General features: G+C 42.1%; 1 pseudogene; it reads left to right on the top strand.

The window, feature by feature from the left end:
* The first annotated feature begins 31,371 nt into the window (after window positions 1-31,371).
* On the top strand, window positions 31,372-32,232 carry LOC121827483 (cell division cycle-associated protein 3 pseudogene; annotated as a pseudogene).
* Window positions 32,233-72,089: the final 39,857 nt, after the last annotated feature.

The following is a 72,089-nucleotide window of genomic DNA, read 5'->3' as shown; positions in this document are numbered from 1 at the left end:
TCAATTCTGTCTCTCTGTTTCTGCCCCCCCTCCTCACTGATGTGTACTAATGTGCTTAGAATTTATGCTTGGTGGATCCTTGCTGCCCAGCCTCTCCCCAGCATCATCATTCTCTGCCATCACCATTCTGAGGAAAGGAACACCCAGCCGATTTCATCACAAGCCAGACAGCTCTGGCACTTCCGGGGCAGTCTCTTCTGAGTCTTGACTGTCTACTCTGACTTTTCACTCAGCCTGTGCTTCTCTTTCACTCAGCGTGAGTAGATCCCTCTCCTTGGTCTAGGGAAAGCTTTCCAATTGCCCTGAGGACTTCATCCCCAACATCTTCACGTAGAAGCACTCTTTTCTGGCTACTCTAGCTTCTTCAGGACCCAGTACCTCTCCATAAGGCTACCACTCTTAGTCTTCCTACCTAGAAAAGATTGAGCCTTTCCAAAGGAAACTAGAAATTTTCTAAACCATGAAGCGAGAAGGGTTTTGAGGAGAATATTAACCAGGTTGGTATGTATCCCCCCAAGAAAAATGTAAGGGTTGTCTTCCTTTAGGAAAATTGGTGAATGCAAAAGTTTAATTAATATAAGTTCACCCGCAGCCAAGATGACCATCAGCCTCCTATGAGGATAATTCCCACTGACATCTCCAAGGATGATAAGAAATCCTTGAAACCATCTCCTTAGATGAGATGTGTTACTTCCACCATCGGCAGACAAGGAAACCACGGCACATAAAGGACAAACACAAGAGTAGAGCTGCATTCGAATCCATGCCTGAAAGGACCAAGCAGGTGCAATAACAGGCCGCTCAGTCTTCTCTCAGAGATCGGGCCTCAATTTCAGTTTTTTGAGACTGAGCAAGCAGTTTCTGAGAGGGCCATGACCAAAAGACAATTAATCACTGATGTCCCTGCCGGCAGGGAGAGAGAGATAGGACGAACCAAGCCTGGACCACTGAGTCAGGCCCCACAGTCAGTATTGCTGGGCTAGCCAGCCTCCATGGCAGCTCAAGGACAGAGCCTGGGTCTTGTGCAGGCGTGCCCAAAAATGGATAACTGTAACCCCCAACTAACCCTAGCCAATTAAAAGTTACTAACATGATTGCCACTTGAATAAACCAATCCTGAGTCTGTTCCTATGTAGTCTGTAGACCCCAAGGCCCCCCCCTCGCTTTACTCCTTAAAAATACCCTACCCCCTTGCTACTTGGGGTCTCTCCTGCCCTGCTGCTTTGTCAGACAGATGGAGAGGCCCAGGTTAACTCGCAAGAGTAAAAAGATTCTTTGCTTTTGCGTTGGATTTGGTCTCTTGGTGGTCATTGGGGCACTCTGTGTACAACAATGCCCTGTGTTCCTCTCCTGTCGCTGAGCTTAGGGCTGGTTTCATATTACAGAGTATGTGAACTATGGGATAATTACAGAAATTCTAGAATGTAAATTATATAGAACATAAACATAATGAGCAAGGTTCATGCACTTGCTCAATAAAGGTTAGCTATCATCATTAGCATAATATATTATTTAATAAATAAATTCTTACTGCTAATTAATTTCATTTCTCTCGTAATACTAGCTACCATTCCATAAGTTCTTTTGATTATCTGTCTCATTTAATTTCCACATTTTGCTGGGTAAAATTGGACATTGGTTTTACAAGTGAAGAAACTGGGGTTCAGAAAGGGTAAAAAAACTTGCACAAAATTCTCAAAGAATTATATAAATATATATTTATATTATATATAGATACATTTCTTAGTTAGGGTTTCTATTGCTATGAGGAGACACCATGACCACAACAACTCTTATAAATGAAAACATTTAATTGGGATGGTAGCTTATAGTTCAGAGTTTTAGTCCATTATCATCATGGCGGGACATGGCAGCATGTAGGCAAACATAGTATTGGAAAAGTAGCTGAGAGTCCTATATCTTGCAGGCAACAGAAAGTAGTCTGAGACACTGGGAATAGCTTGAGCATAGGCGAACTCAAAGCCCACCCCCACAGTGACACACTTCCTCCCACAAGGCCACACATTCTAATAATGCCACTCCCTTTGGGGGCCATTTTCTTTCAAACCACCACCACTGTGTGTGTGTGTGTGTGTGTGTGTGTGTGTGTGTGTGTGTGTGTGTGTGTTCTTATACATGTATATGTATTTTTAAAACTTAAGGAAGCAAAAGGCAGAAACTTGGCCAAAAGTAAATAATTAACATGAAAGAATAATTCAAATTTGTTTGATCCCAGTATTCAGACTCTCCATCCCTCCGTTGTCCTGCCCCCACCAATAGAACTTTCGTATACAGAAAATGTGATCTAGTTTATAAGAGGGAAGGAAGGGTGGAATTAACTTTGCTTAAAGAAGTTCTACCCCTGAAGCTGCAGCGGGAAGGACCTCGGAGATGGGGAGAGACTAAAGACAGACCTTTGGGGAAGTGGACTGGCTTTCACAGCTGAGGGTTCGGGCATCTCTGTCAAGCCTGAGCATGTCCAGGCTGCTCTGCTGCACTTCAGTGACAACATGAGCTTGGGAAGTTCTCTGCTGAGAGACGGACATCATTTTACAAATCTGAAGGCAGGAAGAAAGACGGTTTTAGAAGCACGATGCTCCCAGGAGATCTTCAGAGTTGTGTAAGGAGGAGAGCTCTTACACTCAATGACACACAAGTCTCACAGATAAGACTGTCCTAGGAGAGATAGCATTCAAGCAAAGATCAAGTTCCCAGCAAGGCTGCCTTCAAGTGAGAAATCCTGCTACAGAAGACAGTAAGAGGAAAGGGCTGGAGGAGAGCTGCACCTCTGGCCCACTGTGTACATTTTGAATGTAAATGTCTACATCCCCTTATGGAAGCCTGAACCAAGAGTGTTTTACAAAGGACAAGATGTAAATGGTATGGTACGGTGTACCACTGCAAGGCTTGCTGGAACCACCAAGGTACTGTGTCCCACTGAGCCAGGGAAAGTGGGTGAAGAAATGTGATAACAATGTTACTATCTGTGGTGGCTTGAAAGAAAATGGCCAGCAGGTAGAGGCAGGCAGATCTCTTGAGTTCCAGGCCATCCTACTCTACAGAGTGAGTTCCAGGACAGCCAGGACTGTTACATAGAGAAACTCTGTCTCAAAAAAACAAAAAAAAAGAAAGGAAGGAAGGAAGGGAGGGAGGGAGGGAGGGAGGGAGGGAGGGAGGGAGGAAGGAAGGAAGGAAGGAAGGAAGGAAGGAAGGAAGGAAGGAAGGAAGGAAGGAAGGAAGGAAGGAAGAAGGAAGTGGTCCCCAGAGGGAGTGGCACTTTTAGGAGGTATGGCCTTGTTGGAACAGGTGTGGGCTTGTTAGAGGAAATGTGTCACTGTGGAGGCAGGCTTTGAGATCTCATATATGCTCAAGCCAAGCCCAGTACCTCAGATCAGATCCTGTTGCCTGCATATCAAGATGTAAAGCTCTCAGTTACTTCTCCAGCACACCATGTCTGCCTGAATGCTGCCATGTCCCACCATGATGATAGTGGACTGAACCCCTGAAACTGTAAGCCACTCCATTAAATGTTTTCCTTCATAAGGGTTGCTGTGGTCATGGCGTCTCTTCACAGCAATAGAAACCCTAAGACACTATCACATAGCAAGAATATGGTGTAGGAAAAGCTGTGTCCTTGGGGAAGAACAACAGACCTGAGTACACAGGGTTAAGGCTTTGTGCTGCTTGCTCCAAAGCCCTAAAGCCATGCTGTCATAGCAAAGAAGAAAATCGACACATGGAGTTTGATATAGTTGTTCTTCAACTTCAAAAGTGAGCACAGGCATTTGACTAAAATGTATAGAGATATATTCTAAACAATGTAGCATGTCATGACATTTAAATGTATTAGCTGACAAACATTGTGTAGGACCATCTGCCACCCTGTCCTAAACTTCCTGTAACTAAAGATGCATGAACCCTAGAGAATAAGCATTAGGTAAAATAGATTCATTTTATATAATTGAACATAATTGTGCATGTAATGCTTTAACGTAATATTACCCAACAGCTGTGCAAATAATGGAAGGGTGACTCACACAGACCATATGCTGGCAATGAGATAGAGCGGCAGTACTGCTAACCGACCAGTGAACTCCTAACTTCACTGGGATGATGTGTGGCTTGCTTTCAAAAGAGGTTCAAGTGGAAAGCAGATGCTGCTGCTGAGCTGCACAGAACTCAAAAGCAAAGGGGCAACAGCATGCCGACTTTTGCAATAGGTGCCAGCAGTGTGCCTGTGTTCCCCACACACCATGCCTCCTAGAGTCAGCGCTGCTGACTTCCTCGGCTCTCTTCCTCCTCCAGAGTTTCCAAGACACTTGCAGGAGTCACCTTGTGGTGTCACATATTGAGCAGCACACGAGAGACACTTTCTCTTGATTCAAGCCTGCTCTGAAACAATGAGCAAGTGAGCTCTGCTCTAGAACCCAAATTCTAAATCCATACAAACTTCTGTTTCCCTCATTAAACTATTTCAAATATCTTCGAGTAAAGCATGCATTTCCCGTATTCTGTGGGTATGCTTTTTTATTCCAACAACAGAGATGAGCAAACTGCAGCTCCATATTTCAACCACTAAGAGATGTGTTGAATTGCTGAAGGGAACAAGTTCAGACAAGCATTTGTCCACTGTGCTACAATAGAAGATGCAACACCTACTTAATTCCTTCCCTTAGTTCCTTTAGTGGCTCACAGTGAAACGACTTTGGACACTTTGCCTCGGATGCTTATTAGTCCTGATCAACAATTATGAAAAAGGAACAAAAACCAATTAGAATGTATTTATACATACTCCTTTAGTATGAATATTCCTTTTTCACATCCGACAAAAATGAAATCAATGTATTCTATCTCGATCCAAGATGCTACTAATTCTATTCCATATCCCCTTTATCACCTACAATCATTATTTCCAAACCTGCATATAGTAGCAATTTCAAGTCTTTGGAATAAGATGAGATACACATTTCTTCAATGTATTATGCTAAGAAATGTCTTACCTTAGGCAACCTAATGTAAAATGCCTCAAAATCCACGTATTATTCATTTCACATTGTTCTGCTTCTACTACTAAAGTGTGGTCTCAGGAAATATTAGAAGAGAATTTAACTATGCATAAATACTAGTATGTGCAGTGAAATAAGAACACCACAAAAGTATTGCCATGCTAAAAGGTAAATGTGCTATCACCTAAGAAAACTCTTTTATTCTTTTTGTAAATGACTTTAAATTCACATAAGATAATGAAAGAATAAAGATGAAAACAACAAAATAAATATTATAATATACTAAGGAGAGAAATCAATGGTCTAGAAACCCCCAACATGACAAAGAAAAGTGTAAGAACTGGAACAAGTCACTGTTATTACCATTGCTCAAATCCTGCTCTCTATCACCATGTAATGACATTTTCACTGACACTCACACAAACATAATAATCTCAGAGTGTTTTAAGGTTGGGAGAAGGTTATGAGAAAGAGTAACAAAAGCCAATAAATATCAAACTGGAGGCTGGCATTTGGTCTCAAATCTCCAGTGTTTGCAAGAATTTCGGCACAGGTGTTAAGTAGAGTTACCGTATGTTCAAATCAGAGGCATCACAGACTCAGAACGAAGAGACTGCCAGCTTAAATCCATGCTCTTTGGAGTGAGGAAATTAGTTATTTTAAGATATGGGAAAAATAATTTAGCTTAATCTCAATTCACCTAAAAACCTGGAGACTGACTCAATCTGTCAAATAAAGTTCTGATCTCTCAGTTTCTTTTCTAAACCCTTTCCAAGGGGATCTATACAATTTGTATGAGGGATTATGGTTAAAATATAACTAAACAAAAAGGAGAGATTTAGTAATCCCTTAATCTCTATGATCTTCAGTTTCCTTACTAATAAACTGAACAACTAGAAATTGGATTATGTTTTTGCAACAATTGGACAATTATCTGAAAACAATGAAAAGCCAGATAAAATATAACCCTTTTGTGGTTGTTTCACGTCCAGCTGGAAATGAATGCATTGCTTTAAAAAAAAAAAGAGTGCCACACTCTGCCCAATTAGTTTCAGAAAGACCTGCTTCAAAAGAACACAGTAAAGCTTTATAACTAACTTCCAGAAATAGCTAACGTCTAGTCACCCCTCCCCATTTTCTGCAAGAACATATCCAGAAGATGTGACAGTGACCCCCAGGCACTCCCTCTTCCTAGCATCATTTTCTGCAGTCCACTCTTTCTATGGTGTCACAACGTCCTGGCCACAATGTGGACTTAGTGGTGTCTACTCAGTCACTACCCTCTCTGTCTTCCTGCTACTCCTCTCTAGTCACAATTTATTGGACACTTAATCCAAGCGGAGTCAGTGAGATCCTGGACTCCTGGAATCTGACATTCAAATCCACAGCCCCAAGTCACTCACTGGCAAGAGCCATACATTTAATATCTACCTAAGTGTCCACCTCCCACCATACACAAAAAGCAAAAGAATCCAATCCCAAGAAAGACCATGCAATCCATGCAGATAGAAAGAAGAGAAGAAGACAGAGAAACAATACAGAGACAGGAAGAAAAAGAGGAAGTAAGAGCAAACACATGTCTTACTTGCTGATTCCAGGCACTTGCTGAAGCTCAACCTTCTATAACACACCTCTATGTTCTTAAAAAATGTTCCCTCTGCTAAGCAACATCAGCTTCAATCCTCCTCTAGGAATGCAGAGGCAATGGGCTTCTTTGGATTTTATTAGTTCCTACCAGTGGGGAAAAAATCTAATTCCTATAATTAATGTTATACTCCAAATCACATATAGTCACTCCACTTCCCTGATACAGCACCAGCTGACACATAGAGAGTCTGCAATCAGAGCATGTGTCCCTGCACTTATTAGCTGTATGGTCCCAAAAAAGTCGCTTCTCAGAGATTCAGGTTTTTGTCAGCTGTAAAAACTGGGACAGTAACTCCAACTTTATAGGCCTCTTAGAAGGGGAAATGTATTGAAGGATGCACTAAGAGATCATATATATGTATATACATGTATGTATATACATTATATATATAATGTGTAGCTTATGACATTGGAGTAATTATAACATCATTATCTTCTTAATTACTCAAATAAGCCTGTAAACCTACTGTATGTTATAAGTCCAACTTATTAACAAGCTTAAACTGCTGGCATGTCCTCCCAGAGAATACATTATTAAAATTTAGGCATGATAATTTGACCTGAATCTTAATTCAGCATTATGACACCCTAGCAAGAAATTACTCTAGCCTGGTATCATTTTTTTTAATATTTGAAAAGTCCTTGTCTTCAATAGAGAGTTGATATCCAAACGGTTATCATACTGTGCTATGATTCCCATACTGGGTTTTTCTCCTTTTGATTTTTCTCCCTTAAATTCCCATTTATCAGAACTGTACTGTGGCATCCAAGCAGAAGGAAGCCAATGCAACAATGTCTGAAAGTGCTGACATGACAGTCACAGTCTGAAGTGGTAGCAGCCAGGGCAGTGTTCACAAGAGTTCAGCCAAAGGGCAACGCTCCTCACAGGAAACATTCCACACCAATGGCAGATGGACCAGTGGTCACAGACAGCATCTCAGAAGGAGTCACCATCCATGCTGTATGACCCCAACAAGCAAGGTACTTCCTCTGCTGGAGCTTTCAGAAGAAAGCATAAGTCTGACATGGCTACAAGTCTCCAGAGGATGTCCCCTGTCTTTAAGCTCATGAATTTCACTTTCCTAACCTGACAAAAGGTTCTGTGTTGGATGACACACGGATGCAGGATGATTACACAGGAACCATCAGAGAGACAAGGCTGTCTGCTCACATTAGATTTGATGGCTAGGCGAGACAGATGCTGCTGATCTGTAAAAACTATGAGGACAAGAAAGCCTTAAATTGGGCTAAGGTGATTTGAGATGCCCTTAGCTTTAGAAATAAAATCGAGTCAATGTCACCTCTGGGGAAAGGACAGGCACTTGAATCCCACCTGAAGGCCACTCAGTGAGCAGAAATTTAATATGAAGAGAAAGATCCAGAAGAGAGAATAAAAAGAGTAAGCAAATAGTATTGCCTGCATTCCCTGAGGTGGAGGGGAACATATGACACCCTCTCACCCACCCACCTACTTACCCCACCCATGTCAAAGCCTGCCAGACACTTCAGACACAAGGTGGGTGAAGAAACATAAGCTGTTGCAGCTGCTGTGGAGACCAGTAGGAAACCATGAGTGACTGGCTTATTTCTTGTACAAATATTTATTAGGGTCCTAGTATGTGCTGAACTCTACATTCAGCCTCATTTGGAACTACATGAACAAGACTCTAAGTGTAGCTTGGTCTGTTTGAGGGGCCCCTGGCCGTGGGATCAGGATCTATCCCTGGCATATGAGCTGGCTTTCTGGAGACCATTACCTATAGTGGGACTCCTTGCTCTGCTTTGATGCAGGGAGAGGACCTTGGATCTGCCTCAACTGAATGTATCAGGCTTTGTTGTGCCTCCATGGGAGCGCTTACCTTTTTGGAGGAGGGCATGGGGTATGGGTCCAAGGGGGTGGGAGCCTGGCAGGGGAGCAAGAGGAGGGATGAGAGGAGGATCTGTGGTTGGTATGTAAAATAAATAAAAAAATTTCTTTTAAAAAAAGACTAATATTAAAACATGTCTCAGAGAAATCCAAATTAAAGGCCTTGGGAGTTTCACTCAAGGACAGAGATTTGAGTCCATTCTGTCAAGTAAGAAGTTGAAATCTTAGAGTGTTGTGTCATGTAGAATTAAAGGGCCAAGTCTGATCTGAAAGTATAAAGAGAAAGCTTTATACATACATCATTTTTATAGGAACTCACTCAGCCTGTCCTTTCCAGAAATGATGACTTCTAAGACTTTTGTCCTGAAGCTATGTAGTGCTGACTGATGACCCAGCTACTTCATCTAAAAGCCCCGTCAGCCAGTTTACATAAACCACGAGCTTTCTCTGTCCCCCAGCAACGTGGGGCTTCTGGGAACTCTGTCTGCCCTCCCCTTAAGTTCCCTCCTCTATGACAAGGCCTTGGGGCCAAACTGTGAATAGGAACCAGATGCAAGCAGACCCACCCCTGAACACATTCAAATTCCACTTCTAGGACTTGAGAGAGGGCTTGGTGTTAAGAGCACTTGTTGCTCTTTGGAGAACCCAAGTTCGATGCCCATCACTCACATGGAAGCTCACAACTGTCCATAACTCCAGTTTCCAGGGATCTGATGCCCTCTTCTTGCCTCTGTGGGTGTCAAGAAAGCATGTCACACTTATACATGTAGGCAAAACACTCATACACAGAAAATGAAAATAAATTTAAAACAACACTTCCAAACTGCAATGAAGATCAGATGGGAATAGATATGTACACTTGTGTAGGGCTAGGGCAGTCTTTAAAATCTAGGACAATATGCATGATGCTAAAAGACACATCGTCTTTTGCCTTCCTGCTGCAGTTTTGAAGGAGATCTATTTGTCTGAAAGCTGTCTTTGCTAAGTGCCAACTCAATTTTTTTAATTATTTAAAGTTGGTGTTTTCATAGTTAAAATATGATCATGATTGAAGATTGCCTTTAAGAAGTCAATGTATTGGGGCTGGAGAGATAGCTTCGTGGTTTAAAGCACATGTTGCTCTTGCAGAAGACCCTGGTTCAATTTCCAGCACCACATTGTGGCTCACAACCATCTATAACGTCACTCCCAGAGCACCCTCTTCTGGCCTCTAAGGGCACTGCATGCATGTGTGTGGTACCCAGACCTGCACACAGGCAAAATACCCACATACATTTAAAAAAAAAAAAAAAATCAATGTCTCTCCAGGTATATTAGTTACTTTTCTATTGCTGTATAAAACACCATGACCAAGGCAACATATAAAGAGCATTAATTGGCTCCCAGTTCCATGGGACTAGAGTGTGTGATGGCAAACTGAAGACATGGGAGCAAGAACAACTGAGAGCTTACACCAAATTCTGCAAGTGGGAGGCAAAGAGAGCACTCTGAGAATGGCGTGGGGCTTTTGAAACCTCAGAGCCCACCCCCAGTGACACACCTCCTTCCATAAGGCCTTACCTCCTACTCCTTCCCAAACATTTCCACCACCGTGGGACCAAGTATCCAAACATACGGCTAACCAGGGCCCTTCTCATTCAAACCACCACCTTCTACTGCCTGCTCCCCACCGGCTCATGGTTATATTATAATTCAAATGCCACTTAGTACAACTTCAAAAGTCCCCATGGTCTTCCGGTCTCAACACCTTTTAAAAGTCTAAAGTTCCAAATCTCTTCGAACACCCAAGACAATCTCTTAACTATAGCCCCCTATTAAAATAAAAAACCAAATTACATCCATCATACGGTGACACCAAATACAAACTACCATTCCAAAAGGGAGGAATCAGAGCATACTGCAGGGACCAAAGCGCAGCAGGCACACTCCACATCCTTCAGCTCCATGTCTGGTTGTTAAACCAGATGGCTCTCCCTTCCAACTTCACTTCTTCTGTCTCTTGAGCTGGTCCCACTCCCTACGTGCGGATCTCCGTGCAGACACCGCACAGCTCTGGTGTGTCCAACATCTTAGGATCCAGAACCTACACCAGGCTTCACTTCCACAGCTTTACACAACGGCATCTCGGGGCCTCCAAGCAGGGACTCCCCTGCCTTCCGCTAACCTCTATGGCTCTCCGTAACTACAAAGGAAGATTCTGTAACCTTTTTATTTGTGTAAAGCCAGTACCACATGGACAACACTGTCTAGCTTAGCTACCAACTTGGGGTAAGCCCTGGCACCCTTGAATCACATTTGTAACAGTTTTGATTTGTTCTTGAACTTTTAGGAGCCGAAAGTTCCTTTGACCTGTTCCTTTCACAGATTGGAAGCTTTGCTGGCTGGAGTGCTGGTTTTAATGCCGCGGAACTGTGCATATGGACTTACAGAGCTGCACCACACATGCGCATAGATTGCATGATCATGATGCATGCAAATTACGCGGATCATGCAGTGCATGCATTACGTAGGACATAAGGTCCCTTGCTTGGCTACTGAACTACAGTCATGTAGCTGGAGGAGTGACCAGGAATTCCAACATGGAGTCTTGCCCTAAGGGTACCCTTCCTTTATTCTAATGCAGATCAAAATGCCCCCCTTTATTCTAATGCAGATCAAAATGCCCCCCTTTATTCTAATGCAGATCAAAATGCCCCCCTTTATTCTAATGCAGATCAGAATGCCCCTCCTTTTAGTCTAATGCAGATCAGAATGACCCTCCCTTTATTCTAATACAGATCAGTCCCCTCCTTAATCTCCCAACTCTTTCAGCACAACCCTTTGCTCAGACATTGAATTATCTAGTGTTCTTTTTCTCTTCAAACTGTATATTTTGTTTCTTTTTCCCTCACTTGCCCTTTTTTATTGTAAAACTGCCTAAGAGTGATTACTAATGACCATGGGATAGAGTCAATATTAGGCTGTTATGAAAATGTCTTCTCCAAAAAAATTAGTCCGAAAATTCTTTAATTTAGCCTCAGGAAAGTCCTTAGGATGGGGGAAAGAAAGGAGCCACATTTTGTGACAACATATCATAAGAACTGTCTCTAGCCCAGTTGTTAATACTGTTCCCCTTTGAAACCTCTTGAGCTTGGCCTCCATAGTCTCAGCACTACTGTCTTCTAAACTCCTACTAGAGTGGCCCATTAAGCTCTGTTTACAGCATTTAGCTAATCCCAAAAATGATTATATCTGCCACAGCAAGAGCTCACTTCCTGGTACCAACTTCTGTCTTAGTTACTTTTCTATTGCTGTGATATAAGACACCATGACCAAGGCAACTTATAAAAAAAAATACATTTAATTGGGATTCCAGTTCCACAAGCTTGGAGTGCATGATAGTGGTGTAAAGGTGTGGCAGCAGGAACAGCAGAGAGCTCACATCATCTCAAACTACAAGCTGGAAGCAGAGAAAGCATACTGGCATGGCATACCCCAGGTGACACACCTCCTCCCACAAGGCCACATCTCCCGATCCTTCTCAAACAGTTCCATCAACTGGAGACCAAGTGTTCGAACATATGAGCTGACGGGAGCCTTTCTCATTCAAACCACCATCACACCCTAAGCCAGTGTTATCAATGAATATATGTGCTGTGTCTATTCTACTGTTTACCAAGTTATGTGTGCTCACATACTTACTGATATTCCTCATTTGCATTTTTAGAGTCATCTTCACTTCATTTGACATCAAATGACTCTGTTTTAGTTTGTATTAATCACTACAAATCCTGTATAGCTAACATTCCGTCACTACGTTCCTTTTAGAGAATTCCAAAAGTCACTATTAAGACTCCCCAGGTGTTGGGAAGATTACTCAATAGGAAAAGGGATTTCTCTGCAACAATGAGGACCCGGCTTTGCATTCCCAGCACCATGTAAAAGCTGGTCACACGTTATGCATCTATAACTCCACACTGAGGAAGCAGAGATATCTAGATCCCTGAAGTGGACTGGCCAGTCCAGCTCAAATTGGTGAGCCCCAGACTCAGAAAGAGACCCTGTCTCCAAAAACATGGAAGTGGAGAACGACTCAGAAAAACACCTGATCTTAACTCTGGCTGAAAGACAAACACATATTTGGGTGTGTTCACATCCACATTTGTACAAATGTATCAACAAATACGTACATACAAATATCACCATGACCTTATATACATTAAATATATTTACATATTTGTATTATTTATATATATTATTTATATTTGTATATTTTCTGAATTGATTTGTTTTCTGTCATGTGTGATTTCTCTCCTACTGTTAAATGTTACTATTCTTTGACATTTCTCCCTTGCCTTTCTCTACACATCCCTCTTTCTTTTAACAATTCTAATTAGTATATGGTGGAAAGGGCCACTATTGTGAGCATCCAGGACAGAGCTACCCAATCTCGTGCTCAAGATTACAAGGCTTTATTACAGAAACTACAAAATCTTTTTAGCTCTTCATGATGCTTGGTAAAGTAAGATTAATAATCACTAGTAACAAGACTTTCTGTGAACCCTGATATCTCAATGAAATGAAATATAAAATTTGTAGCCTTATACAACACTTTTTAAATGCATTGAGATCTTTCTAAAAACACAAATTCTTTCTGTGAAATTTATCATTTTTCTTTTGAGAAAATTAATCTTTTCCTTCTGAATATTTTGACTAAACTTTGGTTTCAGCAATCAAATACCCACTTTATTCTATTTGGTTCTGACTTTGTAAACATTCATTTCACAGGGAGTTCAGGTTTGATTATTAGTTCACCCATGGAAACATGGAGCACTGATTACACACAGGACATGAAGCCTGGTGTAAAGTAAGCAAACAATAACTTTGTAAGGAACTGTTACTAAACAAATGCTTACTGTCTTCACAGATGTGTCAGGCTCTTGCTTGGGTACTAGAAATAAATTACATTTTTTTTCCTCCCTAGAATGTAGAGTTGAATCTTGTCAACTGCAAAGTGACAGACCTAAGAGTTGAAAGCCAGCAGATTGAGTCTGACATAACTTCTTGGTTCCATGAGGAAAACATCCACTTCCATCCATTCTCTGCCTTTGTATCTTTGCCTAATAGAAGCAATAAATTCATCCCTGTTTGTAATCTAAAATATACTGAGAAAACTTAGATTGGGAAGGCACTATTAAAGAGCAAGCCATAAAAATACTGTAAACCTGTTTGCGCACTCACTACCTTGAAAGTAATTTCCGAACGGTGGAGAAGGAACTGATTACCAGGAACAACAGCTGCCAGGATCCTTTACACCACTTTCTTATAAATTGGAGTCACCTTAGCAATCACCACTAGCCTCCAACAGGGAAGAAAAGTAACTTGTATTTAAAGGTCTATAATGTCTACTTCAAGGTGACCTTGGATGAAATCTCTCCTTTTAACACCTCGTTCCTCTGGACTTGCAATCACTGTGACATAGTGAATTCTGCCAGTCTTTCTTAAATTGTGTTGCATACTGCATCAAGCAAATGGTCTTTCAGTTCTCAGGGTCTGCTCTAGTCAAACACCATTTACCCTGACCTTGACTAATAAAAGATTTTAAAAGGTGTCTGTGGTAGCCCTTAGCTCTCGGGTCCTAAGATGTGAGCCAAGCAGATGGATGCGCCAATGCTATGGGTCTGAGCTCCTAAAAACCCCAACCATCATATTCCTCAGGACGGCAGCAGGACTCGCCGTAACTCTACCATGCAGGTGACTTCTCCACAGGGCTTGGAGTGCTGGCCAAAATGAGTATCCATGGCTCCTTCAATGCCTCTAACTACAGGAAAATATCCAATATCCTAGCATCATTTCCAAGACCTCTCCAGACGAAAAAATCTCCTCCAAGTGTCGATGTGTTACAACTTTCAGTCTTTTACAGCTGTCGCTGTCTTTTCTATTTGCTCAGGATTCAGCAGGACATACTATCCAACTAGAAAGACTTTTAGTCTTAACTTGTTGATAAACATAGAAGAAATTTAAAATATATACTTTGACATTTGTCTAAGAGAAACACACCACTACATAGATTAAAGCATAAGGACTCCACCTAGTCACTGTTCTGTGTGAAAGTGGACACAAGACAGTCTTTTAAGAAGAACCCAGTCCTTACTGCCGGCACTCTGAGGACCATCAGTAAGCCTGCATGATGGGAACACCCAATCAGGCATATGTATTATGTTCCTATTCTGCCCCCAGCCCCAGAGCATTCATTCTTTTGACTGCCAAAGTGTATGGCTCTGTCTTACACAGTCGTTCCTCGTCTAGGTACCTGATGGCAGTAATGGCAACTCAGCTTCTCATGATTTCTTCCCCAAAGCTCTACTGCTCAGAATCAGGTTTGCAAAAGGTCTCATTCAGAAGCACACTCACATCGACCCAATATTCAAAAATGTCTCTTGATGCCCACAGTGCTCTGCCTTGTTAGAAAATCTACCTGAATTGTGTTGTTGGAAAATAAATAGGTCAGGAAAGGAACACGGAATGGAAATTGTCACTATTAAATTATGGGCATCAGCTACTTTATCCTCAGGGATCACTGCTACACAATTAGCAATATAAATGGCAGGAAATGCCCTAGACAGACAGACAGTGATGACACCAATCTTAAGCTCTATTTTTTAACGTTGTATATGTCTGTAGTGTATCCTGTGTGCTCGTGTGTTCGAGTGTTGGTGCTCACATATGCATATGTGGAGGCCAGAGGTCAATGTTGGCTGTCTTCCTCAATCACTTTTCCACCTCACTTTTTGGGAGAAGACCTCTCACTAAACCTGAAGCTCACTGATTGGCTAGATTGGCTGGCCAGTGGTTCCCTTGTCTCTATCTTCCAGCCCTTTATTACAAGTGTGCACTGCCATACCCAGTCCTTCACGTGGATGCTGGGGACACAAACTCGGGTCCCCATAATTGCACACCAAGCACTGAGCCATCTCCCCAGCCCTAGTTAAAAACTTGTACGTGCTCTCCCATATCAGAAGTAGACTTTATGGTAACATAAAATTTGCATGGTATAAAAAGTATGTTTACCTGCCTTCTCTGAATCTCATTATAGGAGATAATAAAAATGTCTTCACTGGCTTCCCACAAGAATTAGAATATTGAGCAACAAATTCAACACTTCTCATTTCTGTATTGCACCCTAGCATACTCTGCCCACTAATCTCTACTTCTCATTATTATTTCAAATCAAAGCAGACTAATACTTTCTGATCACAGTTTACAATTAGGCAAGTAATCTGTCACTGAGTTATACCCTCTACCCTTCACAATTTAAATATCAATTTCTTTATACATTTTTATCTACTACTCCTATTACTTTGAGGACTCAGTATGGGCACATGCCTTGACTGTTTGGTTAAATCTGCAGACTTATTGGCTACAGTGTCCGCAATGACATTTAAATGACTGATCTGAATGAAAATAATGAATGCGTTAGGAATTTAATATTTAACCCCAAATTAAGTAATGATAGTTTCTCTCATTGTTTTGTTTTACAGAATCATATTTACTTGGCATCTAGCCTGTGAGTATTTCACTGTTTTCACTACTTGCTAATATGCTAATATTAAGCATATTGTTTAAAACATGAGGATCAAATTTATCAGTATAATAAAAGTCTACTTCAGAATTTCTCAGACTGTCCTGAATTATCATATCTTTTGCATTAATAATATTTATATATGTGTTAGGTAAGTTGTGTTTTAAGAGCATAGTAAGTGATAAAATCAAATAAAAATTGTATGATAACTCACAGGTATGGCAAATATATGTGCTAGTTATTTATATAAAGTGCTTCACATCCACAACAAAATATTTAGAGTGGTTCCCTCCATATATAGGCTATATATTCATCTTTGGATTTTTCCACTGTATTTATCCTCATTGAGTCTCTTTATATAGCTATCAAGAATTACTTATGTGCTTTAAAACCTTAAATTCAAAATAAAAAGGCACTTGTTACTTTGGTTTTAAGATTGTTCAAGTGAATGGTTTAGCACGCATAACGTTAGATTCAAAGTGCCCGCAATGCCAGTGCCAGTGACAATGTTCTAAGCAGGAGGACCCTGACTGGCAAACAGAGGGTGGTTACTGGGCAAACGGAAGCCTAAACTCAGTACCCCTCAGCAATCTCTTAAGATGGGTTTCTGTTTACTTAGACCTCACTTAATCCACCCCCAAAAGTCAACTGCCTCCAGCCAGGGCATCTAGTTCCTAGTTAATACAAATAGCCTATATCAGCTAAAAGACCCCACCCTGCTGGCTGTCATATAAAATCTGCTTGCCTTCCCGCCATATTGCCTCCCTCTGCCCTCTGCTACACCCTGAGAGATAATCTCAGCAGTTTAATCCCCAATCAACTTTTCTTTCTACCCATAGAGTGGTCTTGTTTGGTAGTTTGGCTATATCCTCAGTTACACATAAAATTCCTAAGACATTCTTTCACTGGTGCAAATGCCTTTCGTTGCATTTACTTAGAAAAGGTTGACACAATCAAAAGTCATCAGGTCAACACTCAATATGTCTGCTACCCTCTTCACATATGCTTCTTATGGAGCAAAAGTTTTCCTACTGTAAAACAACATTCAATAATTCAATAATGATTCTGTATACTTTTTCTTAAGGAATTCTTTTCCAAAGCACTCTTTTCCACTGGAATTTTGGAATTATGGGATTTAATCTAGTGTGTTTGTTTTATACATCTTAAGTCAGTAACAACACAGTGGCTAAGGAAGACCAAGTTTTAGCTACATTCCCTGGGCAGCATTGATGGAACATATATCAGAGTCCCACACCTGCCTTACAGTAGTCTCTTCTCCAGGGTCCTTGTAGTCTAATTTCTCAAAGCCAAGACTTCCTGAAGGAGTGTTCTATTCACTAGAGCATTTAGTCACAGGACGGGTATTTTTGTAGATAATCTTTTACTGAATAGTTACTATTGGCAAGGAATATATATTATCTCATTTAACACTCATTTTACAATCCTTGATTAGTAATGCAATCATCCCAATTTACAGATGAAGAAAATCTGCCACTCAGAAATGACATACCCAATCTGTTAATGGTGGGAGTTAGTAGTGAAGTCAATGTCAGATATGAAAGGAACTCCATTTCCCCAAATTCCAAAAGGCAGAAGGGACAAATGGCTGTCTATGGTGTCTATTAGTGTGCTAAAGTTCATGCTGGCCTCCAGGCTCCCTCAGTATCACAAGTATCTGCTACACATTTTTCAATTTTCCTAGCTACTCACCTCCTCTCCATCCCTAATCTTCCCCAGCTCAGGGCTCTCTTCCCCCTGGCTAGTCATTCTCCTTATAACCCTGCTGTTTCCAGCTGTGCTCACTCAGTCTCTCCCTCCCTCCCTCCTCCTCCCTCTGTCCCTCCCTCTCTCTAGCTGCTGTTCCCCTGTTTTTCTCACGCCCAGGTCCAGTCTGCTGGCCACATTCAGTCTACTTCTTTCTCTCCCTGCTCTGGATTTCCAGATGCCTCTGGCTGTTCTCAAATATCTACAGTAAAAACATTTACCCATACCACGGAGCAGTCGTGACATCAGTTTATACAGTCAGGGCTGGGTTCTTCATAGCTCTTACCTGCTTATCATATCTTAAACTGATACTCTCTACTGCCTCCCAACTTCATTAAAATCAACATTACTGAAAATTGAAACTACCAACAACTAGCAGTACTCTGAGCCTTAATCAAATAAACTTGCAATGAATGGCAGTGGGTGCAGAGACGCATGGCTGCTAAAAGTCCTGAGAGCAGGTGATGGTTGAGTGCTCGGCACCAGACAGGAGATACGTCAGGTCATCTAGGATTCAACCAGCATGGAGGAAGAAGGAGCAAAGAGATAAGATGGAAGATGGAGAGGAGGTTGGAAAATACTGTCTTCTGGGGATGACACATGGCAGCTCCCGTGGCCTGCAATGGGCCTGCACATGGCATGGCGGCAGACGGCCAAAGCAAAAGGGACTCAATGGCGTTTGGGGAAGGTTTTTGTCTCATAATGCTTTGTTGGGGCTCTTTTTCCCCCTAACCTTACAATTCTTTTGTTTATGCCTCGTGACTTTTGATTTTGTGTTTTTATGGAATTTCTGTGTGTGTGCCAGTGTATGTATCTGTGTCTGTATGTATCCCTTGGGCTTTTCTTGAGCTCTTTTTTTCCTTTTTGTTTGTTTGTTTTTGTTTTTGTTTTTGTTTTGTCCTGTTCCAGTTTGTCTGTTGCCTGTTTGTTTTCTAGTGAGAGGAGAAAGGAAGCATGCAGATTGGAGTGGGTAGGCAGGTGAGGAGGACCTGGGAAGATTTGAGGAGGGGAGACTGTGATCAGAATACATTGTATGAAAAAAAATCTACTTTCAATAAAAATTAAAGTTATAGAAGGAAAGGAAGGAAGGGAGGGAGGAGGAGGAAGAAGAAGGGAAGGAAAGAAGGAAGAAGGAGAAAGAGGAGGAGAAGAGGAGGAGGAAGAATGGGGGAAGGGAGGAAGGAAGGAGGGAAAGAAGGAAGGAAGGAGAGGGGAGGAAAGAAGAGGGGAGGGGAGGGGAGGGAAGGAAAGGAAGAAAGAAAGACTACTTCAAGGGGATAGTCCTTGCTGAGTTCCCTGTGACATTTTGGGTCTTCGCTGGACATTTAAAAATATAAAAAATGATAAGGCTGTCAGCAACCAACAGGGAAGGGCTGGGGAGGTGTCTTTCCCTGCCTCCAAACCAAACCATTGGCTACTGATGGATTGTGGGAGAGGGGTAGCCATTGTCTTAAATGGTATACCACTAGTAAACCCACCAGATTCTAATGTATAACTCCAAACCCATGCTCACACAGATGGCCCTGGTACAATGGGTCACAAAACAAAGGGACATCAGTGCAGAAAAAGAACATCACAGGGAGGTGGAGATCATAGAGACTGAAGGGAGATAATGAGAGGGTGAAGTGTGAGACTAATCAATAAACTCAAAGAACAAATTTATTATGTTACCTGGAAAATAACTGAAACAATAAAAAAATATTTTAATTCTGACAAAAGGAAAAGAAAAAAATTACCTAGGACAAGTGGACAAATTGTCTATAACACCGCAAAGGATTTTCCCTTTGCTTAGATATGAGCACATTATGTACATACAAGAGAGTTATTTTGACTGGAAAATACCACAAGATTTTAACATATAAATGTTTTTCCCTGGAATGTTTCTTCATTTCTCTTTCAAGTTGGTAACTTGTATGGTGATATTTTATTTGTGCTGAAATGTGATTTTATTTGTATGTTAATAAATAAAGTTGCCTGGGGGTCAGAGCTAATAGCAAACCATAGCAGAAGCCAGGCAGTGGTGGCACACACCTTTAATCTGATCACATGACAGGCAGAGATCTCTGTGTGTTCAAGAACATAGCCAGCTTGAAGACACACGCCTTTAATCTCAATACCAACCATAGAGATCTGGAGGTCTGTATAGACAGGCAGTGATGAGGAGGTCATGTGGTTAAGTTTACAACCAATGAGAAGGCAGGACAGAAAGTCAATAAAAAGACAGACACAGGAAGTAGATCTCTTTCTGAGGGGAAGGACGGCCGCAGCAGCGAGGGATAAGAAGGCGGTTTTAAGTCTCAGCTCTTAGCTACTGCTCTGACCTCTTGGGCTTTTAACTCTGCATTTGGCTCTGTGTTTCTTATTTAATAAGACGGTTACATCTACAAACTTGTCTAGTTGTTCCTTTATAGATGATACAGGGTTGAGTTTTTCAAAGACTGAGCTTTCAAAGGAGCTGCCAGATTTAAAAAAAAAAAAAAAAAAAAAAAAACCACCAGATTTTCAGTTAAATCTGAATTTCAAATAACTCACATCTTAGCATATGTCCCATGTAGTGTTTTGAACAAATGACTGTGTTAATCAGAAAGTCATATTTAACTGGGCATCCTCTTTATTTCCTAAGCCTAGTAAGCATATCTCTAGGAAAATTTAGTTTACGGCGAATAAAAGAGAAGAGAAGCCGAAAGGCATGGCTTAATAATGTGTGAGCTGAGCAAGTGCAGGGCGGAGTGTCTTCGATGGGCCCAGCAGCAGCTAAAACAAACACAACAGAATAATCCAGAGGTCATTGTAAATCCTTTTACCCACTGCAAATATTTTCTGTGAACATGTAGTAGTTTGAAGAGCTGAAGTTTTCCATAACTCATCAGCATCCCGTGGTAATATGGAAACAAAGAGTTGCCAGTCCTGAAGGACTATGAAGACACAGGCTTTTTTTTATTTTTTAATTTATATGTATAGGTGTTTGGCTTGCAGGTACATCTATGCACAATTTGTGTACCTGATGACCACAGAGGCCAGAAGAGGGCATCAGAACCCCTGGAACTGGAGTTAAAGACAATTATGAACCACCATGTAAGTATTTAGAGTCAAACCTGGGTCCTCTGGAATTGGAGGCAGTGATATTGAACACTGAGCCATCTCTCCTGCATCAACAGCTGCCTCTTGACCTGTCAACTCTCATCTTCCTGGTGCATCAAATGCCACACTGCAGGAACTAATGACAAAGTTAAGATTCATGCCCAGTTTAGGAAGGTTTGTTTTAAAAAGGTACTGTAGACATTTATATATAAACTATTACATTTAGAAATATGAACATCTACTAGTTAATTGCTATTACTACTATTATTATAAGAGTGCATCGTTGTTGTTGTTTTAACTTGTTTCTTTGATTTTGAAATAGGATCTTGGTGAGTAGCTCAGGATGGCCTTGAACTCACTACAGTCACCCTACTTCTGACACCAGATTGTTACATACTAGTTTTTTATAAGGGAAATTAATAATATGCTTCAACTTCAGGCTGGAATCATTTAAGAAGCTCTTCAGTTGTGAATATCTAGAACTACGCATGTAAAGAAGAGAAATTATGAAAACAAACACTAAGCAGTAAATTGGGAGTGTTTGGGTGTCAAGTGACTAGCCCACTTCTATAAACCAGAAATACTAGAGTGAGAAACACATGCCTCTCTTTCAGACACTGAACTTCTGGTGGGTGAGGGTTGTTTGTTTGTTTGTTTGTTTGTTTTTGGTTTTTGTAGCAAAACTCTAGAATTTTCCACCCAGAATCACAGACATCAGAGAAAGGCAGGATCGACTGTCTGGGAGATGACAAGAAAACGGTAATTAAATAGGTTACTCCAAAGAGACAGAGGTCTTCAAAGAAGCAGCTGGCATCTGTCCAGAGAATGGTGTGGAGAAGGGTCCTCTGGAGTAGGTTTGATATTTCTGGAACACAAATTGTCCAAGGAGAGTAATATACAGCCAGACTAGGCTCCTAGGACATAAAACCACTTCTTGAATATTAACGTCTACACAGATCCTCAGAGACCCTATGGGTTCTGATTCATCAGGCTTGATGAGGGGGCCTCTGTAAGTCTTCATTTCTAACAGCTGATGCAAACACAGAGAAGCATCTGGAATAGGAAGCTCTTATGCCACACTATAGATCGTATACCTTTTCCTCCAAGTGGGGGTAGGAATTGGGGTGTGGGGCATTTTGACTTTTGTAACCTGAGGGTGACCAGATTTCAGAAGGTTAGAAGCAGGCACAAGACTACTTCTGCGGCCCAGAGAATGGCAGGTACATAAAAACTGAAGACGTTTTCTTGATTAATGATTGATGGAGGAGGGCCCAGCTCACTGTGGGCAGTGTCACCCATGGGCAGGTGGTCTTGAGTTGTATAAGAAAGCAGGTTGAGCAGGTCATAAGGAGTAAGCAGTGTTTCTCCATAGCTTCTGCTTCAGTTCTTGCTTGAGGTCCTTCCCTGAGTGGTGAACTATGACCCAGAAATATAAACCAAATCCCTTTCCCCCCACCTTCTTTTGGTCATGGTATTTATCACCATAACAGAAAGCAAAGTAGGACACACATATTGTAGATTCAGTCATACTATGCTAAGGCCCCTCCGGATATATTCTGTCTTCTAAGATAACAATGTAAATTCCTCTTGAGCAGGAATTAGCTTCCTCATGTTTCCACCACTGAACATGTGCCTGATACACAGAGCTTCCTCTGGCTGCAGTTCTATTGATATGCAGACATCTCTTTCTGGATCAAAGACTGTTTCACAAATATTAAAGCACAGGGAAACCTCAGATAACCAGTCCCCACAGAGTCTCATCGTTTATTTTCCCTCTTCTCCTTTTTAAAATTGGAAGCAATATGAGATTTCAACGCCAGTTATAAAGCTGAGAGCTTATTCATTTCTCAAGTCCCGGAACAGCATCCTGAACTGCAGATCCCGTGGCCCTTCCTGATGACTGATTAGTGTTCTTTCCTCTACCACCTGCTGGTGATAACCCGCTTTGATAAGGTACTTAGTGCATTGACTTAGCACCTGTGCTAATTGCCTTATCCTGTTACAAACTGATTCTTAGTGTGTTGAAATATCTTCAGCCAGTGGTTCTCAGTCCTGCTGACATGATAGAACAACCTATGATCCTTTTTTAAAAAAACAATGCCCAGACTCTACCCTCCCCGGGTGCTAATTTGATTGGACAGATGTGGGACTCAATTGTAAATATGATTTATAAGCTGCCTCATTAATTCTATTATACAGTCAAGCCTGGCAAGCTCTGGCTGACTCAAACCTACATGAGGATTTTGTATTCCTAACATCTACCCTTTGGTAATTCAATCTAAATCTATCTTATGAAGCTTTATCTATGAGGAACATCAATAAGAATGGGGAAGGAATCCAAATTCCCCAACAAGATGTTATAAAGCCTATAAAGAAAGCTATTAAAGTAGAAAGAACTGAGAGTTAATAGTTTGGAAAAAAAAAAAGCTCTATTATCTCACCAGTTATGTAATATTGGAGAAGTCATTATCTGCTGTCTGACTCCTAAGCCCTGTGTGTGTGTGTGTGTGTGTGTGTGTGTGTGTGTGTGTGTGTGTGTGTGTGTGTTTGAGTGCAGGTGTACACATGCTACTGTGCACAGCTTAGCTGTGGGCCCTCACCTTCTACCTTGTTTGAAATAGGATCTCCTATTGCTTGCCACTCTGTGTACTAGACTGTCTGGCCTAAGAGCATCTGGGGATTGTTCTCTCTCTCTCTCTCTCTCTCTCTCTCTCTCTCTCTCTCTCTCTCTCTCTCTCTCTCTCTCTCTTCTCGAGTCTAGACATAAGAGAGCCGGGATTATAGGTACATGATATTGTGTGTAGCTTTTATGTGGGTGCTAGGGATCGATATCCAAGTCTTCAAACTCACAAGATAAAAGTTTTACACTTTGCACCATGAGCCCTCTTCCCAGCCCAGAAGAATTATTTTAACCAGCTAACCTAAGAATATTTGTGAATTAATTTTATTTATTTGTTTTTGGTTTTTTGAAACATGGTTTCTTTGCATAGCCTTGACTGTCCTGGAACTAGCACTGTAGACCTGGCTGGCCTTGAACTCACAGAGATCTGCCTGCCTCTGCCTCTAGAGTGCTGGGATTAAAAGCTTGTGCCAGTAAGGCCCAGCTTTTTGTTCTGTTTTGTCATTTTATTTTTCTAATGGGCAATATCTTGTAGCATATGTGTCATGATATCAATGGCTACATTGCTCTGAACCTCTCCGGGCATTCTACCTCATGAGCATATTGTAAGTACTTTTACTTTCAAGGTCTCTAAGCCAATAAGGAAGTTGTTAGCCAGCAAAACTATATGATACAGCCAACATCAATACCAAATGATATGGGCCACCGAACAAAGGTATTCATTGGATATTTTTGGTCATTTGGCAAAGTGGCTTGATACCAAGATTTAGACTCTGCAGTCACCAGCCCTTGGCTGTGACTCTCCAACCCACAAGTACAGTAAGCAGGATCTGAGAGCCTAAGCACAGAGGTGTCCTATGTGGGCAGCTGGGTAGAAATAGTCAAAGTCCAATGGTAATGGTAAGGTCCAGAAAGAAGACAGTGATCCCTCACCAGCAACAACCAAATGGCTATACAATAGTATGACTTGGTGTTTCTATATGAGAGCATTAGTCCCACTTTCTAAAAGTTCTGTTCCGGTTGATTATGAAAATGAAGCTTGCATCATTGCCATACCCTCAAGCTTACATTTGTAGGTGCAGAGCTTTTCCTTTAAAGTTGAAGTCCATTTCTACCTTAATCCTTTCATGCATCCTGATAGGAAACTGAACTGGCCACATTCAAGTAAGTTTAAGCATTCGGATAAGTTCTTACTTATTTCATTAGTGTGTGGTGTCTGCTCATGGGCTGTTCCTTCCTCCCTGAGTCAAACTCCTGTGATAAGGCAGAGCTACAGGTGAAGGAGTGTTTCAGTTGATGAGAGTTGATCTCTACCGATACATGCAAATCGGAATATCTGTCCTTACAGCTGTGGCCTCTCCAACTGGCTACCACCGAAGTACTGCATCCCTCTCCTCATCTATCTAGTCTCGGATTGCATGGCCTGGACCACCACTGGTAGTTCCACCCCCTATCATGTCTCTGTCCACTGAAATCTGTGCCCTTATGTGGGTCATGCAGGTTTAGTCGCTACCCTCTGTGTCCTTGAGCCATTGGGATCACCCCCATTGACCAGCTCTGAGCTGAGAGGCATAAGAATCTTTGTTATGATGCCTGTCTTCCAGCTATCCACATAAAAGGCTTCACCTGGATAGGGTAGGTGCTGTAATCTTAAAGACCAACGGAATTCATTCTGTATCCACAGAAAATCCATTACAATTTCAGGGAACTTTCCTGACAGCCATCTTTTGCAGGAGAGTTTCACCTTTCATTAGATGTCCCAGCGCAGAAACGATTCATACTCATTCATACTTTCCTGCTAAAGAAAGTCATATGGGTATGACCTTGATAACTTGACATGAGACACAATTGCTCCTGGCTGCACCAATTGATCCTGAGAGAATGTTGGGCTTCTAAGACATTTCCATTTGGAAGTTTGTCTTCTTGGCACAAAATGGCCTACTGGGCAAAGAACTGCCCTTGCCTTGATGGCTGACAGTACAAATGCAATGCTGTCCTTTCTGGACAAGCAGGACACAAGGAAAGCGACCACTGTACTCTGCCAAGACAGGGTAAGATGGTCTTTCAGAAATCCTGCTTCTGAAAATGGTCTGTCAGATACTCTAGGCCTGTAGCCAATTTGAATGCACCAACAATGCTGAGAAACATTAGGTGACTGTCCAGGCTGCCAGCTGTCTTGGTCTATTCTTGCAAGATTCCCGAAAGTTGCTTGCATCCATCTACCATTTCTCAGGTACCATTATGTTCCTTCTAAGGTCTTTGATGGGATTGAAGACTAGCAGTTATAGTTACAACTTAGTATATATAATATCTTACATAGAACATATTAAGTATTAGATTCAGGTTCTTTAGGATAGGACACCTTTGAATGATCTTTATAACATGCTGTTTACCTATGCTCTATACTTCTCTGGATTTTAGTATGTGTTTCTTGCTTGATATTGTTTGCATTGGTTGTAGTTACATCTTATCTAGGTCATTATCTCTCATTATTTCTGGACAATATTTGATAACCATTCCTTTGTATATAGTCTTGTATTAGTTTAGAACCTTCTTATTTAGACAAAAAGGGGGAGATGTAGTGGGTAGCCATTCCAGCTTGGTTCTGGAAGTTCCAACCCCCATTGAGACTCTGGCAACTGTCACGCCTACGAAGCGGGGCGAGGGGAGGCGCCAGGGGACCCGAGAGCTGGATGGGTCAGCGCTCTCTCTGGGCGCTCTCTCGGTGTCGGGACACTGACCGGTGCAGATTGACTGTGCAGAGCTCCGGAGAACACCGCTGGACTGCGTTACACCTTCCCCAGACCCTGCGACCTACCCATTACTTAATTTGTGAGTTACGCCATTAAATAAATATCCTTTTAACTACGTGGAGTGGCCAAAATAATTTCTCCAATAGAAAAGGAGAAGTCTAATGCTCTGGAGTTCCAGAAGCAGAGCAGAGCCAAAATTTCTGGGCATCGTAACAGCGCTCCCTGAAGCACCAGCCCTTCATTTGGAAATTGGGCAGTCTCAAGATCTAAAGCCATTGTCTGTTTCACCAGTTTCCAACTTTTGTTTCTGTAGTGGGGAGAATCTTTGTCTGGTGAATGGAAAGTGATCAAGAAGAAGGATCAAGGAAAAATCATGGAACAAAGAGTCCTGTCCCCTTAGAAATCAGGGATTTGCCCTTTCTTGAGCTGACTTTTGGTAGCCTCCACTATTGTGGACACTTCATTCTTGACCCTCAGTGTGGAATGTCAGCCCCACAGGTCTTCTGACATAATTGAGCAGACCTGTGGCATTAAAAGTCACTAGGTAACTGGCAGGATGGCTCATTGTATAAGAACACTTACCACACAAACTCACAAGCTAACAGTTGATCCCCTAGAACCAATAGTGGAAGGAAAGAATTACTCCTCAAAATTGTCCTCTGACCTTCACACATACACCATGGTAAATGTGCACCTGCATGTACACACACACACACACACACACACACACACACACACACACACACACCGGTAAGATAATTTTAAATAAATAGAAGTCAATAGAGGCAGCTGAGTTTCAACATTTCATGTTACCTTCCAGCTGCTGTCTACAGACTGCCCTCTTGTTTTGTAGACCATATGCCTGGGTCTATGGAGGCTTCACAGAGACGTCAAACATGTTTACCTTATCTATTTATAGATCAGAGTACTGGCATGGGAAATATGCACCTGCTAAGGAGATTGTACAAAAGCTGTGAGTTACACAATCATTTTGCTGATGCTGCTGAAAATCAAAGGGGGAAATAAAGCATTCCAGCCAAGTGTGATGGCTCATGCCTTCCTGCACTTGGGAGGCAGAGATGGGCAGATGTCTGTGAGTTCAAGGCTATCCTGGTCTACAAAATGAGCTCCAGGACAACCAGGACAACACAGTGAGACCTTGTTTCAACCATCCCCCAACAAAAAAGGCATTCCAGTTTAGACTAAGAAAAAATTTAAGTGCTGCCTTCTACCCAGCAAACCACACGCCTTAGTCATTTTCTTTACCCATTGATGTGGTGTGAGAGGTGAGTACTATACCGGTTTGAAGGTGAACATCACCCATTGACTCAGATCCTTAAACACTTGGTTCCCAGCTAGTAGTGCTGATTGGGGTTATTTGGAAGGTGCAACCTTACTGGAAAAAGTTTATCACTGGGGAAGGGCTTTGATGTAGGAGTAGTAGGAGAGCCAGCTCATCCACATTCAACATTCCTCCAGTTGAATGTCTCTGCTTACAGCTGGACTCTCAGCTTTCTGCTCCAGCCACCATGTCTGGGGCTTGATGCCATGCTTCCCCACTGTTTAGGGCTTCTATTGCTGTGAAGAGACACCATGGCTCTCTTATATAAGCAACTCATAATGGAAAACATTTAATTGAAGTGGAAACTTACAATTTCAGAGGTTCAGTCCATTATGATCAAATTAGGGATCATGGCAGTGTACAGGAAGAGGTGGTGCTGGAGGAGTAGCTGAGAGCCCTACATCTTGCAGACAACAGGAGGCAACAGAGACACTGGGTAATATCCTGAAGATAGGAAATTTCAAAGTCCACCCCACAGTGACACATTTCCTCCAACAAAGCCATACCCATTCCAACAAAGCCACACCTCCTAACAGTGCCACTCCCTATGAAATTATGGGGACCAATTACATTCAAACTACCACAGCTACCACACCCACCATGAAGGACTCTTATCCCTCTGGAACCGTAAGCCCAAATAAACTCTTTCTTAAGTTGTCTTGGTCTTGGTGCTTTATCACAGCAACAGAAAAGTACTACTACAACTCCACAACTCTCTCTCTCTCTCTCTCTCTCTCTCTCTCTCTCTCTCTCTCTCTCTCTCTCTCACACACACACACACACACACACACACACACATACACACACACACACACACACACACACACACACACACACACACGAGGCTTTTCATGCTGAAGAATCTGTATTTCAAAATATACTTAATAGCATTTTAGTTATCCTTTCCTACCCACTGTTAAATATGAACCTTCAGTTTCTCCTACAGTGGTACTTTTCAGGCTCACTGTCTCTGAGGCTGCTGTTCATAAAGCCAAGAGCTCAGTAGTAATGGTATCTAGTATTCCTATTTTTGTTGCTACAATTTCAATGAGTATCAAAACTTAAGAGGCACCTTATATGTATGTATAATGACTTTTTTGTGGTCAGCTGGGTGTCAACAGATTTTTGCAGGGACTCTTTTCATAACTGGGGTCACCTCGCTGCTGGGTGATTCAGTTTGGCTTCAAGTAGTGTGACATTCTCATACAGGCGCCTGTTTTTCCTCCTCAAGGGAGCAGTGTCTCCATTGTACTAACAAAGGCATGAGAGTAGGAGAGCCAGCTCAGCCACATACGCAGTTTCCAAGGTTCTGCTTCTATCACATCTGTCTATAACTCTTGGACCAAACTCAGAATCAAGGCAGAGAGTAGACATATGCAAGGAAAATTGGAGACCCGAAACCAGCCACCCTGTTTATCACACCTAGGATTTCTGTTCATAAGAAGAGCCAGTGCATGCCAAGAGCACTGACTTGAGCACTGAATGAGCCTGGCAAAGGGCATGAGACACTTCTTTGAGACCAAGGAGAAGTTCAAAAGCCTCTGATTGTAGAAATTCAAAGGAATGTTAGGAATGATTGAGAATGATCAAAGTTCACTATTCTTGTCTTCACGTCCCCAAGGGGAAGCGCCCTCTGAATTCTTCATATTTCATGAAGTTCATCTCCAGCATCACAGCTGTGTGGTTCTAGTAGGCATGGCCACCAAATGCAAGGTGATTGAGGATGGCAGAAGTAAACTGAGAGAACTAACAACAACTGAAATTCAATCCCAGCCTCTTTCTTTTGTCTCACTCTGTAATGAAAACTTTTAAAAAATAGACATAGAAAACAGTAGCATTTAAAAACATCTTCCCTATAATCCTCTAGCATAAAGGCCAAAATGCCAAGTGTCATCCAACACTGAAAGGGATAAGCAAATTGGCGGTTGCTATGGAGCCACTTGAGCATTCCCTGGCTTGTGAAGTAGGGTTGACACTGACAGCTATTAAAAGCTAGAGGAAAACAGAAGCCAAGTTCACATATTTTCGATGTCATGACAAAAACATGATTCTTATGGAACTGGAAAAAATGGCTCAAAATGTTCTCAAAATAGGCAGGGTAGTAGGTTTCGGTAGAAAGGGCCAAGCAGCCATCAGTAAATGGAGCTTTTAATGGGGAAAAATGAATTAAAACAAAAGCTATACATTATGAAGATACAATAAAAATTCAGAGAAGACAAAAATGTTAGTAGGAGAAATGAAATATTAAAAATAATACAAAGATATAAATCACTACCACAGAGGAAGAAATAAATTAGTCTAAGGCTTGCAGAAAATCAAAAGCTGTTGAGAAGTTTCCTTCAGAAGTTGAAAATAAAAAATCATTTTGCTTCTTGGTTGCTTGTGACAAAGTCCCGTGTAGCCCAGGCTGGCCGTGAGCCTGCTTTGTAGCTAAGGCTGGAGGCAATGCAGATCTCGAAGGGGTTCAATTTTTCCCTCTACACTATTTCTTTTTTAATGCTGGAGTCCAAATCCAGGGCTCTTCCCATACTAAGCAAATGATCTACCACTGACTTACATTCTCAGCTCTCTTGAAAAGATCTTTTTTAAGCTGAAGAATGACTCAGCTGTTAGGAGCACTTACTGCTCTTCCTAGCAGCCACATGGAGGCTCATAACCACCTGTAACTCCACTTTTCATGGAACTCAGAACCCTCTTCTGGCCTTTAAGGGCACCAGCCATATAAGTGATTCACAGGTATACATACAGGCAAAATACCCATACACATAAAATAAAATTTAAACTTAAAAAAAGTAAAATAAATATTTTTAGAAGAGTTTTTTTTTAGGTAATTGTTTACTGGAAGAGGGCCAAGATGACTAAGTAACTATGACAGGGCAATGAGCAGAAGGCGGGACTAAAGGGTCAGCGATTGGAGACACACTTGTTCTGTGTGTAAACTACATATGTAGTTTCAGGCATGTACTTCACATCATACAAAATCCAGACTAGCCAGGATAGGATTCTAGGACCTTGAAGAGATTTTGTTTTGTTTTGTTTTGTTTATTGTTTTTCAAGACAGGGTCTCTCTATGTAGCCCTCATTGTCCTAAAACTCACTGTGTAGACCAGGCTGCCCTCGAACTCAGATATCTGCCTGCCTCTGCCTCCCAAGTGTGCTACCAGGGTTATACACTATTGAAATGACCTGATGAAGAGGGAAATTGGAGTAGATCTGATCTCTGAGACCTGATGTCTCAGGAAACATTGGGTTGGGGGGGGGGTGGTACACATGCTTCAAAGGAGTTAAGAGAAGAAATCTCTCAGAGTTAGGGTCTTTGGTAGGGCATGAAACACCAGGATACACTGGGCTATACTGAGAGCAAATGCCCGTCTGTGAGCCCAAGTCTAATGGGTGAAGCCAAGCATACAAGTGTCCCCAAAATGAGCAGAGACACACCAAGGCCACCACCGATTAAAAGCAGCAGACTGTCTGTTACCAACGCATGGAACATTGCCTTTGTCCAACCCAAGGGAGACTGAGAACCTGAGGAGACAAACATACAAAACACAGCACAGGCTTCAAAACCACTGTAAGCTGTTACCTGCCAGGGTCAGTCCTTTCTTTGGGTAGTGATTTAGACACAAGTTCCAGAGAGATTGTTAATCAAGTTATTTGAAGAAATAGCAAACACAGTTAATGACAGAGGAGCAATGGAGAAGCAGCAATCTTGGAGTTCTTCCTCGAGCTGATGTGCACCCAAAGACAGAGTTGGGACGTGCTGGGCCTCCTTGCACCACTAGTGGAGAGTGTCCCACGCGTTCCAGGTCTTCCTCTGCCACACAACACGTATCTGGCTCGTTGCAGACCCTCATTTACCTAGTGCAGGTATCCAGCCTACTCTGATCCAGGTGGAGAGCCCTCCGAGCCCCACCAGCAGAACAGCTGGACAGTTCTAAACAAAAAGGGACTCGGGTCTCAGGTCTCCTACTCTGCATTGCACCTACCAAGACCAGTGGAGCAGATAGATCCTCAGAGTCACCTATGAAAGAGCTGAGTGAAGTACTTGAGATAGAAGTTTCCAGATTTATTTTTCCCCAGGGCTTTCTCTGCCCCAGAAACTGCTTTTGGGTTCTCCGTTATCCCTTGAGGGTCAGTTGGTACCCTGGAACCACACTGAGCTCCCTTCCAAACAGGTGTTTACCTAGAAGGAAGCAAAATTGTCCACGGTAACACTAGTAGCCAGCCAAAACTCATACAAGCCCACGAGAGACCCCAAGATGCCACTGTCTTCGTGTTCTAAGCACAACAGACAGAAAGCAAACAAGGTACTAGGAAGGTCCCATTTCACCCCGTTGGATGACAATGTCCCTAGGACCTTGGCGATATGACAGGGTAAGTAGCCATCTCCCCTAAGTGAAAATGTTAGGGAGCTAAAGGAAAGAGGCATCTTGGAACTGGGAGATTTCCAAAATCTGGAGGAGGAGCCTGGGAACAAAGCCAGGACTCTAACAAGGAAAATCACAACTTTGATGGAAAGCTAGGTCTACACTGGATTGGTGCAGGCCTGGTGATACGCTGCATCCTTCACCACTTCTTCCAAGGGCACTAAGGAATGTCATATTTTCTTTGACTCTTTCCAGGCTACCAACTCTGGTACTTGGACATTACTGAACAGCCTTTGTGCTTTGTGTGTTTCTCATATATTAAGTGAAGTGATTTCAAACAATGCCTTAAACTGGTGGTTCTCAACCTTCTTAATGCTCCGGCCCTTTAATACAGGTCCTCATGTTGTGACCCCCAACCATAAAATTATTTTTGCTGCTACCTCGTTACTGTAATTTTGATGCTGTTATGAATGTAAACATTTTTGGAGATGGAGGTTTGACAAAGGGTTGCGACATACAGCTTGAGGACCATCATGAACAGTTTGAAAAAAATAAGCAGTCTTGAAAGATATGAAACTGGTAAAAGGAATTCAGCTGGTTTAAGTATATTTGCTATATGTATGTTTAGAGAATGAGTTAGACAACCTGAATGAAGTTTAAGAGCACTTGTATGGGAATATGAACTCTCCCTGTGATTAACTCTAAGGTCAGCGTCAATATACTTTATTTTTGTTCTTGGATTTCTGTCTTTGCAGGGAGTGTATTGATTTATTTGAGACAGGGTGTCTTTATGCAGACCAGGCTGGCCTCAGACTCACAGAGGTCCATCTAAAAGACAAGAGAGAAGAGAGAGACAGAGGGAGGGAGGGAGGGAGGGAGGGAGGGAGGGCCCAAGTGCTATATTAAAGGCAAGAGCCAACATGATTTTAAACCTCTTTGAGATCAAGGATTTCTTTGAGATATGGTAAAAATTAAGTACCTTAGAAACACATATTTCTACATTCTTTGCATTTGATTTCAGGAAGTTCTTGGTGATCCTGAGAAGCTTTATGAATAGTTCTGTGATTTAGAACATGAGTCTTCACTCCTCACCACAAGCATGGGAGAGCTGGCTCCACCCCTCACTTGAAGAATGACCAGCTCAGCTGCCACCCAGGCACACATCGAGGGCTTTGGGTTTGTACTCCCAAATATCTACCCTATCTATGACCTACTGGAGTTTGTGAAGGGACTAGTTCCACAGGATCTCCATGACTCAGGGCAAAAGCAAGATATCCAAGAGGAGTTTCAGTGAGGATCCAGTATTGAAGGTGTACCAGAAGCCATAGGGCTTGGACCTGACCAACAACACATTATAAAATGAACATTTGCAAGTACAGATGTTTGGACAAAAGAGCATAGTGCATGATACACAGCGGCACCCAATGCCACTAAGATGATGAGGAGGCGATGTAAAAGTGGGAAAGATGGAGGAACAAAGAGGGTCTTTTTATTTGTTTGCTTGCTTTTTTTGTTTATTTGGTTGGTTTTGTTTTGTTTTTAACCTTTATTACTTCTTTTTTAGTTTACCTTCAGGAGGACATTACAGGGTGAGGGGCATATATGGAGTACCTGGGAGATGAGTGGGAGTAGGGTTTGTGATGTGAAATTCCCAAAGAGTCAATACAAAATTATGTTAAAAACTATAATACACACTATATATATGAATATACATATATTATATATATATATATATATATATATATATATATATATATATATAATGAACTTCTCTCTTCTTGAGTGATGGCATTCCCTCCAAAAGCCAAAAACCACCAAATAATAACCCCATACCAGATATGAGAATCCTTCTTTTGAGTTGTTGGCTAGGGCTATTTAAGAGACTCCCAAAACATACAGCCTACTGCTATTGCCCTAGTTGCCCCCGAAGATGGAAGGTAAGCCCATCACCAAGGCAGGACTGTTTAACTGCAGATGAGCCAAGAAAAACAGTGTCATTGTCCAGTGTTCTAATTCACCTGATTGGCTTTGGGACACATCTTACAGATTCAGCCAGAGGAGTAAGATAATAATTCTGGTCTTCTTATAGCTGTTTCACCCTTTCAAACTGATCTCATGAGTAAGACAGAGCTAACTGTCACCTCTTTGAATGCTCACAAAACCCTAGAATGAAGATAACTGTATTTGTCCTGTTTTATATTTAATAAAGAGAGTTAGAATGAATCACTTGGGTATTTGTCCTGTTTTACATTTAATAAAGAGGGTCAGAATGAATCACTTGCCTAAGCTTACATAAAAATTAAGTGCAGACAAAACTCAAGTCCAAGTGAATCAAAGACCTCATCATAAATCCAGTTACACTGAACCTGATAAAAGAGAAAGTGAGAAGTAGCCTTGCACTCATTGGCACAGGAGACAACTTCCTGAATATAAACACCAGTAGCACAGGCACTGAGATTGACAATTAATATATGGGACCTCCTGAAACTGAAAAGCTTCTGTAAAGCAAAGGACACAGTAAATATGACAAAACGGCAGCCTACAGAATGGGAAAAGATTTTCACCAACCCAACATCTGACAGAGGGCTGATCTCTAAAATATATAAAGAACTCGGGAAGCTAGATATCAAAATACCAAATAATCCAAATAAAAAAGGAGTACAGATTTAAACAGAATTCTCGACAGAAGAATATCAAATGGCTGAGATACATTTAAAGAATTGTTCAACATCCTTAGCTATCAGGGATATGCAAATTAAAATGACTCTGATACCATCTTATACCTGTCAGAATGGCTAAGATCAAAAACATTGATGACAGCTTATGTTGGAGAGAATGTGGAGCAAGGGGAACACTCCTCCACTGCTGGTGGGAGTGCAAACTTGTACAGCCACTTTGGAAATCAGTATGGCAGTTTCTCAGAAAATTGGGAAACAATCTACCTCAAGACCCAGCAACTCCACTCTTGAGAATATACACAAAGGATGCTCAATCATACCACAAGGACACTTGCTCAACTATGTTCTGTAGCATGAATCTTAAAAGTTCTTATTAATAAAAACAAACCCAGAGCCAGGTATTGGGGTGAATGCTGGAAGATCAGAGAAGCAGAACAAGCTACAGCTTCCTCACCTTGCCTATTCCTCAGCTGATCCTGTTTCCTCAGACTGGAAGCCTCTGGGTCCTCATCCAGAATGGATCTCAGCTGAACTGCTTCTCGAAAGCCTGAAGCTTAACCAGGCTAGTTCCTGGTCCTCACGCCTTATATACCTTTCTGCTTTCTGCCACCACTTCCTGGGATTAAAAGCTCACTTCCTGGGATTAAAGGCATGAGTCACCATACCTGACTGTTTCCAGTGTGGCTCTAAACTCACAGAGATCCAGATGGATCTCTGCCTCCCAAGTGATAGGATTAAAGGCGTGTGTGCCATCATTTTCTGGCCTCTATCTATATCTAGTGGCTGTTCTGTTCTCTGACCCCAGAGAAGTTTATTAGGGTGCACAATATTTTGGGGAACACAATATCACCACAATGTTCGTAGCATTATTTGTAATAGCCGGAACCTGGAAATAATATAGATGTCCCTCAACTGAATAATGGATAAAGAAAATATGATACATTTACACAATGGAGTATTACTCAGTGATAAAAAAAAAATGACATCATGAAATTAGCAGGCAAATGGACGGAACTAGGAAAAAAATCATCCTGAGTGAGGTAATCCAGACCCAAAAAGACAAACAAGGTATGTATTCACTCATAAGTAGATAGTACATGTAAAGCAAAGGATAGCCAAGCTATGATCCACAACTCCAGAGAGGCTAGATAACAAGAAGGACCCTTTCCCTGGAAAGGGCAAATAGATAAGATCTCCTGGTTAAACTGGTTGCAGGGGGAGGGAGGGAGAGAAGGAAGAGGAGAGAGGATGGGGGATGGGAACATGAGGGATCTGAATGATCCAGTTGGGGAAGGACAGAGAGGGAGAGGGGAGAGCAATGAAAGAGATATCTTGATAGAGGGGACCATTATGGGGTTAGGGAGAAACCTGGTGCTAGGGAAACTCCCAGGGATTCACAAGGATGACCCCAGCTAAGACTACTAGCAATAGTGGAGAGGATGCCTGAACTGGTCTTCTCCTGTAATCAGATTGGTAATTACCCTAATTGTCATCATAGACCCTTCATCCAGTAACTGATAGAAGCAGATGCAGAGATCCACAGCCAAGCTCTGGGCCAAGCTCCTGGAGTCCAGTTGAAGAGAGGGAGGAGGGATCATATGAGCAAGGGAGAGTCAAGGTCTTGATGGGGAAATCCACAGCTGACCTGAGGTTGTGGGAGCTCATGGACTCTAGACCAACAGCTAGGGAGCTTGTATGGGACTGACCTAGACCCTCTGCATGTGGATGACAGTTGTGTAGCTTGGTCTCTTTGTGGGGCCCCTAGCAGTGAGACCAGGACCTGTCCTTGGTGCATGAGCTGGCTTTTTGGAACCTGCTCCCTATGGTGGGATGCCTTGCTCAGCCTTAATGCAGTGGGGAGGAGCTTAGTCCTGCCTCAACTTGATATGCCATGCTTTCTTGACCCCCAAGGGAGGCCTGCCCCTTTCTGAATGGAGATGGAGGAGGAGTAGATGGGGAGGCAGGTAGAAGGGAGGTGGAGGGAGGGAAAGGGAGGAGAGGAGGGAGGGGAAACTGTGGTTGGTATATAAAATAAATTTTAAAAATTTAATAAAAAAAAATTAAGCGCAGAACCTGAATTTTAACCAGTGGAGTCTGGCTCCAGAGATTGTGGGCTTTGTTTACCTCTGTTGACTGTCAGCAGGTAACTCCCTTTGATGCATTCCTGCTGATCAGGACCTGCCATGATGGTGTGGGACCACTACCTGGATTCAAGAAGGGAAAACAGCCCAACAGGGAAAAGTAGATGTGATTAGGTACCTGGCTGGAAAAAGAGTAGGCTGACAAAATCACCACCTGCAATTTTCATTTCAGTCTTTCTCTGTAATTTAATCCTCATTTTAATTCTGGGTAAACAAACCTTTAACACTTATGTGTTCTGTAGATCTGGCCTCTGCTACAGAGCAGGGTATGGGGGAGAAGTTGTTGTCCTGTAAAGACACAAAGAGAGAATACCTCCAAAAAAACAGAATTTTTAAGAAATAGATATTGTTGTGCCAAGTGGCATTAATTGCACAGACCAGACAAGCACTATCCATTCCACTCTTGTCTGAGAGAAGAGCTTGCCCTGACGGCACTGCTTAGAAACCATTTGTTTCTTGTCTCAGGCCAGAAATAATTGAAAATCAAATTTGAAAGTATCATGGAAAATCAGAAGAGGATTCTATGAGAATTGAGGGAGGGTTCATATATTGTACTATTGGTTCTCAATTTGTCTTCTCAACCTTCCCCTTACATTTCCCCAAATCTCCTCAAATTAATTTAGCTCTTTTGTCCACAGTACCTGGGTTTTTTAAAGGGACAGGAAGAAGAGGGGGTGAGTGAAACGGAATAAAAGTAGAGGAAGAGTGGGGAAATACAGAAATGATAAAAAGAAAGTAAGGGGAATCAGGGAGAAGAGCATTGAAGATTTAAGGCTATGTGAGGTTAATAAAGAAAGACTTCATCAGAGGAAGATCTTTCCTCCAACAGGGTCCAAGAAACTAAGCAAGCTACAAGTGGGTTAAAATGGAACTGCTTAGAAATGCGTGGCATGCAGAGCTGAACTCACCCAAGCTATAGACAGCTCAATATTCATCAAGAATTCTCTCCAGGCTTCCTGGGGAATGATGGCTGTCCATCCTTTAGGGTCCATAATGTTTACAGTGCTATCAGTGAGGAGATGGCTGAGCTTTTGTACACGCAAGTGTAAGCTGATTTGGATGCTAAACTGAGATTCACTGGAGCTGGTAGTATACTTGCTTCATATGTACACACAATCAAATGTTTAGAAGGAAAAGAGGAAAGTAAGCATAAGGAAGAGGACAGAAGCATGGCAGGCAGACCTTCGGGACCCATCTCACTCTGTGTGAGCAGAGTAATAATCCAGTCTCATGTCAGCTATTTCATCCTTTTAAACTCAGCATATATTTGCCCTTACAATTAAAAAGGGGGTAGGCAAAGTGATTTATGTTATATCTTTCATTTGGAAGTTTAAAAATGAGCAGCAGAATTAAAACTCAAGGGCAGATATTATGAACCTAATAAACCATTATCTCTAAAGTAATTGTTCTGAATGAGCCTCTCGAAATGGTTTTATGCATTTTACATTCCCATCTGCCCCATGTTAAAACAGCCTAAATTCTTATTGCTTTGCCTTTGAAGTCATAACTGCAGTGTTCAGATCAATTACTGATGATCTTCCAACTTCCTAAAAACTAGAAGATGCAATAATGGCAATGCTTTATAAGTTAGTAATATTTTGCTTTTCAGACTAACTTGCCTTTGGATCATCACAGCAAGTTTCTGGTGGGAAAAAGTGACCAGCCCACGGATGTAGAAATTGAGTGAAAGGAAGTAATAACGTAGTATGGGCTAATGACTGAGCAAAATAAAAACTTAAGACACTGAATCTCAGTTCAAGGAGATCATTCTAGAATTTTCTTTGACTGTATCTTTGGGAGCAGAGAAAGGAGAAGAGCATCCCTCAGCCTACTCTCCTTTTTTACATATCAGCTGTGTTCTTGCATGTGCTAACACCCATAATTTATAAGATAGATCTTTATTCTCACCCAGATGTGGTTTTCAGATTTCTCTTAGCAACAGAACTGTCGATTAAAACCCCACACTTAAAGTCCTCTTTACAAAACAGACAAAAGGAGAGCCATGCTGACTGGAACACAGAAGAGAAATCTAGAAGCAGTTCAGTGACAGGACACCACTGGTGGAACACCACTGAACTCAGAACGAAGCCAGGTCATAGGGACATCTGAATTCAGGTAGAGTGGAATGCCCACACTTCATAATTCAACTCATACCAATTCCAAGACGGTAAATTGTCCACTTCATGCATTGAAGAAGTAACCAACTTTTCTGAGCGTCAGTATCCTTATCTATGGATGAACGTCAGTAATGTCTGCCCGATGAGTCTATCAGGATCCAGATGTCCCATGTGAGCCATGGACCATGGCACCCAGCATATAGCAGAAACATGATATTTTCCTTCTAGAAACATCCATCCCAAATCTACATGCTTCTGTGAGAAACCAAATGAGCTCCCATTTCCTCAGAGGGTATAAACTCCATTTGTTTTCTTAAGTCCAGCTCACGCCGTTAGCACTTGAGAGCTTGCATGACTCCCTCAAACATTTAGCATTTTCTATTCAGTTAGCACAGCATCAGGACTTTAAAATCAGCTTGAAAATAAACTTGATTCCAAATATTATTTATAGCATCCCAAGAAACAGCTCATTTGCCCAAGAAAGCACCATCAATGATTGACAGACATACCCTCTGAGGAGAAATAGCATTAAGACTAAGAGATGGAGAGAAAAGCACGCCTCACCTCTTTAAGCCAATTACGCAAGGTGGTTTTGAACATTAAATCCTTAGATATGCCTAATTTTCTGTCCTTGCCTGCAAGCAAAGAAAGAAGTATGTGAAGGGGGGGAAACGTGTAACCAATTTAACACTGCTTTTTAAAAACCAAGAGAAAGAATGGCATAAAAGAAAAAATACGTAGAGCTAATGCGTGGGTGTTGAATGCGTGTAAGCTTGTAGACTGAACATGCAGCCCTGGCGGACCTTTCCCCCTATTGCAGAGCCAGCTACTCTCCATCTGTCTTTGTTCGGTAAAGAAATAATTGCACTTACCTGCCTCTGACCTAATAATTACAACAGTGTCTGATTTTATTCTCAGCATGTTTATTGTGGTCCCACTTCCTCGGTCTTCAGTGCAGAGGCCTGACATTACTTGCTTTAACATCACGCTCGTGACAAGGCTATGTAAGGTTCTGTAAAAAGCCAAGAGGCCAGTGTGAACCCAGCCCAGGGGCCTTGTCATCTGAGTTTGACGTGCAGGTGTTAGAAAACCTTGGCAAGGTGACAAGCAAGAAAGGGGATGCATGAGGCCAGCGCAATTGAGAATGCTAATGTGTCCCTCCATAGTCTTCTCCAATGAGGAAAATAGGACAGGAGTGGTTCCCCCTAAAACCTAAATTAAAAGGCAAGAAGTGACTCATCATGCCTGCTTGACTTAATTTGTATGTGTTGGGGGTAAGAGAGAGTATGTGCATGCTCAAATACATATATGCAAGTGTGTACATTGTGTTATGCTGCAGGTGGTTATTGATGAATGAAAAAAAATAAAGCTGGGCTAGGGAAGATAACTAATTTGTCCAAAAAATGTGATGAATTAAACATTTCTATATGGAGAAAAATAAATACCACCATAGAAAACCTAAAAAATAACCACACTGATTAAAGGCAATCTTTGGCTTAAAGTCTGTAGTTGTTGAACATTCTAAAATTACCTGCCTTTATCTCATGACCTGACAGAGTAATCAAAGGCTAGACGCTTGAGTCCTTTTTACACTGTTTTATTAAGAATTACGGGATTTGCTGTTTAGGATGATTTAAAGACTGACCTCTTCCAGCGAGTATTTTGTTTTCATTATTACACTGTATATATAAAATTCAGTCCATCTTAATTTCCATAGCTGTACCTTGAACATTGAAGCTTCAAAATCAGCATTTGAGAGCCAGGAGGGAGCCAGACCCTGGCACATGCGTTCAAATGCATTTCAAAATGCATTTCAAAATGCATTTCAAAAACTTGGACAATCCCCAGATTCCTAATCCGGTCTTCTGATTCCGATAAAGTGGGAATCTCTCCACAACACACCCTTCATTGTCATGAAGCCTTGGAAGATAGTAACAGAGAGTAGGACGAAGCACAGAGGTAGTCTCACTCATGGGGTGAGATGATGTGTGGATGAGGGCATCTCACTCCCCAGGTGAGATGATTCGTGGATGAGGGCATCTCACTCATGGGGTGAGATGATGCGTGGATGAGGGCATCTCACTCACGGGGTGAGATGATGCGTGGATGAGGGCATCTCACTCCCCAGGTGAGATGATACGTGGATGAGGGCATCTCACTCCCCAGGTGAGATGATGCGTGGATGAGGGCATAGGCAGAGCAGAGTCTCATTCTGAGACAGGCTGTCTTGCTATTGCAGGCACAACTGATTAATTTTTAGGGACCCCAATGCCTCTAAAAGTGAAAATGATGCAAGTATACACAGTCCTTAACCTAAGCATCAAGGTCTGTCCTTGAGCAAAGGATTAGATATTTTCAGCTGTGTTGCAATTGCTCAAAATTTTGTGTTGGGGAGAGGAGCCATCCATAGGACTATCACCATTCCTAGGCCATCTCCTCAAAATCCTCAATTTTTCATCTTTTAGGAGAAGGAAACTGTTTATACTTGAAATCACCAAAAGCTATTCAGCGTCAACTGTGAGAGATCAGACTAAGTATCATTTTTTTAGCAACTTGTAAGATGTGGCTGTAAAGCTAACTTAGATCTTAAAGAATATTTAAGCTTGGTGTTTGTGTGTGTGTGTGTGTGTGTGTGTGTGTGTGTGCGTGTGTGCGTGCGCACTCGGGTGTGGTGGAGGGGTGTGTTCATGTTCAATATATGTGTTCATTTGACTGTGTGCACTTAGGTGTACAGGTATAAGATAGGCAAACTTAGGGAATACTTTAGAAGCATGGGGCTGACTCCACTTGATTCGGGCTATGCACAAAGTGGACTCAGCAACCTAGGACCCTTACCTGCATGTACTATGCACACATACCTCTCTCTGAACAACACATGGAGCAGACTGTTAGCAACCTAGAAACCTCCTGCATCAAGATGCATGCACATTCCATGCTGAATAATGTAACAAGTTTCTTCTCCCTTTAACAACCATCAAATCTAGACAGATTATATTTAGTCATATTTATAGGTATGAGCATAAGAAAACTGATTCATCCTGAATGGTTATGGGTACACATACAATAAAGTTGCATAATCAAAGATAATTTTTAGAGACACTTTTCCATTCATTGTCATATATGTGTGTGTGTGTGTGTGTGTGTGTGTGTCTATGTGTATAATTGGTCACTCATATGATTAGAATTGGGTGCATTATGAGAAAAGACATTCACTGTAAAGAAATTATTGCATAAATTAATCTATTAATCAAAATAAATAATTACTCAATAGGTACATCTTATTAATCAGCCCTTCCTTCCTTTAGGTGTCATAGAAAGAAGCTTTAATAATAATCTAGGGCCCCTAAATACCTTTACTCATGCGGTCTACTGTCAATCTTGACAGTGTATTATTTTTTAATTTGTTCTATTGCTTCACTGTGAATAAAGCTATCTTGAAACCTGTGTGATCCATTATTTCATGCTTGAATAAGACTCCAGGAGCCTGGAAATGCCCAGTACAGACTCCAGCCACTACTATTAGGTACAAATGCATACAAGTATGTGTGAAGGCCAGAGGATGCATTGTCTATCTCCCTCAATCACTCTCCATCTTATTTACTGAGATAGGGTCTCTCACTAAGCATGGAACTCATCCATAAGTCTAAGCTGGCTGAAAAAGATCCAAGTACCCATCTGTCTCTGCTGCCTCAACCTCTAGCATTGAGATTACAGATGTGCACCACTGCCATGCCTGGCTTTCATGAAAACCTAAGTTCAGGTCCTCATGCTTGCATAGAAGGCATTTTACTGACTGAACTATCTCACCAAGCCTATTAATACGCTTTGAAAACAGTTAGTTGTTAAATAGATTCCAGAATAGCATACACGCTTAATTAAAAATGTCCCTTCTCAAACTATCTCAAACAAAGAAGACATTTCAAGAACACACTTCTTCCACTAAGTAGATAAGAAAGTGGATCAGAAAATTGAGGCACTGGACTGGGCCGTGTGTGTGTGTGTGTGTGTGTGTGTGTGTGTGTGTGTGTGTGTGTGTGTCCATGTCACTCACAGATGGGATCTGCTCTGATTCAGGCATCATTCTATGTTAACACCTTTTCTCTGCTTTGTTATCCATACCTGAGCTTTGAGCATGTCCTTTAGGCCTCCCCAGAGGAGATAGATATCTCTGCACTTTATAAAGAATTTTTCTTGTCTTGAAAAAAAAATTGATGTGACCCATCTTTTCTTTTAATTAGAACTACATACAAATATTTATATACCATATTTTAATGTGTTAAGCTCCAGGAATAAGCAATATGTATGACCAATATGATCTTAAGCCTCTAGAGTTGACATCAGTGAGAAATAAAACCAAAACAAACATATAGATAAGCAAAGATAGTTTGTAGTTTATTCTTTTCCACAGAGAAAAATTCAAGCACTTCTAGGGTGAGCTTCAAATTGGGGACAGGATAATGCCTGTGTATGCTATATGTTTCCCAAATACATATATCTATGATAAAATTTAATTTAATAACTAAGTACAGTAAAAAAAAATTAATAAGAACTAGGGCTGAAGAAATGGTCCTGCGGTTAAAAGCACCTGCTGCTCTTGCAGAGGATCTGGATTTATTCCCAGCACGCACATGGAGGCTTTCGACTGTTTCCAACTCCAGTTCCAGGGGACTGTGCCCTCTTTTGGCCTCCACAGGCACTGCATGCACATGATGCACAGATACACAAGCAGGCAAACACACACAAAAATAAAAATAACAAATCTTTTTTAAAAAGAAATTAACAAGAATTAACAGTAAAATGGGACAATTATAACAATATACTATAATAGAAATTTCTTAAAATTTATGAATTGTTTCTTTTTCATGTTGATCACATTCAGCTGAAGGGATCTGAAACTGTGGAAAGCAAAACTACCAGTAAGAGACGGGATGACTACACCAAGAATAAATATATAAAACCTGGAGTCACAAAACAAAAAGTTCCAAGGATGTTACCCTACTAAGTCAAAAGGCAATCGGAGCCTAGGGATAGTGGGAGAGTGCTTGCCCAGCATGCAAGACGGCCCTGGATTCACTCCCCAGCATCACATATGCTGAGCACAGCAGCACATACCTGCACTCCTGAGACATAAGAATCGGAAGCTCAACGTCATCCTTAGCTGGAGGCAAGCCTGGAATGCATAGAGAAAAACATATACGTGTGTGTGTGTGTGTGTGTGTGTGTGTGTGTGTGTGTGTGTGTGTGACTTCTGACTTCTAACGTAAGTGCAAATAAGAACTGAAAGCAGGCACAACAGGAGTAGCCCTGCAGGAGTCAGCCTGGGCCTCTGAGGAGATGGCCTTGGTTGGATAAGAAGCAGGCAGCTGTGCACAGTCCAGGGCTCACTTCCCGGAGAGGAATCAGCAAGTGCAAAGGTGGCGTGTGCTAGTGTGGGAGAGGGGTGTGGGGATGGGAAGCAGCCAGGCACATTCTGGAAACTATCAGAAGGAGAGTCCCTGTGGAGAGCTGAGAAGGTGAGGAAGGGCAACATGAAAGGGAGCCACAGAAGAAAGATACCCAGGGCTGCCACTAATGGTTTTGTGTACCGGGTTTTGTTCTCTGCAGTGGGAAGAATTACAAATGTCACTACCGTTTTACAGCTGAGCAAGCTTAACTCTAAGAGGGCAGGTGGTTTGTCAACATTCTGCCAGCTGCCAAACTTTCCATCCTCTCCTCCTTCCTACAGTTAGGTCTGAGCTGCAGGGTACATGCCAGGCACATTGCTTCTTGCAAGACAAAATACAGTCTTCATCTCAGATTCTGTCTTTTGTTGAAAATTGGTCATATGAATAAATACAATAAAATATGACCAACACTGCCAAAATGTCTACAGAATATGAGTAAGACCCCCACACCAGGGAATCAATTCTGAGGGAGATATTTAGCCTTGAGTAGAGTCTAGAAGGAAAATGAGTGCCCCGGCTTTCTTTCTATTGCTGTTTAAACAACATATGAAAAGCAACTCAGGGAGGAAAAGGTTTTTTCACCTTTAAGCTTAAAGGCCATCATGAAGGGAAATCAGTGCAGGAACTCAAAGTAGGGACATGGGGGCAGGAATTGAAGCAGAGCCCATAAAGGAACTGGATGAACACTGCTTACTGGCTTGCTCCCCTTGGCTTGCCTCCTGAGTGCTGGGATTAAAGGTATGTGCTGCCATTAAATTGCTTGCCTACCTTTCTTATTTAAGCCAGGGCCACTTGCCCAGGAGCAGTACAAACCAACATGGGCTGCAACCCCCCCCAATCAATCACTAATCAAGAAAATGTCCCCACAGACTTATCTACAAGTCAATCTGACAGAAGCGTTTTCTCAGTTGAGGTTCTTCTTCCTAGATGACTCTAGCTTGTGTCAAGTTGAAAATAACTAACCAGCACAATGAGGCTTTAAGGGCTAGTCAAAACAGACTAGGCAAAGGGACAATAAAACAGCCTGGTGAATCCTGGTTACGCAGGATGTTTCTGGTAGGTTGTGAAGGCTGTGGGGTTGGGGATCATGAAGATAAGATATGATAACAAAATAGACATGGTTAAAGACCAAACAATGAGCCCTGGTATGTAAAATTAAACTTGAACTTCATTCTAAGCCATGGAAGCCAGCACAATGAAGCAGGGCAACAACGAGGTTAGATCTGTTTCAGACTCATCGTTTTGACAGAACTGTAGAAGCAGGTGGTGATGTTAAGAGGGACAATGATAAAAACAGGGAAGCCAGTGGTGCAGGGGGGGCAGGTTGGGGGGGCAGCAGTGAGGTCTCATCCAGAGGAAAGAGGGACCTGAGGTAGCAGGCTGGGGCAGGGGCTGAAGAGATGGGAAAAGACTGCGCAGATGGTAAGGATGGAAGGGATTTTTTAATGTATTTTGTTTGTTTGATTTTGGTTTGGAGTTTGGTTTGGTTGGTTGGTTGGTTGGTTGGCTGGCTGGTTTAGCTTCGGTCTGTTCATTTGTTGTTTTGTTTTGTTCTATTTTAAGAAGGTAGAGAACTCAGAACTCTCAGGTGATCTCGAGGATTGGGGGCAAATTCTGAGTTTTATGATTTTGACTGATTCACAGTTTAATGCTTCTAATCGAAACTTGTCCCAACTTATCAGAAAGCTCCTGCTCTTTATTTGTTGCAAACTATTTAACATGCCTCTCCTGTGAGCTAAGACAAATTCACTTGAGATGATTCCCATTTTAAATTATTTTTAAGGAGACTATAATATGCTTTTTTCTGACAAACTACTATTTAGGAAACAATGAAATGTTTTTTAAAAAAGTAAATGATCAGCATGATGTCCTCTGCTGAGATGAAGAGCATATTTCCACATTGCTTCTGGTGGGACTGATGTAAGCAGAAGACAGAGGAGGTAAGTTGTTGCAAACTGAATTTTCCTGTAATTTAAGTTTCCATCGAAGGAAAAAGTATTAGTACTCTGCTCAGGAAGACAGTTCCCTCTCGGGGATCCTCCAAAACTGTGAAATAATCATTCTTTTTCTGTCCAGACCTGTCCTGCTGTGCCCATCACCATCACAGACACAGCGCATGCAACTTCTATGTCTAGTCTCAGATGCCAGGAAGTAAGTTCAGAGTCAAGCCTGACAATGGGTTTGAGAGATTGGCTAAATACACATCATAGTGCCTTAGAAACAAAACAGTTTTAAATCGCATGTAAACATCTTTCAAAATAATTTGGCTCTGGGGGCAAATGTGTGTGACATTCATCCACTAATTATTCTGAGGGTACATATCGGAAAGCTCCCTGTGGATTTTACTTCTGCTTCAGTGTCTCTTCCCATGTGTCCCTTCTCTTACCTAATTCATTTTGTTGTCTAATATTGTCTGCTGGTGTTATCAGCAAATGGCAGTACTGTGACTCTTGAGTTCCAACACAGACACCCAGACCCAGACACACACACACACACACACACACACACACACACACACACACACACACACACACCTCCCTCAACATTTCTGAAACTGGATTACTCCTTATGCCACCAGTCAATGTGCTCTTTCATTTTTTTCCTTCATTCTCTGTCCTGATTTCCCCCTTGGAACGGTTGGAACTGAGTAAAAATAATGTTCATATGTGTTTATAGAACTGGGGTCTGTCATAAGTTTAGAAATGCATAATCAGCCTCAAGGGGTGTCACATGCCTTTAATCCCAGCACTTAGGAGGCAGAGACAGGTGTATCTCTGTGAGTTTGAGTCTACATTGAGTGCTCCAGGCCAGCTAGGACTACATAGGGAGATCCTGTCGAAAGAAAAAAAAAGTCAAGACTCTAAATCACCTTCATGAGAACATCCTTTTGATGGTCATTTGAGTTACCTACACATAGTACTTCACAGATACATACTAAGCTAAATGACTCACTCAACACAGCCATTAAGAGATGCATTTGGAGGTCAAGCCCAGCTCTGTGACTCCAAGGCAGATGGGATGCGTGGGTAGCAATTCCTAACACCAGAGAACCTCCCAACACTAACAGTGTGGGGAAACTTTCACAAATATTGTCTGGATCATTTTTTACCTTTTCACAAGCACAAATGTGGAAAATAATTTTGATTTGTATGCATGTAACCTTAATTGTCTGTCCAAATAATTGCTTATTTCTGAATGCAAAGGCACAATTATTAAACCTCTGGGTATTTTTACAAATTACCAACAAGACAGAAATAATAGACATAGCACAGTTCTTAAAATAACTTGCAATTAATGCAAAGGGCTTGCATCGCCATAGTTAACTCTGCCATAAATTCATATTCCCCCATCTAACTCCACAAGCAAATTTCTGAGTAAACAAGTGAGTCAGTTTGCTCTCTGAGCTAAAGTGGACCCAAGGAGAGGTGATTCTCTACTGAGTAAGTAGTGCTGGAGCTTGCTAATGACAGCCTGAAGTTGCTCAACGTTTATCGTTTCTTATGACAAATCCAGGTTTTCCAAATCTAAATTTCAGACTCCCTGAAACATCAATTGCTTTGAGGGAAAGAAACTGTCAGCAGAAAGTATGAGAGTGGAAAGGAGATGGTTAGCATATTTTTAAAAGAGTTTGATATTATTCAGTCATTTTCCAAAGATATAATACTTGGGTCAGATAAATGGTTTCCCCAACCATCCTTCCAGTCTTGTTAGATTTATGTGGGGCATATCAGAGAGAGAGAGAGAGAGAGAGAGAGAGAGAGAGAGAGAGAGAGAGAGAGAGAGGGAGGGAGGGAGGGAGGGAGGGAGGGAGGGAGGGAGGGAGGGAGGGAGGGAGGGAGAGAGGGAGAGAGGGAGAGAGGGAGAGAGGGAGAGAGGGAGAGAGGGAGAGAGGGAGGGGGAAGGAAAGGGAAGGGAAGGAAGTGCTATAAAATGCAATTGTAATTGTATAGGTATTGTAGAACTTATAGGATATTAATGGGAATAATTATGAGTTAGATGGTGGGATAGAATGCTATAGGATGGGCCAAGAGTCAGGAGGATTTAAAAGTGAGACATAAGCTCAGGGAGACAAACAATCTGGCCAATGGAGATTCCAGACCTACATAAAGGGACCTCTCAGAGGTAGATGCTGCGTTAGTTTCCTATCCCTGCTTTAACAAACTTAGTGCCTTAAAACCACTCAAATATATACCCCACAGTTCCTAATGTCTCCAGCCCAGGTGTGCTGGAATAGACACTCCACTTAGGGTCTCCCGTGTCAGATCAAATTCTGAGCAGGTGCACTATTTACTAAAGATCTTACAGAAAGACTGGCTTATAACTTCATCTGGGTTGTTGGGGGAATTCAGTTTCATGGAATTATAGAACTGAGATCCCTGATCCTTTGCTCCTATAAACTTGGAAATGGTATTTGCTCCCAGTTGCATGCATTCTTTCTCCTGCTTTCCCTGTGGTCCTCTCCAGCAACCAAGGAGCCCCTTTCATGATAGATACTCATCTGACTTTCTCGTTTCTGCCTCTTCTGAGTTCCTCAGAAATGCCTGTGCTTCTCAGTGCTCTTGCAAATGGACTCTACCCACACAGATAATCCAGGGCATTCTCCAATCCTAAGATCCTTTCCTTTCCCTTACATTTGCAAAACCTCCTTGGCCAAATCAAATTTTACAGCAACATACCACCATAGACAAAGCTCATGGGGGCCAAATCCTTCAGAGCACCAGCACCACAGTTTCTTTCTTTCTTTTTTTTTTTTAATTGTATAGGACTGACTTTTTTTTTTTAGATTTATTTATTTATTATGCATACAGAAGAGGGTACCAGATCTCATTACGGATGGTTGTGAGCCACCATGTGGTTGCTGGGAATTGAACTCAGGACCTCTGGAAGAGCAGTCGGTGCTCTTAACCTCTGAGCCATCTCTCCAGCCCAGCACCACAGTTTCATGAGAGACCTGGTGCACAGATAATCTGTAAAAGAGCATAGCTGCCCAAAACACCCAAAGAGTTACTAGTGTGAGAAAAAAAACTGCAAAAGAGCCTGTCTGTTCAGACAGTAACCAAATCAGCTCAGTTTACACACACACACACACACACACACACACACACACACACACACACACACCACACACATGTCCTAACTCTGAAAGACTGAGTACTTTAAAGTAATGCACAAATTAGCAGAAAACATATGTGTCTTATTGTTAAGAAAATATCAGAAAACAATGGAGGTAGATTCACTACTAAAAATAACTATTTTTTCTTATTTTGTGGTGGCAGGTACTATATAGTGTTTAACATGACTAATATCGTGTGTGTGTGTGTGTGTGTGTGTGTGTGTGTGTGTGTGTACATTGAATTTACACATGTACAATTTGATGGAAGAATATGTGTAACATGATGACCTGCTGTCACAGACTTGTCCAATAGAGCAATTGCCCACTGTTGTCACAGAGCTCGACCCTGCTTTGCCATCAGTGTCTGCCAATTATAACCTCTGCACAGACACAGCTCGCTGGCTCTGGCACATTCATTTTCTTATGCAATAAAATCATTTCCCAGCATGAATGCAATTGCATGAGAGTTGCTTCATAGTGAGAACCATCCAGCCCCGTCGTTAAATTCCATGGGGAGCATACAAGTAGAAATACAGTCAAAATATTTTAATTTTTTGAGTTGATATCTAAAGGCTGCCAAATATTTCTGTTTAGATATTTCTCTAGACAGTCAAAGTGGTAATGTGGTAAGTATAGAACTTCTTTATTCCTATTGGTCCCTAAAACTGATCTGAAGAATGGCGACTTGTGTTTTAGATCAGTTCTAATAGCAATAATCCAAAACATTAACAAATGGACTGAGTTCCCTCTGGAAATACATTCACAAGATACTGAGTTAAATCAACTTGTAATTACAAGGGCTCAAGTGGTCTGTCCTGGGCTTTATTTAGAATCTGTTTCAGTTTTGAGCCGCCACTCCCTGCAAGGTAACTTAACCACTTTTCTTTTGATTAGATACCAGGTAAAGGGAAATACAAACTTAACTCACGCTCCACCTTTCCATGCTTTCCCTCTTGTTCCAGAGGACACAAAACTATAATGGACGACTAACACAGAACTTTATAATGAAGTCTGAAGCCTGTGATTTCTATTACTATCCTCCAGAGCATTTCCTCCTGCTACAAATGACTGAAAAGACTTAAAAGCTCACCACACACACACACACACACACACACACACACACACACACACACACACACACACGACTGTCTTTCTAATTAAAAATGTTAAAGTAGGATTTTCTTGATGCTTTAGTGCCTGAGCTATAGCCATAAATAAAATACAACACAGCATATTTACTTATAAAGCTGGGTTTAAATAGTACATAAAGCACATCAATTTTTGTGTAACAAACAAGAGTTTTAATCACTTTAAATTACTTTACTACCTGGGTAGAAAATGATTTCAGTAAAGATATGATCAACTTTGACATAAAACATGCCAAATGGGAGCTCTCCAGTGGAAAATTGTGTGACCTTTAACACAGTTTAACAATCTGTGATAAAAATCCTATTTTTCATTCTCTGTTCTACATTTTGCTTCATGAATTACTGGTCCCAGACAATTTTCAATGACAATAATTTCATCAAAGGTATCTTAATATAAACTATATTCAAATTCATTGAAAGTCATGTATCACTTGTACAGCCTCTTTCTTCTTGACATGATTTTCAAATATTGCTTGCATCCAATCTTTCCTTTTTGCACATCCTCAAATTCATACTACAGCTGTTATAGACACAGCTAATTTACATATAGATTAAAAATTACCTAGAAGCCCATTTATACCCTGATGAGTTAAAGACAAAGTAAGTCAAAGTTGTTCGCTGATTTTCATTAAATCCGAATATTATGACATATTAAACCAGTCAAAATGCAGGCTTCGAGTCTATGGCTTAAGTTTTAAAATGCTGGGTTGAATAATGGTGGTGGCTGTTCAGATAACCAAATTCAGACACATTTTTAAATGTTGCAACAGCTTTTGACTCACTATCCTTTAAAATGATAGTTGACTCTTACATCTAATCCCACAATTATTAAACGTAGTTGTTTTAAATCAAATAAACTAGCAGGCCTTTGCAGTCTAGACAATTTTCATTAGACTTGAAGGAAAGGTATCTTTTCAAAATGACTGAAGTTCAGCTACTTACTTTGCTAGCTCTGGTCTATCTGCCTGATCTAGTAAGCAGAAGTACATTTATAGTGGTCTGTCACTCAATTGCCTCCCATGCCCAGCTTCTCTTTAACTTGCCCATGTAGTCCCTACTTGAAAGGGAAGGTGAGGGTGACCACATTAAAACTATATGACCCTTCCCACCCAGGCCACAGTATTGGAGGAAAAAATAGACAGCTTTCCCTGGGCCCTTTAATCCAATGATCTATTATTAAGTGGATTCTTTCTTTCTTGAAAACTAGAACTTTTATATGCATAGATGGTATCAAAGAAAGCTGAAAGGCCATGTAGAACTGAGACCACCTCTAGTGTCAAGACGATCTACAGGTCAACAGGTTAAGCCTCTTGAGAGGACAGTGAAGGACATTGGGAAAATGGCAGGATTGAAAGAAAATACTGTACTGGACAATAGAGGCAAAGTGAAGGAGAATTAAAGATAATGAGACAGAAAAGCCCACAGGAAGAATCAGAGTAGGCTATAGTGAGTAAGAGAGGTCTGAGACCCCAGGGCAGTGGTTCTCAACCTATGGGTCACAACCCCTTTGAGGGTCAAACATCCCTGTCACAGGGGTCACATAAGACCTCTTCATATCAGATATTTGCATTACAATTCATAACACTAGCAAAATTACAGTTATGAAGTAGCAACAAAATAATTGTATGCTTGAAGGTCACTGCAATATGAGAAACTGTATTAAGGGGTTGAAGCATTAGGAAGTTTGAGAACCACTGCCCTAGGGGCTTTCCATTGCTTAACTCACTTCCCCATGAACTGAATTTTCCCAGCTTAACAACATGGCCTTATATCTTCTCTATTGTACCTCTTTTTACTTGAATCAATTTGAAATACTGTTGCTTTTGAACAAACTAATCCTAATTAGAATATAAAGGATGCTTTCAAGATGAAGTACAACTACTTTGCATGAAAACTTAGGAAAGCAAGCAATATAGATGGTTGGTTGGTTGGTTGGTTGGTTGGTTGGTTGGTTGGCTGGCTAGTTGGGTGGCTGGTTGGTTGGTTGATTGGGTGGTTGGCTGGCTGGCTGGTTGGTTGGATGGGTGGGTGGCTGGCTGGCTGGCTGGCTCGTTGGGTGGTTGACTGGCTGGCTGGCTGGATGATTGGTTTCAGAAGAGGGAAAAGTTTCTGGCCATCTTGACCTGGAAGAACTCTCACATAACACCCAAGTATAATATGCTATTGGAAACAAAAACGAAAAATCTTTTGTCTGTTTTCTTCTCATGAGAAATACTGGAATCCTTAGAGATCTTATCTGTTACAGTTTCTAAAGAAACCACAATAACAGAACATGTTTGTAGTTCAGAACATGCAAAAGCCTTGGTAACTTTGAAGTTGGTTCCGTCCTCAACAATCACACTTTGACAATTACTCCAAAGATTTTTCACCTCCTCTGTGTTTATCTCCTTATGCTAGATAACCTTGCTTTCTGCCCAATTTATAGACTGATGATCTTGTCACTCCCTGTTTTTAGTTCCCTGCTTCTGAACAGACAGTAATTTCCTTCCACCTCAGATAAACTAGGACAAGTTCCCAGGCACAGAAATAAAGACAATACTGTAAAAGCAACCACAATAGATCTGGACTATTGCCAGAGTCTAGCAAGTTAAACACCAACTAAGATTAAAAAGAAAATTAGACCGTGGCTCTTTTCTACAGAAAAACTTTAGTCAAATGGTGCTATTACAAATAAGAGGATAATTAATTGAACCCAGAATAAACAAGATAAACAAAGCAAACACATAAGAGAAATTTTAAACAAAAATATTTACCCTGTAATTGCATTTCTATGTGATTTACCCAAGAAAAATGAGAGCAGATGCCCACATAACAAATTGTATAAAAAATTCCACAGGTTTATTCATTTAAAAAATATTGTTAGTCTTAGAAATTTTCACACATCCATAGAATATATCTTAATCATGACCACTCCTCACTTCCCCCTTCAATTCTCACTAGGACCCCCAACACAATTTCCTCCCTGATTCATGTCCTCCTTTTATAATTTATTTATTTTTTAATCCACTGACTTTAGTGAGTGCTAGCTCTATGGGCAGGGTCATGCAATGGGAGGAACCTACCAGTGGCCACACTCCTAAAGAGTCATCCAGTGGGAGGAACCTACCAGTGGCCACACTCCTAAAGAGTCAACCAGTGGGAGGAACCTACCAGTGGCCACACCCCTAAAGAGTCATCCCTTGGGAGGAACCTACCAGTGGCCACACACTCCTAAAGAAAAGTCGCTTTCTTTCCCCCAGCAGCCAGCAGCCAGCAGTTGCCAATAGTTCCTCAGCTGGGGTGGAACCTCAGGAGCCCCTCACTAATCTGTGCTGGAATTTATTGTTTGTTTGTTTGTTTGTTTTGCATCGACTGTCTTAGTTAGGGTTTATATTGCTGTGACAAAACACCATGACCTGAAAGCAAGTTGGAGAGGAAAGGGTTTATTTGGCTTACACTTCAGCATTGCTGTTCATCACTGAAGGAAGTCAGGACAGGAACTCAAACAGGGCAAGATCCTGGAGGCAGGAGCTGAGGCAAAGGCCATGGAGGGGAGCTGCTTACTGGCTAGCTTCCCGTGGCTTGCTCAGTCCACCTTCTTATAGAACCCAGGACCAACAGCCCAGAGATGGCACCACCCACCATGGGCTGGGCCCTCCCCCATCCTCATTGCTCACTAAATGAGAAAAGGCCTTATAGCTGGATCTCATGGAGGCATATCCTCAACTGAGTCTCCTTCCTCTCCGATGACTCTAACTTGTGTCAAGTTCACACACAAAACCAGCCAGCATGCCAACCAGAGTTTCCTCTCCCTTCTCTTCTCCCATTCTCTCCCCCAACCTCACCCCCACCCAGCAATCCACTCCTCTGTTTCCATTCAAAAGAAGGCAGGACAACATATCCACAAAGCACGGCATATCAAGCTGTGGTTAAGAGTAAGCACTTCCCCTTGTATTAAGGCTAAGCAAGACAATCCATATGAAGAACAGGTTCCCAAGAGCCAGCCAAAGCATTAAGGACAGTCCCTGCTCCTGTTGTTAGGAGTCCCACAGTAGATCAGGCTACACAACTGCCACATATAGAGAGAGGACCTAAATCAGTCCCATACAGGCCCCCTGGTCGTTGGCTCAGACTCTGTTTGTTCCTATGAGTCAGGTTAGTTGTTTCTGTAGGTTTTGTTGTGATGCCCTTGACCCCTCTGGCTCCTACAATCCTTCCTCTCTCTCTTCAGCAGGATTCCCTAAGCTCCACCTAATGTTTGACTGTGGGTCTGTGCATCTGTTTCCATCAGTTACTGGATGAAGGCTCTCTGATGACAATTGGGTTATGCTCAATCATACCACAAGGACACTTGCTGTGGAACAATTCTTTTTTACACTATGAATATGTATTACTTTCTTTGATTAGTAAAAAGCTGACAGTCTAGTAGCTGGGCAGGAAGTTAGGTGGGAAAGCCAAACTGAGAATGATGGGAAGTAGGAGGGCGGAGTCAAGGAGACACCAGCCAGCTGCCCAGGAAGCAAGATATGCTAGAGGACAGATAAAGCCATGAGCCGTGTGGCAATACATAGATTAATAGAAATGAGTTAATTTAAATGTAAGAGTTAGCTAGTAAATTGTCAGCCAAGCATTTATAATTCATATTCAGCCTCTGAGTCGGTTATTTGGTACCAGGCAGTTGGGATAGAAAACGTCCATTTACAGACACTTGTTCAACTAAGTTCATAGTAGCTTTATTCATAATAGCCAGGACATGGAAACAACCTAAATGCCCCTCAACCAAAGAATGGATAAAGAAAATGTGACATGTTTGCACAGTGGAGTATTATTCAGCTGCTAAAAACAATAACATCAAAAAATTTGAAGGCAAATGGATGGAACTAGAAAAATCAACATGAATGAGGTAACCCAGGCCCAGAAAAATAAACATGGCATGTACTCTCTCATAAGTAGATATTAACTGTAAAGTAAAGAATAACCATGCTACAATCCACAGACCCAGGCAGGCTAGGTAACAAGGAGGACCCCAAGAGGGGAACATGTTTCTCCCTGGGAAGGGGAAAGAGATCTCCTGGGTGGACTAGGGGCAGGTGGAGATGGGAACTTGAGAGATCAGGTTGGGGCAGGTGGAGAGGGAGAATACTGAAAGAGATGACTGGATAGTGGGGGTGCATTTCCAAGTCAGGTAGAAACCTGATGCAAGGGAAACACCCATGAATCTACAAGGATGACCCGAGCTAAGACTCCTAGCAATAGCAGATATGAAGCCTGATATTCCCTGAGTCTTGGAGAGGAGGAACTGATAGAAATGCCCCATATATGGCTGAACACTGACAGTCACTTATTTTGGGGTTTATTCAGAATGGCCCCAAACTGGAGACAATCTAGAAATCGGTGACAGAATGCAGTAAAAAATGATACTTTATATAGGCAACAGATAATATTCATCAGTTAGGAGGAATGAAATACTAATTTTTATTACACAAATGAATAGCGATAGTGATGTTGAAATTTAAAACAGGCAAACACTGAACAGGACAGATTATGAGTCTATTTACAAGGAACTGTAGAAAAGCTAAAATTATTTCATAGTACAGAAAGAAGAACAGTAGTTAACTGAAGCCAGAATAGGGTGGGAGATAGTTGCTGACCTCAAATAGCAAGAGGCTGCTCCTTAGGGTACCAGAAAGGTGACGGCTAGTAGCAACCACACAGTTGTGTGCATTTGCAGAAGGTATCGTCTCACTCAGCCATGTGATTCTCTTACTCTCTACCCCTAATGGCTCTATAGGCAATGTCTGAATTGTAGCGGGGCTCAGGGTGTATCTACATTGATAACAAGCCCTGTTATAGCGACCCCAAACATAAATTGCATAGAATCACCTACTCAAGATCTGTGCGAGATCAAGCCAGTTAAAAATTCCAGCATGGATTAGTGAGGGGCTCTGAGGTTCCATCCCTCGATGAGGGGCTTTTGGCAACTGATGGCTTCTAGGGAAGGGAGAGGTTTTTTTTTTTTTTTTTTTTTTGTTTTTTGTTTTTTGTTTTTTTTTTAAGAGTGTGGTCACTGGTAGGTTAGTCCCAGTGGATGACCCCTCTATTTTTCTCAGTGTATGGGTCCTTACCCACCTGCACATATGGTTGGATGGTGTGTGAAAATGTGTATTTTCCCTTCTGGATTCACTCAAGACCACTGAATTGATAGTGTGGACATGTGATCAGATTCTTAATTTTTAAAAAGACCATGAACTGATTTTTGTGTGCACCTAAAACTTACTTCTAGGTAGCCTAAGAAAAACGCCAGAATAATTCAAATGTGTTGAAATAGGGGAAAATGTAGTATTTTGACTTATCTCTGAGGTCCTTCCTCAGCACACAGAGGCTACTCTATAATGTTATTGACATTTGGCTGAAATTAGAGTTATTCAAAGCATGTAGACCCTCCAACAATAGGACTCAAGAGATCTACCCTCTGGTTATCCACAGCCTTCATATGGACATTTCCTAGTGGAAAAAATATAACTGCTATATGCATATAATTTTTTTTTGGGGGGGGGGTTTCGAGACAGGGTTTCTCTGTGTAGCTTTGCGCCTTTCCTGGAGCTCACTTGGTAGCCCAGGCTGGCCTCGAACTCACAGAGATCCGCCTGGCTCTGCCTCCCGAGTGCTGGGATTAAAGGCGTGCACCACCAACGCCCGGCTGCATATAATTTTTTGATTTTAGAAGAAAATACAAAAATGTAAAAGTGAAAAATATTTGTAATCCTAAATTTTTAAATGTTTTATTTTTTAATTGTGTGTGTATATATATATGTCTCTGTATATCTGCCAGTCTGTCTGTTGGGGATATGCGCACATGAATGCAGGTGCTAAATGAGACCAGAAGAGGGCATCAGATCCCTTGGAGCTGGAGTTACAGGTGCGAGCCACTGAACATGGGAGTTGGGAACTGAACTCTGCTCCTCTCCAAGGCCACTCTTCACCTCTGAGCCATCTCTCCAGCCCCAGGCAGTCTTAATTTTTACATCACTGTTAATGTGTAAGACAAGGTGTTTGCTCAGAAAGATAAAGACTGTATTTCATTTACTTTTAGAAGTTCCATGCCTTGGCTTTTGGGTTAATGCTTGTATGCAGCATAAGGATGGACCCAACATCATTCCTTCACAGTGAATAAGCCTGTGTTTCTTTCTTTTTTTTACATTTTATAATGACTTATTTATTCTTATTTTATGTGCATTGGTGTTTTGCTTGCATGTATATTTGTATGAAGGTGTCAGGTGCCCTAGAACTGGAGTTATAGAAAGTTGTGAGCTGCCATGTGGATGCTGGAAATTGAACCCGGGTCCTCTGGGAGAGTAGCCAGTGCTCTCAATACCGCTGAGCCATCTCTCCAGACCCTAATCCTGTTTCTGTTATCCTTTGTTGAAAAGACTGCCATTGCCCTGCTAAACAGTCTTGCTACACTTGTTGAAAATTATCTGAGGACTGGGAAGTGGCAGAGTATTTGCCTGACATAGTTGAGGTCCTGAGTTTAATCCCCATCACAACCAAGAAAAACAGAGTGGGAGATGGCTCAGTTGATAAAGGTACTTGTCACACCAAGCCTGATGGGCCACATAAGCAGTCTTCTGACCTCATGTATGAATACACAGACACAAATAAATGCCATAAATCTTTTTCAAGAAAAAGATAATCATTTAAAAAAAAAAGTTCCACACTTGACATACTAACCACAAGGACATGCTCTCAGAATCTACCTTTAGGTGTTTTAGGGGTCCTAGCATCATATCTCCATCTACTTCAGCTAGTGAACAGCAGCCAGTGCCTGAAGGATAAGAGATGGAGAACAGGCGTTTATGTTGACCTCTCCTCTGCCCCTGTTACCCAGGCAATGTCCCTACATCCCTGTTCCTAAATTAAGCAGTGTACAGTCTATGCTGGGGAGAGAACAAAGCATGAACACATTCTTTAGTCACTAGGGAGAGCTCCATCTTCAGAATGCCCAGGTGGTATCGAGAAGCTACAGAAAGCATTTTGGCCAAAACAGTGAATGAAGCAGGGGCCGTTTTACTAGATCAACATTTGCCAAGAATAGCTTCATCTGACTCCGTGCACCTCATCATCAGAATCATCAAAATGGCTAAATGAAACTTCCTGTGTTGCTGATTCTGTGGACCTGACGTGTGTTCGGCAGCCTTGGACTTCTAAGTTCCCGTGTGAGACTGACGACTAGCCTTTAGCTGCTTTCATTTCCTCAGCTTCCGCAGATGCTGTACCTTCACATAGCAGGAGACAGAGCCACAGGACGCTGCCACGGGCATTCTGGAACTGAAAATCAAAGGGCTTTCTGGCCTTGCCATTGTGTTTTAAGAGAAAATGAATGAATGGGAAGAGTTGTTGTGGGGGGAGTACACATGTGTGTGTGGGTGTGCGTGCACTTATGTGCTGTGTGCAGAAGCAAGAGGACAACCTCAGCCCCAGGTGGTATCCCTCAGGTGCCATCCACCTTTTAAAAAACAAACAAATAAGTAAACAAAAGCAAGGCGTCTCACTGGCCTGGAGCCGGTAAGTTAGTCTGACGGGTCACTGAGCCCCAGGAATCTGCCTGTCTGCCTCCCCAGCACTGAGATCACAAGGGTGCCACCTAGCCCACCTTTTCTCATGTGGGTTGCAGGAATCAAACTCAGATCCTTGGAATTAAAAGGCAAGCTTTATAACTTGTTGAGCTACCTCCCAACCCCAAGAGTTGTTATTCTACAGTGTATTTGGTGCAAATTAGACAATTTCTAGTAGAAAAGCAAGTTTACAACTGAAAATACCTTACCAGCACTCCACCTCAAGTCTACAGCTGGCTTTGCCCTCCAATCAAAGGAGGAGTTTGCTTTCCCCTCATTCCTGCCCCTGGAACTTGGCTACAAAAGATGAACAGATGCAGAAGACGGCTGACAGCAAAACTTGCTGCTTTTCTTGAAAATTGTACTTTCTTTCGCACTTCTTTAAATCCCAAACACACACCCCTCTCCCCAGGCTACACTGTGAAAAGGATCTTGTTCAGCTGCAGTGTCTCTTGAAGAAATTGTCTTTATAACCCACAGCGAGTTTTGCAGGATTCGTCCCCATCAAGTATCACAGCCCTTGCACTTCTGGATGCTCGAAGATCCCCAATCACAAATTCCCTTTAAGAGCTTCCTTGTATCCTAGTAGAGAGTGTATTACCATTTCACAGACATAGATTTCAATCCCAGCTCAGGTCACAGTATTTTCCTCCTCTCTTCCTTCTGTCTGGTGCTATGATAATATCCTTTTGTAATTATTTTTCTTTTCTCCAAATTATTTGCAATAGGGCTATCATTATAATATCAAGAATCAAGCCTAGACATGAATGCACATCTCACCAGTCATTGAGCAGTTGTGCTCCGTTTCTCCGGTGATATCCCTTCTACTCACACCATTAATCGACACATACAGCATACCCTTGGAATTCACAGGATGCTTTTGTGGTATTCAGTGGCTGTTTTTTCACAAAAGAAAATGTGTTGTGCTAGTTTATGAAAGTTTAAAAAAATAAAGAATTAAAGCCTTATTACAAAAAGCAAACACCTGGAGCTGGGGAGATGTCTCCAAGGTTAAAAGTACTCACTGCTCTCCCAGAGGACCCACGTTTTGACACCAAGCATACATATGATGGCTCACAACTACATTTAACTCTAGTCCCAGGGCATCTGATGTCTCCTTCTTACCTCCATGGGCAATAGATGCACATGGTGCACAGATATACATGCAGACAAAATGCCCATACACCTAACAAAATAAAACAAAATAGCCACCTAGTTTGAGGTGTCAGCGCCCTAGCAGAGTGAAAGATTCTGACAGAGTGATGGGGTCTTGATGGAACTGGTGGAGTACCATGAAGGTGAAGACAGTACCCGTGGTGGAGAGGGGGGCCTGAGGAGTGGGAGGAATGTACAGATGTAACCCAGCTGGGGATGTGAGAACCTGTGAAGTATGTAGGGGTGCCCTGAGAGATGTACCTCCTTGGCTGACCCCTTTCTACTGTCTCTATTGCTCTCTCTCAGTTCTTACCTCCTTCCTGCATTTCTTGAGCTTAAGCCTTTGCATAGCCCTCTGTCTATGTCTCTCAGAGACAGAAATACAACCTTTTCAGTCATGTCAATGAAGTCTCTGCCAACTTACACGACTTAAATAACTCTTCTCTGACATCATGTTTTAAATGCACTCTTTTTCCCATCCTAGGGCACACTGATCCCTCTCTCAATTATTCCTTTGTTTGTCTATTTGTTTACGACCTGTCTCCTCTATTAGAACTAGACACATCGCCTGAACTGGCCTACTCTGGTGATCAGATGGCTGAATACCCTAACTGTCATCATAGAACTCTCATCCAGTGACTAATGGATCCATGGCCAGGACCCAGGCTAAGCTCCAGGAGTACAATCGATGAGAGAGAGGAGGGATTTTATGAGCAAGGGACATCGAGATCATGATGGGAAAAAGTACAGAGACAACTAGCCAAACTAGTGGAAACACATGAACTGTGGACCAATAGCTGAGGAGCCCCCATGGTATTGGACTAGGCCCTCTGGACAGGCGAGACAATTGTTTAGCTTGAACTGTTTAGGGGTCCCCCATGCAGTGGGATCAGGACCTGCCCCTAGTGCATGAGCTGGCTTTTTGGAGCCCAGTGCCTATGGTGAGACACTTTGTGCAGCCTTGGTGCAGGGAGGAAGATCTAGGATCTGCCTCAGCTGAATGTACCAGGCTGGGCTAACTCTCCATGGGAGACCTTGCCTTGGAGGAGATGGGAATGGGGGTTGGGTTAGGGAGGAAAGCTGGGGGTCTGGAGGAGGGAGGACAAGGGAATCTATGGTTGGTATGTAAAATGAATAGAAAATATAATAATAATAATAATAATAATAATAATAAAACTAGATACATCAGTTACCCTCTTCACCCCTAGGATTTCAGTGCTGCATGGGAATGAGTGAACACAGATGTACTCATAGCCAGATTCTGAGTAGTCAACTTGGCTTAATAACTAGGTCTTTGTCCATGTGCCTTACATTGCTCATGCCTAAAGTTCTCGCCTATACTTTGTTAAGTACAAAGTCCTGGACAAGAAGATCTGTGAAGCAGGGTCAGTGAAACAAAAACAACACAAAGTGAAGTTAATAAATGTAGGGATTGCAGAAATTAATGAAAAAACACACTTGATTAAAATAAGAGGAAATCGGACTGTGGAATGATTTCCACTGTTTTGACTACAAACGTAAGAGGCAAGAGCACCAAAGAAATCTTCATGTGCAGAGATACACATTGTGGGGGTTTGAATGATAAATGGTCCCTATAATCTCAGGCATCTGAACACTTGAGCCCCCGTTGATGGCACTGCTTGACTAAGAGCTGTGACTTGGCTGGGGGAAGTATGTTTTGGGGGGTAGGCTTCAAGTTTTCAAAAGCCACTTGCTGTTCCCATTTCGCTATCTCTGCTTCCTGCTGATGGTTCAAGACGTGCTCTCGGCTTCCAATTCCAGCCACCTTGTCTGCTGCTGGCTGCCATGCTACCATGTTCAGGTGGAAGGACACATACAGAGTATCTGAGCAGCACACATTTGTCTTTCTAAAAGGGGAGGATGAAGGAGAGGTGATGTGGTAGTTATAAGCACTGGTTGCTCTTCTAGAGGACCCAGGTTCAATTCCCAGCACCTAGTTGACTTTCCAGGGGCTACACTCTTATAGAAAAGTCTCTCTCCCTCTCCCAGCTGCCTTATATTTATCTTTGTTCAGTTTGACAACCTATTCCACATCGGGCATCCATATCTAAGAAAAGATGAAGTTTCAAACTGATGGTCTGTGTTTGATACCCAGAACCCACATAAATGTGATGTCATGCAACTGTAATCCCAGCACCCCTACAGTAAGGTGGGAGGCAGATAAGGGAATTGCCAATAAGCTCATAAGCCAGCTATCCAGTAATACACAGTAGCCCATCAGAAATAAGAGACTTGCCTGAACATGGTAGAAGGAGTCTAACACCAGGCATTATCTTCAATGTATTTTGATGGACAAACCAAACCCTCATTCGTGACCCAGGTCACACACTGTTCATCAAGAAACTTGTACTCATCTACAACCATTTCTGCACTGATGATTGACATTTGATCATAGGCCATGAAATCCGGAATGCTAATCCAACAGCTCTTTGAGCACCAAGTAACCTGAGCCCATTTAAAGTATAAGGATGGGTGGGCAGCAAGCATCCTCACCACAGTAGAACCAAGGCTATGTCTTGGCCTTCGTAGCGTCTAGGCCAGACCTGACCATCAAATAATCTGGAAACTTCAGACATGAGGGGTATATGGGCCACACCCAGTACATGTCTACGCCCAGGTCCTAGGTCAACCTGAGGTGCTTAAGTGTAAGTTAGCCACTGCCAAGTGCTCCAACAAAGCTGGAAGCACTGTAGATGAGGGACATCCACCTTCACATCAAACTCTAGGGTTTATGGCTGCACCCTCTATTCTTCCAACCCAGGCAATATTCTCCCATCCGCTGTGTTAAGATAACATCATGACTTTCATGCAGTCTGGGCAATGCAAGAACATCTCACATAGAGAACCATAAAAGAAAAGTAAGAGCTAAGCATCATGTTGCTACATGGCAGACAGGGGCAAATTCACTCCAATAACACCTTACAATAATCTCATCATTCCTACATGAGGACAAGAACCTGAATATCTCCCCAGATACTCTGGATGCTCCTACCCTAGTGATCAGTACATGTGTATCATGGATGTACATAGGACAGAAAGCACATACTGAAGCATAAATATGAAACTGTAAGGTATTTCAAAAACATGGAGGTTCACTGCCTGGTGTCCTGCCTCCTGAACTTACAGGGTTAAACTAGAGCACACTGATAGTCACTCCTCAGTCCCATCATGACTGTGAGGGCACAGAAGCCTACTGGCCTCTGCTTGGACAGCTGTTCTGAGGTGGTCATTTCCTGAAGTTCTCTTTGCCTGGAATTCAAGTTTCTCCAATCATCCTAACTTCTAGGACTATCTGAGGCCACTTGGATGCAATAAAAACATATCCTAGGCCAGTGGCTTCTCATCAACAGTAAGTGCTTCATCAAAAGTTTGGGTGTCCAAGATCAAGACCCTGACAGTTTCAGTGTCTTCTGAGGGCTGCTTCCTGGTTCATGAGTGGATCTTCTCATGGGAGTCCTTTTAGCAGAACACTAAATCAGTTCATGAGGACCCTACACTCATGACAAAATCCCTACACAAAGGTCCTGCTTCTAAATCCTATCTCTTGGTTTAAGAGCTTGGTGTGAATTTGAGGTCCAAACACCTTTTCAGATTGCAGAGACCCATGGTCTTAGAGGCCAGAATTCCAGTTCTTACTGTCCAGATCTTTTTCTATCTCCAGAAAACCTGGAAACAAAAGAGGTCTAGCAGCAATTACATTATAGAGGAACTGGGACCAAACCAGGAATCTTAATGAGCCTGGGCAGTTCCCTGAACTTCAAAGGACTCTGGCTGAACACTGATCACAAAAACACCAGGGAAATCTCCATCTCAGAAACAGCAAAGAGGCTGGGCTTGTCCTGACTTGAAGGGTACATGGGTGACACTCGATTCATATTAAGACCACTCCATGATCACGAAATAGCCTGGGATGGCCTTAGCTTCAAGGTTTCTGGGTGACCAGGTGTTCATCTGAGCCTAAACAACATCTTCATCTAAACGGAGCCAGGATCCCACATTATGGCCTCAAGGGAGTCCAGGACACACCTAACCATCAAACAACCTAGACACAACTAACCAGGGTTTGTTAGCCACACATGGGGCTCTCCTGTCACCAGGCCCTGTCTATCTTGAACAAATCATGAACAACATGTAGGTCTCACTTGGGAGCCAGGCAAACCTCATAGCTGAACAATCTGGATTTAAAACATGGTTTCTAGTGCTGATGACAGACATCAGGGCAAAGGCCATATCCTGATATCAACACTGACTGGGCTGATCCTTGACCACCAAGGATCCTACGCACCTTTCAGGTTCAAGTGTATGTGGGATGGACCTTGTCCCATCTATACATCATCACTTCAAGGGACCATATTTCAGACTTAATGCTGTCCTACATGCAACCAAATATCAAAAAACCTGAGAAGGAGCTATATCTAGGATACATAGGCTGTACCTTGAAATCATCTGTACCCAGTTCTTATCTTGACTTCAGTAGATGAAGACCACAAATTGTCCTTAACTGTGATCCACTCTAGATGTTCTATTCTAAGAAGGTAGGACAAATCTGTAAAAAAAAAAAAAAAAAAAAAAAAGTCTGGTTGTCCGATACTGATATCAGGCTATAGATCTCATGCTGGTACTCATGGTTAATACATGAGTACTGATCCACCAATAGCCTCAGCCCTAGTTCTGAATCTTTATATGTGAACATACAAGCTAGAATAACCACATAAATTAGCAATGTAAAGCAGGCCAATGTGAGTAGTAGGGAGCTCTACAGAGGGAAATAATGGGTTACATGTGTTCTAAAGGGGTAAATGGGAAAATTTGCCTGACTCTAACTGAGAGCATTGAGGATGGGGAGGTAATACTGAAAGACCTCAGCATACTAGCTTAGCCTAACGCCATTTCGAGTAAGGCCTGAAAAGCACGGGGAAAGTTCAGTTAGAGGACATGGGCACAGGAACAAAAGAGGTATCTACGGTCGGCCACCTGGCCCCAGAACAGGGTGGGGGGGGGGGAACCACGAGCTGTCCTGAGTTTGAACCTGGCCTCATTTGAATCGTCCAATCAGAACCCTGTAAACCATGGGCTGCCCTGAGTTTGAACCCACCCTCCTCGTGCTCCTGCTGCCCGACCCTATAAAAACCCTCCACTCCAGCCCGTCGGCGCGCCAGTCTCTTGAGCCTCTTAAGGGACTGTGTTGCCCCGGGTACCCGTGTTCCTGAATAAAGCCTCTTGCTGTTTGCATCTGACTTGTGGTCTCGGTGTGATCTCTGGGCGAGGGTCTCTCCAGAGGGAAGACTACCTTCGGAGGTCTTTCAATACAAAGACAAAGGGATGGAGAAAGAAGTTCAGTACAGAGACAGGTGGCACCAAGAGAATCTTTAAAGTTAGCTATACTCATACTAATGTCTTGGGCTACAGCCACAATTTATTCTAAAATATTTCTCTATTTTATTTTCATGATATCACCAAGACCTCTTAATATAAATGTAGATAACTATAAGAAGTGACTGGTAATATGCCAACTGTTTTTCAGGAAGAAGAGTCATGGATATACCATGCTCAGTTGACCATCTACACTAAGAATTACCATAGTCCTCTTTAGTATGGACAAGGCTTTGTCATCTCATCTATCTTAGTTAGGGTTTCTATTGCTGTGAAGAGACACCATGTCCATGGCAACTCTTATCAAGGAAAATATTTAATTGAAGTGGCAGCTTACGGTTTCAGAGGTTTAGTCCATTATCATCATCATGGCAGGGAGCATGGCAGTGTGCAAGCAGACATGGTGCTGGAGAAGCAGCTGCTACATGTCGATATGCAGGCAACAGGAAGTAGACTGAGTTTCACACCAAGTGAAGCTTGAGCAAAAGAGACCTCAAAGTGACACTCCCACAGTGACACACTTCCTCCAACAAGGCCACACCCACTTCAACAAGGCCACACCTCCTAATAGTGCCTTTGGGGGTCATTTTCCTTCAAACCACCAAACCATCTCCCACAGAACCTTACTGCATTCACTTACTTTAGTTGTACCACTGGGAAGAAACCCGACAATGAAGACTTTGATCTCAAGGATCTTCTTGAGATGTTCACACTTCTCAACTCGATGAGAATGAATGTAACACAAAAGAGGGAGAAAATTCCGAGACTTTTTAATCCATGGGACAAGAAGTAAGGTCAGCTAGGACACAGCCCTGTGGGAGGAAAATGTGTGTCATGCCAGAGGGGTGTAAATGCCTGGTGTCCAGAAGGAGAGGAAGTGGGTAAAGGAGAATCACTGAAAGGGGGAAAGAATCAGAGATTATTGAAGTGCGCGGGGGTGGAAGGGAGAATTCAGCCATAAAAATTTAGCATCAATAGAGTGACAAAAACATATAATAAGCTCTGGTCACACAGTAGAAAGAAACACCAGGAAAGCGAGTCTCACTGGCGTCCTCATAGAAGGGAATGGGCATTCTTAAACACTTCCTTGTTCTGGAGCTGGCACGGAGGGAATTAAATGCAAGCCCTTTGTAATTCAACTCCAAAGGACTTGGACATTCATTTGGTATAAACAGCAGGAAACAACAACTCATCACTGCCTGGAAGATTGGATGGGGTCTTTAATACCTCACAATGGCCTTGGAAGCCAGGTAAAAGGTCCCTGTTCATTAGAGGGGCTGGTATATAAGAGACACAACAAATAAATATTTTAAAGGAAATGCAGGTAGTTCTGTCCCCCAGGATTTAATGCTCAGCATAGGCACCAGTGACTCCCCACCACAGACCTCTGCTTTCAGGATTCACACGGTCCAAAAATGCTCCCGTGTCTCTCATCCTGGGACTGTAAGACAGCAATTAGGTGCCTCTGACTTCCGTGGAGGTTGTGAGTTGTGCGGCTGTGTGATCAGAGTCAGGCACTGTTTTAGGTGGTGAAAAGAGCTGGAGTGGCAGAAGTACTTAGGGAAAAGCAAAGACACGTTAATTAACCTGTCAGACCCTGCCTCTCAGATAAGAGGAATGCAATAGATGCTTGCAGAATGAAGTGGAGTTTCCCAGGAGTACCGTGCATCACTTCTGTCATGCTCTTTTTTGTGGTTTGGAGGTTCTTCTGAATAAATCCATTTTTGGAACAAAAAAAAATGGTTGTTTCAATATAGTTTGCAATAACAAGTGTTTCACAGCAGCCTTAAATATGCATGTATGTAATATGTTTAAAACAGTGGCAGTTAGGGGCTGGAGAGATGGCTCAGAGGTTAAAAGCTCTGACTGCTCTTCCAGAGGTCCTGAGTTCAATTCCCAGTAACCACATGGTGGCTCACAACCATCTATAATAAGATCTGGTGCCCTCTTCTGACCTGCAGTCATACATGCTGTATACTAAATAAATAAATCTTTAAAAAAAAAAAAAAAAAAAGAAAGAAAGAAAAAAAAAGCCGGGCGGTGGTGGCGCACGCCTTTAATCCCAGCACTCGGGAGGCAGAGGCAGGAGGATCTCTGTGAGTTCGAGGCCAGCCTGGGCTACCAAGTGAGTCCCAGGAAAGGCGCAAAGCTACGCAGAGAAACCCTGTCTCGAAAAACCAAAAAGTAAAAAATAAAAAAATAAAAAAATAAAAAAAAAACATTGGCAGTTAGATGGACACAGAATATGAAAAGTGCACATACTTTTATCATGAAAATATTAAAAGATTTTTTTGAATATCAAAAATTAAAAGCTCAGATTTATGTAAATGATTTCATGTTCATCAGTCACATTTATTTGTTATAAATTAATATTTACACTAGTAAGATTGATATTAAATATAGTGTTAGAAAAATTGAAATGATAGATAAATAATTTTGTTAAAAATTTTATTTATACTTATTAAACTTTTCATAAAATCTTTTATGCATTTTAAATAAAATCATGCTTTAGCATAGTTTCACTTAGCTCCCATAATGAATTACTAGTGTTAATGGCTTTCAACAGTACATGTTTACAGTCTTACTGTTCTTAGATTGGAAGTCCAACTTGGATTTCACTGTGCTGAAATCAAGGGCTGCATCTCCTCTGGGGGTTTTAGGGAAGAGTCCAATCTCTTTCACTCCTAGCTTCTAGAACCTTCCCACAGTTCTTGATCATAGCATCTATCCTCTACCTCCATAGCCAGAAAAGATGGGTTGAATCCTCATGTCAGATCCTATTGGTCCTGCAAACTCAGCTGAACAACTTCCTCACTTTTTAGGACTGGTAATCATGACTACACCCCTTAGGGTGATATAAAAATAATCTCTCCCATCTCAAGGTCCCCCATCTTACCTGTCAGAATGGCTGAGCTCAAAGACACAAGTACATCTCCTGCTGGCAAGGATGTGGAGCAAGGGGAACACTCCTCCACTGCTGTTGGGAGTGCAAACTTGTACAGCACTTTGGAAATCAATATGGTGGTTTCTCAGAAAATTGAGAATCAATCTACCTCAAGACTCAGCTATACCACTCCTGGGCACATATTCAAATGGCGCATATATCCATCTTACCACAAGAACACTTGCTCAACTATGTTCATGGCAGCTGTATTCATAATAGCCATAAACTGGAAACAACATAGATATCCCTCAACCGAACAATGGGTAAAGAAAATATGGCACAGTTACACAAGGGAGTATTACTAAGCTATAAAAAACAATGACATCATGAAATTTGCAGGCAAATGGATGGAACAAGAAGAAATCATCCTGAGTGAGGTAACCCAGACCCAGAAAGACAAACACGGTATGTACTCGCTTATAGGTGGATATCAGTATAAAGGAAAGGATCATCACACTACAGTCCACAGACCCAGAGAGGCTAAGGAACAAGGAGTACTCAAAGCAGAACACAGGGATTTCCCTGGGAAGGGGACATAGATTAGATTTAGTGGGTGGACTGGGGTAAGGGTTTGAGGGGTGGGAGTGGGGGAATGTTAACAGAAAAGATCAGGTCAGGGGTTGGAAGTAGAGAGTACTGGGAGAGACAACTGGAATTGGGGGCATTTCAGGGGTGAGAGAGAAACATAGTGCAAGGGAAACTCCCAAGAATCTACAAGGCTGACCCTAGCTAAGACTCCTAGCAATAGGGGATATGGAGCCTAACCTGGTCATCTCCTGCAGCCAGGCCAGACTTCCAGTGGAGGGATTGGGTCACCCAGCAAGCCACATAATCTTCTACCTACAATTTTTGTCCTGCCTCCGAAATATGCTGGGGGCAAAGATGGTGCAAACACTGTGGGGGTGTCCAACCAATGACTGGTTCATCTTGACCCCCATACCATAAAAGGGAACCCATGCCTGACACTGACTGAAGGGCCAGGAATCAGAGAAAATGTGATACATTTACACTATGGAGTATTACTCAGCTATTAGAAAAAATGACATCATGAAATTTGCAGGCAAATGGATGGAACCAGAAAAGATTATCCTGAGTGAGGTAACCCAGACCTAGAGAGAAAAACGTGGCATGTGCTCTGTTATAAGTGGACATGAGATGTTAAGTAAAAGTCAATCATGCCACAATCCACAGACCCAAAGAGGCTAAGTAACAAGGAGGGCTCAAAGGGGGAAGCATGAATTTCCCTGGAAAGAGGAAATAGAATAGATTTTGTAAGTGGACTGGGGGCAGGTGGGGGAACAGGAGAGATCAGGTGGGGGCAGGTGGAGAGAGAGAATACTGGGAGATCCCACTGGAATTAGAAACTAGTGCTGTGGGAACTCCCTGGAATCTACAAGAGTGACCCTAGTGTAGACTCCTAGTAATGGGGAATACAAAGACTTAACCATTTCTATAACCAAGCAAGGCTTCCAGTGGGAATAGAACACCAATCCAGTCACAAAACCCTCCACCTAAAGTTTGTCCTGCTTGCAAAATGTGTGGGTATAAAGGTGGCACAGAACCTGTGGGAGTGGCCAACCAATGACTGGTCCAACTTGAGACCCATTCCAAGAGGGGGAGCCCATACCTGACACTGCCTGGCAGAGACTGGATAGCCCAGAGACTTACAATAGACCAAACATGACCAGCACACACACACAAAAAAAAATCTCTGACAAAGCATTAATGAAACAAAAATCCTCCAAAAATGCCATTGAGTTAGTTTTATGTTGGCCATCTACTGCTGGGCATCAGGCCTAGTTTTAAGAGTGGTCTGTATAATTGGAGGGAACGCACTGGAGAAAACTATTTTATTTATATGCAAGCTGTTACCAACTGGAGATAGTTTCTGGGTTAGTGATAGTGGCTTGTGTCCACTTCTCTGAGCACTGGATGAAACCTCTCTGATGACAAACGGGCTGGGCACCAATCTGTGAGTATAGCAGAATATCAGTAGGCATCATTACAATAACATTTTTTTAAATGCCAATCTGTTTAGTTCTATCCTAGGTCTCCAGACTACCCAGTCTCTCACTGGCCCTCCAGGCATTGTCAGGGGTGGGCTCCTTCTCATGGCATGGATCTCATGTTGTACCAATCATTGGTTGGCCACTCCCATGATTTCTGCACCACCTTTACCCCAGCACATCTTGTAGGCAGGACAAATTCTAGGTCAAAGGTTATGTGGCTGGGTGGATGACCCAATCCCTCCACTGGAAGCCCTGCCTGGTTACAGGAAATGGCCATTTCAGGCTATATACACTGCTGGGAGTCTTTGCTAGGGTTACCCTTGTAGACTCTTGGGAGTTTCCATTGCTCTAGGTTCCTACCTCACCCCAAAATGTACCCCTTTCCCAGATATCTCTTCCTCTCCTCCATCCCCTCCCTCCACAACCTGATCTCCCTTGTTCCCATCCCCACCCTCACCCAGTCCACCAGGAAATTTATTCCATGTCCCCTTCCCAGGGAGATCCAAGGAGATCCCTTTGAGCCCTCCTTGTTATTTAGTCTCTCTGGGTCTGTGGATTGAAGTCTGGGTATCCTTTATAGCTAATATCCACTTATGAGTGAGTGCATGCCATGTTTGTCTTTCTGGGTTTGGATTACCTCACTCACAATGATTTTTTTTTCTAGTTCCATCCATGCATGTGTCTGCAAATTTTAGGATGTCATTGAGTTGGCTTTTTTTTTTCTAATTTAACTTTTTATTGATTCGTTGTGTATAGATGTAACCAACCGTTTTATTAAATAAGAAACACAGAAATAATGCAAAAGAGAAAGCCGAGAGGTCAGAGCTCAGAGCCAAAATCTCACCCTTCCGCCTGCGGTGTCCCAGCTTCCCGAATGAGGGCCCCTTTTCCTGTCTGTTAGTCTATTTAAAGAGACAGAACAAGCCACAGCTATCTCACCTCACCAGTTCCTCAGCTGGTCCTGTTTCCTCAGACTGGAAGCTTCTGTGTCCTCATCCCAATAGCTCTCAGCTGAACTGTGTTGCTCCAAAGCCTGAAAGCTTAACCAGCCAAATGCTTCTAGTTTCTGGTCCTCATGCCTTATATATCTTTTTGCTTTCTACCACCACTCCCTGGGATTAAAGGCTGGCTTTCTGGGATTAAAGGCGTGTGCCACCACTGCCACACTTTTGCTATGGCTCTAAAGCTCTGACCCCCGGACAACTTTATTTATTAACATACAATCAAAATCACATTTCAGTATAATTAGATTACCACCACATTTCCCCTTTCTATTTTAATAAAAAAAAAGCAAAAGGTTATGACTAACAAAAGAAAAACTATATACAAAAGTACAATAACTAT

This window comes from Peromyscus maniculatus, chromosome 2 (assembly GCF_049852395.1).
Source record: "Peromyscus maniculatus bairdii isolate BWxNUB_F1_BW_parent chromosome 2, HU_Pman_BW_mat_3.1, whole genome shotgun sequence".
Taxonomy (NCBI): Eukaryota; Metazoa; Chordata; class Mammalia; order Rodentia; family Cricetidae; genus Peromyscus; species Peromyscus maniculatus.
The sequence above is the reverse complement of the archived record's forward strand: the minus strand, read 5'-3'. Positions and strand labels throughout refer to the sequence as shown.